Genomic DNA, 60,948 nt, shown 5'->3' with positions numbered 1-60,948 from the left:
CACAGTGACAAATTGGAAGTAACTTTGTACATCCTTCATCAGTGTTTATGAATACTTCTGAAATCACCATGGAAATGTTGTCTATTAAATATATATTTTGGTGGTGATGTGCTGTTATTTCCTACGACTGCAATATCAAAGGCCGATGGTCTTTTCTGTGTGTACTGTAATGAAACAGCAGGTCTCGAACCCTCGACCTTCTGGCCCGAAGACCAGCGCGCTATCTACTGTGCCCCCCAAAAACGGCAGAGTCGTTATCCGCGTTTATAAACCCAGGGTCGCTGATGGACAATATTGTCTCATACAATCAAATGCTTTTCAATTCCAGTTTCACTTCCCGCTGGAATGACATTCATGCAAAAAAAACGTTACAGCATATTATCCTGTTGAATGTCCATTTTATTTAAATTCAACGTGTGCGCTGAGATTAGGGATATGCTTTTATAGTAGCTAGAATGGTTCTGAAGTTCACACGTTACATTTGTTAAAAGATTTCCAGAAGCAAATAGAAAACCAGACAGGTTTCCAGGAGAGACCGCCAGAGTTCACTAAAGTGTCGCAAATGGGATTACCGTCAATTGACGAGCATCTCGTTTCTATGGGAACCTGCCTACCTTGTAGGGACGCGGTGTTTTTATTCTGTGTAAAAAAAAATCATGGCTAACAATCTGGTTATCAGAGCTTTGAAAGCTAACTCAAAGTCGTTCAATTTGAGCTCCAAGAAAATGACCGAGGTTCCCAAATCGGTTTCGAGATTAACAAATATTTTAACCCTTCATTTGAACAATAACTCTCTTACTTCTCTGCCTGTGGAACTGCAGACGTTACGAAACGTGAGTAACGCAGACCGGGACAGACGTCTATACAAACACCTTGTTAGCTATTAGTACAGTTATGTCTTAAGGTTATTTGACTTGCCTGCCAGCTATTTAACCAATGCATGTATCTTGCTTTTTGTTCTCTTTTCGCATACTGCAAAGTTGACAGAACTCAATTTGGGAAATAATTCTCTGGAGGAGATCCCAGGTGTTCTGAGGTACCTGAACACCTTGAAAAAACTTTATTTGTTTGGAAACCACATTACAAGATTGCCAGCTGAGGTGTTAGGTAAACTATGCTGCTGTCGATATGGATTGAGATGTAAATAGGTACCGTACAGAACCATGATAACCACTCATCGTCATCACACACACGCTCAGATTCATCACTATATATTTTATCTTGCAGAAGGACTTGATAACCTCACTCTCCTCAATCTGAACCACAATCACATCACAGTCCTTCCACCAGAGATTAAAAGGTACCATTTAGTTGACTAACAGCCTAATTGTGATTCATACAGTAAACCTGTATATGACAGAAGAATAGATAATGTAGGTTGTATTTATACAGGCAGCTCAATTAAAAATAAAACAAAGTCCCACGAACCTAATTGGTCTTTTGACCAATCACATCAGCTCTTTTTCAGAGTTGACCTGGCTACCCAGACTCCTTGCTCTGGCCAAACACTACGCTATGCCCACAGACCGTTAGTTGCTTCTCATCAATAAATCTGGATGCAAGCACATTCGGGCCATCTGATTGGTCCAGAAACCAATGGGTTGAACACGTGGGTAATGCAGCGGTTAGCAAATCCGTCATTGATACTCTGATTGGTTAGAGACGATCCAATCGCTGATGATTTTGTTTTGTACATGCTCCTCCTCACCACAAACGACATCATTGATGTTAGTCTCAGACTGTGAAGTATGTAGCGAACCACAGACAGGCTACTGCAGAGCTGATCTGATTGGTAAAAAAAAAAACAATTTAGTGAAATCTCGATGAACCCAGAACTAAAATCTCGAGTCATTTGGTCAGATGGTCAATATTGTTTACACTATTTGGTCTTTTGACCAATCACATCAGATATTTTCGAACCAGTGTAAAAACAAAATGTCAGAATTGGGCTGCATATCTAAACACATTGAGCATCTGACCAAATTACTGTTAGAATTGCGTCAATTTGAATCTGGTATCAGGATAAATATAACATTGAGTCACCGATTGTATACTATGTATTTTTTATTAGCTAAGCAATAAGTGGTAAATGCAACTTTCATATATACGGGCTATACTGTAATATACTGTAATACCACGCAGGGCAGAACAGAGAACTGACAAGATGTATGTAAACAGTATTCTTATACTGTGATAGACATTGTCCCAACCCTTCTTGTTGGCCTATCACAGTAGAGACTGAGCCGTGGTTTAGACTTGCTCAGCCTATTGCAGGCGCTCAGCGGGTCCCCGCCTCTTGGCGCTTCTGTTGATAGATGTTACTGTTGCTTGTGAAGAACATCCAGGCTCTCATGCTCCATACCGTTATCTCGCACCTGGCTCCTGTTATCTAACAAAAGACCGCTTGTTCTCGCAACACCCCGCTCTGAATGTGCCCCCCTCCCAACTCATGGAACAGTTCCCGTCTTCATGCTACTCTGTATTTAATAATAATAATAATAATAATATATGCCATTTAGCAGACGCTTTTATCCACAGTCATGTGTGCATACATTCTACGTATGGGTGGTCCCGGGAATCGAACCCACTACCCTGGCGTTACAAGCGCCATGCTCTACCAACTGAGCTACAGAAAGGCCCACGTCCCTGATACTTTTAACTATGTTTCAAGTCAGCTATGTTGCATAACACATACATACATCCACACAAGGCAACAGCAGATCATATTCAATCACATATATGGTAACAGGGCTATAGTGCGTTCTGGATGAACTGAGATTAGGCTAAATACAGAATTATCTCGTAACCACGTCTTCTTTTCTCAGTCTTTCTAACCTAGAAACCCTCAGTTTACTGGACAACCAGTTGGAGGAACTTCCTGTAGAAATAGGTTTTCTCAAGAAGATGGTTGAGATGAATTTAACCAACAACAAGCTGTCCAGACTGCCCAAACAGATATACAGTTTGTCACAACTGGCCAGATTATATCTGGCCAGAAACAACCTCACAGAACTGCCAGAGGTGGGTGTTGTTCAGGCTCTACTTAATGTTTCATCTTTCTTAGGTTTCATTCTTCATATTTGTTCCTGTGCCACTTTCACTGGCTTTGCTTCAAATGAGGTTACCGATCCTCCACTTTCTTAGGTTTCATTGTTAGTCAGTTTTGCTGAATGATATTGTTTCATGAACTGATGGTTTACTTGTCCTGAAAGCTGTCCTCTTTTCCTTCAGGGTGTTATTGGGCTGATGAAGCTCAGAGTGCTGGATGTGGCTGGAAACCGTTTATCCATGTTTCCTGTCGACGTATGTACCGTTTGTCTTCACCGCAATATTATTTACAACAACAACAAGATATGAAGAGGAGGGAGGACTGACGGTGTTGTCGTCTACAGTTGGTAGAGGAGGGAGGACTGACGGTGTTGTCGTTTCCAGTTGGTAGAGGAGGGAGGACTGACGGTGTTGTCGTCTACAGTTGGTAGAGGAGGGAGGACTGACGGTGTTGTCTTCTACAGTTGCTAGAGGAGGGAGGACTGACGGTGTTGTCGTTCCAGTTGGTAGAGGAGGGAGGACTGACGGTGTTGTCGTCTACAGTTGGTAGAGGAGGGAGGACTGACGGTGTTGTCGTCTACAGTTGGTGAGGAGGGAGGACTGACGGTGTTGTCGTCTACAGTTGGTAGAGGAGGGAGGACTGACGGTGTTGTCGTCTACAGTTGCTAGAGGAGGGAGGACTGACGGTGTTGTCGTCTACAGTTGGTAGAGGAGGGTAGGACTGACGGTGTTGTCTTCTACAGTTGGTAGAGGAGGGAGGACTGACGGTGTTGTCGTCTACAGTTGGTAGAGGAGGGAGGACTGACGGTGTTGTCTTCTACAGTTGGTAGAGGAGGGAGGACTGACGGTGTTGTCGTTTCCAGTTGGTAGAGGAGGGAGGACTGACGGTGTTGCCATCTACAGTTGGTAGAGGAGGGAGGACTGACGGTGTTGTCGTCTACAGTTGGTAGAGGAGGGAGGACTGACGGTGTTGTCGTCTACAGTTGGTAGAGGAGGGAGGACTGACGGTGTTGTCTTCTACAGTTGGTAGAGGAGGGAGGACTGACGGTGTTGTCGTCTACAGTTGGTAGAGGAGGGAGGACTGACGGTGTTGTCGTCTACAGTTGGTGAGGAGGGAGGACTGACGGTGTTGTCGTCTACAGTTGCTAGAGGAGGGAGGACTGACGGTGTTGTCGTTTCCAGTTGGTAGAGGAGGGAGGACTGACGGTGTTGTCGTCTACAGTTGGTAGAGGAGGGAGGACTGACGGTGTTGTCTTCTACAGTTGGTAGAGGAGGGAGGACTGACGGTGTTGTCGTCTACAGTTGGTAGAGGAGGGAGGACTGACGGTGTTGTCGTCTACAGTTGGTAGAGGAGGGAGGACTGATGGTGTTGTCTTCTACAGTTGGTAGAGGAGGGAGGACTGACGGTGTTGTTGTCTACAGTTGGTAGAGGAGGGAGGACTGACTGTGTTGTCTTCTACAGTTGGTAGAGGAGGGAGGACTGACGGTGTTTGCTTCTACAGTTGGTAGAGGAGGGAGGACTGACGGTGTTGTTGGTAGAGTTGGTAGAGGAGGGAGGACTGACGGTGTTGTCGTCTACAGTTGGTAGAGGAGAGAGGACTGACGGTGTTGTCTTCTACAGTTGGTAGAGGAGGGAGGACTGACGGTGTTGTCGTCTACAGTTGGTAGAGGAGGGAGGACTGACGGTGTTGTCTTCTACAGTTGGTAGAGGAGGGAGGACTGACGGTGTTGTCGTCTACAGTTGGTAGAGGAGGGAGGACTGACGGTGTTGTCGTCTACAGTTGGTAGAGGAGGGAGGACTGACGGTGTTGTCTTCTACAGTTGGTAGAGGAGGGAGGACTGACGGTGTTGTCGTCTACAGTTGGTAGAGGAGGGAGGACTGACGGTGTTGTCGTCTACAGTTGGTAGAGGAGGGAGGACTGACGGTGTTGTCTTCTACAGTTGGTAGAGGAGGGAGGACTGACGGTGTTGTCGTCTACAGTTGGTAGAGGAGGGAGGACTGACGGTGTTGTCTTCTACAGTTGGTAGAGGAGGGAGGACTGACGGTGTTGTCGTCTACAGTTGGTAGAGGAGGGAGGACTGACGGTGTTGTCTTCTACAGTTGGTAGAGGAGGGACTGACGGTGTTGTCTTCTACAGTTGGTAGAGGAGGGAGGACTGACGGTGTTGTCGTCTACAGTTGGTAGAGGAGGGAGGACTGACGGTGTTGTCGTCTACAGTTGGTAGAGGAGGGAGGACTGACGGTGTTGTCGTCTACAGTTGGTAGAGGAGGGAGGACTGACGGTGTTGTCGTCTACAGTTGGTAGAGGAGGGAGGACTGACGGTGTTGTCGTCTACAGTTGGTAGAGGAGGGAGGACTGACGGTGTTGTCGTCTACAGTTGGTAGAGGAGGGAGGACTGACGGTGTTGTCTTCTACAGTTGGTAGAGGAGGGAGGACTGACGGTGTTGTCGTCTACAGTTGGTAGAGGAGGGAGGACTGACGGTGTTGTCGTCTACAGTTGGTAGAGGAGGGAGGACTGACGGTGTTGTCGTCTACAGTTGGTAGAGGAGGGAGGACTGACGGTGTTGTCGTCTACAGTTGGTAGAGGAGGGAGGACTGACGGTGTTGTCGTCTACAGTTGGTAGAGGAGGGAGGACTGACGGTGTTGTCTTCTACAGTTGGTAGAGGAGGGAGGACTGACGGTGTTGTCGTCTACAGTTGGTAGAGGAGGGAGGACTGACGGTGTTGTCTTCTACAGTTGGTAGAGGAGGGAGGACTGACGGTGTTGTCGTCTACAGTTGGTAGAGGAGGGAGGACTGACGGTGTTGTCTTCTACAGTTGGTAGAGGAGGGAGGACTGACGGTGTTGTCTTCTACAGTTGGTAGAGGAGGGAGGACTGACGGTGTTGTCTTCTACAGTTGGTAGAGGAGGGAGGACTGACGGTGTTGTCGTCTACAGTTGGTAGAGGAGGGAGGACTGACGGTGTTGTCGTCTACAGTTGGTAGAGGAGGGAGGACTGACGGTGTTGTCGTCTACAGTTGGTGAGGAGGGAGGACTGACGGTGTTGTCGTCTACAGTTGCTAGAGGAGGGAGGACTGACGGTGTTGTCGTTTCCAGTTGGTAGAGGAGGGAGGACTGACGGTGTTGTCGTCTACAGTTGGTAGAGGAGGGAGGACTGACGGTGTTGTCGTCTACAGTTGGTAGAGGAGGGAGGACTGACGGTGTTGTCTTCTACAGTTGGTAGAGGAGGGAGGACTGACGGTGTTGTCGTCTACAGTTGCTAGAGGAGGGAGGACTGACGGTGTTGTCGTCTACAGTTGCTAGAGGAGGGAGGACTGACGGTGTTGTCGTCTACAGTTGCTAGAGGAGGGAGGACTGACGGTGTTGTCGTCTACAGTTGCTAGAGGAGGGAGGACTGACGGTGTTGTCGTCTACAGTTGGTAGAGGAGGGAGGACTGACGGTGTTGTCGTCCAGTTGGTAGAGGAGGGAGGACTGACCTACAGTTGGTAAGGAGGGAGGACTGACTGTTGTTGTCTACAGTTGGTAGAGGAGGGAGGACTGACGGTGTTGTTGTCTACAGTTGGTAGAGGAGGGAGGACTGACGGTGTTGTCGTTTCCAGTTGGTAGAGGAGGGAGGACTGACGGTGTTGTCGACTACAGTTGGTAGAGGAGGGAGGTCTGTCGGTGGTCGTACAGTTGGTAGAGGAGGGAGGACTGACGGTGTTGTCGTCACAGTTGGTAGAGGAGGGAGGACTGACAGTGTTGTTGTCTACAGTTGGTAGGGAGGGAGGACTGACTGTTGTTGTCTACAGTTGGTAGAGGAGGGAGGACTGACGGTGTTGTTGTCTGTTGGTAGAGGAGGGAGGACTGAGGTGTTGTCGCTTTCCAGTTGGTAGAGGAGGGAGGACTGACGGTGTTGTCGTCTACAGTTGCTAGAGGAGGGAGGACTGATGTTGTCTTCTACAGTTGGTAGAGGAGGGAGGACTGACGGTGTTGTCGTCTACAGTTGGTAGAGGAGAGAGGACTGACGGTGTTGTCTTCTCAGTTGGTAGAGGAGGGAGGACTGACGGTGTTGTCGTCTACAGTTGGTAGAGGAGGGAGGACTGACGGTGTTGTCTTCTACAGTTGGTAGAGGAGGGAGGACTGATCGGTGTTGTCTGTACAGTTGGTAGAGGAGGGAGGACTGACGGTGTTGTCGTCTACAGTTGGTAGAGGAGGGAGGACTGACGGTGTTGTCTTCTACAGTTGGTAGAGGAGGGAGGACTGACGGTGTTGTCTGTCAGTTGGTAGAGGGGGAGGACTGACGGTGTTGTCTACAGTTGGTAGAGGAGGGAGGACTGACGGTGTTGTCGTCTACAGTTGGTAGAGGAGGGAGGACTGATGTTGTCGTCTACAGTTGGTAGAGGAGGGAGGACTGACGGTGTTGTCGTCTACAGTTGGTAGAGGAGGGAGGACTGACGGTGTTGTCGTCTACAGTTGGTAGAGGAGGGAGACTGACATCGGTGTTGTCGTCTCAGTTGGTAGAGGAGGGAGGACTGACGGTGTTGTCGTCTACAGTTGGTAGAGGAGGGAGGACTGACGGTGTTGTCTGTACAGTTGGTAGAGGAGGGAGGACTGACGGTGTTGTCGTCTACAGTTGGTAGAGGAGGGAGGACTGACGGTGTTGTCGTCTACAGTTGGTAGAGGAGGGAGGACTGACGGTGTTGTCGTCTACAGTTGGTAGAGGAGGGGGACTGACGGTGTTGTCTCTACAGTTGGTAGAGGAGGGAGGACTGACGGTGTTGTCGTCTACAGTTGGTAGAGGAGGGAGGACTGACGGTGTTGTCTTCTACAGTTGGTAGAGGAGGGAGGACTGACGGTGTTGTCGTCACAGTTGGTAGAGGAGGGAGGACTGACGGTGTTGTCTTCTACAGTTGGTAGAGGAGGGAGGACTGACGGTGTTGTCGTCTACAGTTGGTAGAGGAGGGAGGACTGACGGTGTTGTCTTCTACAGTTGGTAGAGGAGGGAGGACTGACAGTGTTGTCTTCTACAGTTGGTAGAGGAGGGAGGACTGACGGTGTTGTCTTCTACAGTTGGTAGAGGAGGGAGGACTGACGGTGTTGTCGTCTACAGTTGGTAGAGGAGGGAGGACTGACGGTGTTGTCGTCTACAGTTGGTAGAGGAGGGAGGACTGACGGTGTTGTCTGTCACAGTTGGTGAGGAGGGAGGACTGACGGTGTTGTCGTCTACAGTTGCTAGAGGAGGGAGGACTGACGGTGTTGTCGTTTCCAGTTGGTAGAGGAGGGAGGACTGACGGTGTTGTCGTCTACAGTTGGTAGAGGAGGGAGGACTGACGGTGTTGTCAGTCTACAGTTGGTAGAGGAGGGAGGACTGACGGTGTTGTCTTCTACAGTTGGTAGAGGAGGGAGGACTGACGGTGTTGTCGTCTACAGTTGCTAGAGGAGGGAGGACTGACGGTGTTGTCGTCTACAGTTGCTAGAGGAGGGAGGACTGACGGTGTTGTCGCTACAGTTGCTAGAGGAGGGAGGGAGGACTGACAGTGTTGTGTTGGTAGAGGAGGGAGGACTGACGGTGTTGTCGTTTCCAGTTGGTAGAGGAGGGAGGACTGACGGTGTTGTCGTCTACAGTTGGTAGAGGAGGGAGGTCTGACGGTGTTGTCTGTCAGTTGGTAGAGGAGGGAGGACTGACGGTGTTGTCATCTACAGTTGGTAGAGGAGGGAGGACTGACGGTGTTGTCAGGGGTACAGTTGGTAGAGGAGGGAGGACTGACATCAGTTGTCGTCACAGTTGGTAGAGGAGGGAGGACTGACAGGGTCGTTCCAGTTGGTAGAGGAGGGAGGACTGACGGTGTTGTCTGTCTACAGTTGGTAGAGGAGGGAGGACTGACGGTGTTGTCGTCTACAGTTGCTAGAGGAGGGAGGACTGAGGTGTTGTCGTCTACAGTTGGTAGAGGAGGGAGGACTGACGGTGTTGTCGGCTACAGTTGGTAGAGGAGAGAGGACTGACGGTGTTGTCTTCTACAGTTGGTAGAGGAGGGAGGACTGACGGTGTTGTCGTCTACAGTTGGTAGAGGAGGGAGGACTGACGGTGTTGTCTTCTACAGTTGGTAGAGGAGGGAGGACTGAGGTGTTGTCGTCTACAGTTGGTAGAGGAGGGAGGACTGACGGTGTTGTCTGTACAGTTGGTAGAGGAGGGAGGACTGACGGTGTTGTCTTATAGTTGGTAGAGGAGGGAGGACTGACGGTGTTGTCGTCTACAGTTGGTAGAGGAGGGAGGACTGACGGTGTTGTCTGTACAGTTGGTAGAGGAGGGAGGACTGACGGTGTTGTCATCTACAGTTGGTAGAGGAGGGAGGACTGACGGTGTTGTCGCTACAGTTGGTAGAGGAGGGAGGACTGACGGTGTTGTCTGTACAGTTGGTAGAGGAGGGAGGACTGACGGTGTTGTCTCTACAGTTGGTAGAGGAGGGAGGACTGACGGTGTTGTCGTCTACAGTTGGTAGAGGAGGGAGGACTGACGGTGTTGTCTTCTACAGTTGGTAGAGGAGGGAGGACTGACGGTGTTGTCGTCTACAGTTGGTAGAGGAGGGAGGACTGACGGTGTTGTCGTCTACAGTTGGTAGAGGAGGGAGGACTGACGGTGTTGTTGTCTACAGTTGGTAGAGGAGGGAGGACTGACGGTGTTGTTGTCTACAGTTGGTAGAGGAGGGAGGACTGACGGTGTTGTTGTCTACAGTTGGTAGAGGAGGGAGGACTGACGGTGTTGTCGTTTCCAGTTGGTAGAGGAGGGAGGACTGACGGTGTTGTCGTCTACAGTTGGTAGAGGAGGGAGGTCTGACGGTGTTGTCGTCTACAGTTGGTAGAGGAGGGAGGACTGACGGTGTTGTCGTCTACAGTTGGTAGAGGAGGGAGGACTGACGGTGTTGTCGTCTACAGTTGGTAGAGGAGGGAGGACTGACGGTGTTGTCGTCTACAGTTGGTAGAGGAGGGAGGACTGATGTTGTCTTCTACAGTTGGTAGAGGAGGGAGGACTGACGGTGTTGTCGTCTACAGTTGGTAGAGGAGGGAGGACTGATGTTGTCTCTACAGTTGGTAGAGGAGGGAGGACTGACGGTGTTGTCGTCTACAGTTGCTAGAGGAGGGAGGACTGACGGTGTTGTCGTCTACAGTTGCTAGAGGAGGGAGGGAGGACTGACGGTGTTGCCGTCTACAGTTGGTAGAGGAGGGAGGACTGACGGTGTTGTCTTCTACAGTTGGTAGAGGAGGGAGGACTGACAGTGTTGCTTTCTACAGTTCCAGCTTCTGACCCTGAATGAGCTGCTCTGTGAAGGAAACACATTCGTGAAAAATAAGTTGATGGAATCTGTTCAAGCTGTGGAGGTGCTGTCATTGAAGGTACAATCTTTAAGCTCTCGTCACTATAGACTACACCAGGGGTCTGTCAGGGGTACAGGGTGGCATATAGACTACATCAGGGGTACAGGGTGGCATATAGACTACATCAGGGGTACAGGGTGGCATATAGACTACATCAGGGTTAGAAGGTGGCATATAGACTACATCAGGGGTTCAGGGTGGCATATAGACTACATCAGGGGTACAGGGTGGCATATAGACTACATCAGGGGTTCAGGGTGGTATATAGACTACATCAAGGGTCTGTCAGGGGTACAGGGTGGTATATAGACTACATCAGGGGTCTGTCAGGGGTACAGGGGTACAGGGTGGCATATAGACTACATCAGGGGTCTGTCAGGGGTACAGGGTGGTATATAGACTACATCAGGGGTCTGTCAGGGGTACAGGGGTACAGGGTGGCATATAGACTACATCAGGGGTCTGTCAGGGGTACAGGGTGGTATATAGACTACATCAGGGGTCTGTCAGGGGTACAGGGTGGCATATAGACTACATCAGGGGTCTGTCAGGGGTACAGGGTGGTATATAGACTACATCAGGGGTCTGTCAGGGGTACAGGGTGGCATATAGACTACATCAGGGGTCTGTCAGGGGTACAGGGTGGCATATAGACTACATCAGGGGTCTGTCAGGGGTACAGGGTGGTATATAGACTACATCAGGGGTCTGTCAGGGGTACAGGGTGGTATATAGACTACATCAGGGGTCTGTCAGCGGTACAGGGTGGTATATAGACTACATCAGGGGTCTGTCAGGGGTACAGGGTGGCATATAGACTACATCAGGGGTCTGTCAGGGGTACAGGGTGGTATATAGACTACATCAGGGGTCTGTCAGGGGTACAGGGTGGTATATAGACTACATCAGGGGTCTGTCAGGGGTACAGGGTGGTATATAGACTACATCAGGGGTCTGTCAGGGGTACAGGGTGGCATATAGACTACATCAGGGGTCTGTCAGGGGTACAGGGTGGCATATAGACTACATCAGGGGTCTGTCAGGGGTACAGGGTGACATATAGACTACATCAGGGGTCTGTCAGGGGTACAGGGTGGCATATAGACTACATCAGGGGTCTGTCAGGGGTACAGGGTGACATATAGACTACATCAGGGGTACAGGGTGGCATATAGACTACATCAGGGGTCTGTCAGGGGTACAGGGTGGCATATAGACTACATCAGGGGTCTGTCAGGGGTACAGGGTGGTATATAGACTACATCAGGGGTCTGTCAGGGGTACAGGGGTACAGGGTGGCATATAGACTACATCAGGGGTCTGTCAGGGGTACAGGGTGACATATAGACTACATCAGGGGTACAGGGTGACATATAGACTACATCAGGGGTCTGTCAGGGGTACAGGGTGGCATATAGACTACATCAGGGGTCTGTCAGGGGTACAGGGTGGCATATAGACTACATCAGGGGTCTGTCAGGGGTACAGGGTGGCATATAGACTACATCAGGGGTCTGTCAGGGGTACAGGGTGACATATAGACTACATCAGGGGTCTGTCAGGGGTATAGGGTGGTATATAGACTACATCAGGGGTCTGTCAGGGGTACAGGGTGGTATATAGACTACATCAGGGGTCTGTCAGGGGTACAGGGTGGCATATAGACTACATCAGGGGTCTGTCAGGGGTACAGGGTGGTATATAGACTACATCAGGGGTCTGTCAGGGGTACAGGGTGGCATATAGACTACATCAGGGGTCTGTCAGGGGTACAGGGTGGTATATAGACTACATCAGGGGTTCAGGGTGGCATATAGACTACATCAGGGGTACAGGGTGGCATATAGACTACATCAGGGGTTCAGGGTGGCATATAGACTACATCAGGGTTCTGTCAGGGGTACAGGGTGGTATATAGACTACATCAGGGGTCTGTCAGGGGTACAGGGTGGTATATAGACTACATCAGGGGTCTGTCAGGGGTACAGGGTGGTATATAGACTACATCAGGGGTCTGTCAGCGGTACAGGGTGGTATATAGACTACATCAGCGGTCTGTCAGGGGTACAGGGTGGCATATAGACTACATCAGGGGTCTGTCAGGGGTACAGGGTGGTATATAGACTACATCAGGGGTCTGTCAGGGGTACAGGGTGGTATATAGACTACATCAGGGGTCTGTCAGGGGTACAGGGTGGTATATAGACTACATCAGGGGTCTGTCAGGGGTACAGGGTGGCATATAGACTACATCAGGGGTCTGTCAGGGGTACAGGGTGGCATATAGACTACATCAGGGGTCTGTCAGGGGTACAGGGTGACATATAGACTACATCAGGGGTCTGTCAGGGGTACAGGGTGGCATATAGACTACATCAGGGGTCTGTCAGGGGTACAGGGTGACATATAGACTACATCAGGGGTACAGGGTGGCATATAGACTACATCAGGGGTCTGTCAGGGGTACAGGGTGGCATATAGACTACATCAGGGGTCTGTCAGGGGTACAGGGTGGTATATAGACTACATCAGGGGTCTGTCAGGGGTACAGGGTGGCATATAGACTACATCAGGGGTCTGTCAGGGGTACAGGGTGACATATAGACTACATCAGGGGTACAGGGTGACATATAGACTACATCAGGGGTCTGTCAGGGGTACAGGGTGGCATATAGACTACATCAGGGGTCTGTCAGGGGTACAGGGTGGCATATAGACTACATCAGGGGTCTGTCAGGGGTACAGGGTGGCATATAGACTACATCAGGGGTCTGTCAGGGGTACAGGGTGACATATAGACTACATCAGGGGTCTGTCAGGGGTATAGGGTGGTATATAGACTACATCAGGGTCTGTCAGGGGTACAGGGTGGTATATAGACTACATCAGGGGTCTGTCAGGGGTACAGGGTGGCATATAGACTACATCAGGGGTCTGTCAGGGGTACAGGGTGGTATATAGACTACATCAGGGGTCTGTCAGGGGTACAGGGTGGCATATAGACTACATCAGGGGTCTGTCAGGGGTACAGGGTGGTATATAGACTAAATCAGGGGTTCAGGGTGGCATATAGACTACATCAGGGGTACAGGGTGGCATATAGACTACATCAGGGGTTCAGGGTGGCATATAGACTACATCAGGGTCTGTCAGGGGTACAGGGTGGTATATAGACTACATCAGGGGTCTGTCAGGGGTACAGGGTGGTATATAGACTACATCAGGGGTCTGTCAGCGGTACAGGGTGGTATATAGACTACATCAGCGGTCTGTCAGGGGTACAGGGTGGCATATAGACTACATCAGGGTTCTGTCAGGGGTACAGGGTGGCATATAGACTACATCAGGGGTCTGTCAGGGGTACAGGGGTACAGGGTGGCATATAGACTACATCAGGGGTCTGTCAGGGGTACAGGGTGGCATATAGACTACATCAGGGGTCTGTCAGGGGTACAGGGTGGTATATAGACTACATCAGGGGTCTGTCAGGGGTACAGGGTGGCATATAGACTACATCAGGAGTCTGTCAGGGGTACAGGGTGGCATATAGACTACATCAGGGGTCTGTCAGGGGTACAGGGTGACATATAGACTACATCAGGGGTCTGTCAGGGGTACAGGGGGGCATGTAGACTACATCAGGGGTCTGTCAGGGGTACAGGGTGGCATATAGACTACATCAGGGGTCTGTCAGAGGTACAGGGTGGCATATAGACTACATCAGGGGTCTGTCAGGGGTACATGGTGGCATATAGACTACATCAGGGGTCTGTCAGGGGTACAGGGTGGCATATAGACTACATCAGGGGTCTGTCAGGGGTACAGGGTGGCATATAGACTACATCAGGGGTCTGTCAGGGGAACAGGGGTTCAGGGTGGTATATAGACTACATCAGGGGTACAGGGTGGTATATAGACTACATCAGGGGTACAGGGTGACATATAGACTACATCAGGGGTACAGGGAGACATATAGACTACATCAGGGGTACAGGGTGGTATATAGACTACATCAGGGGTCTGTCAGGGGTACAGGGTGACATATAGACTACATCAGGGGTCTGTCAGGGGAACAGGGGTACAGGGTGGTATATAGACTACATCAGGGGTACAGGGTGACATATAGACTACATCAGGGGTCAGGGAGACATATAGAGTACATCAGGGTACAGGGTGGTATATAGACTACATCAGGGGTACAGGGTGGTATATAGACTACATCAGGGGTCTGTCAGGGGTACAGGGTGACATATAGACTACATCAGGGGTACAGGGAGACTATAGACTCATCAGGGGTACAGGGTGGTATATAGACTACATCAGGGTCTGTCAGGGGTACAGGGTGACAAATAGACTACATCAGGGGTCTGTCAGGGGTACAGGGTGGTATATAGACTACATCAGGGGTCTGTCAGGGGTACAGGGTGGCATATAGACTACATCAGGGGTCTGTCAGGGGTACAGGGTGACATATAGACTACATCAGGGGTCTGTCAGGGGTACAGGGTGACATATAGACTACATCAGGGGTCTGTCAGGGGTACAGGGTGGTATGTAGACTACATCAGGGGTCTGTCAGGGGTACAGGGTGGCATATAGACTACATCAGGGGTCTGTCAGGGGTACAGGGTGACATATAGACTACATCAGGGGTCTGTCAGGGGTACAGGGTGGCATATAGACTACATCAGGGGTCTGTCAGGGGTACAGGGTGGTATATAGACTACATCAGGGGTACAGGGTGGCATATAGACTACATCAGGGGTACAGGGTGGTACAGGGGTACAGGGTGGTATATAGACTACATCAGGGGTACAGGGTGGTATATAGACTACATCAGGGGTACAGGGTGGTATATAGACTACATCAGGGGTACAGGGTGGTATATAGACTACATCAGGGGTCTGTCAGGGGTATAGGGTGGTATATAGACTACATCAGGGGTCTGTCAGGGGTACAGGGTGGTATATAGACGACATCAGGGGTCTGTCAGGGGTACAGGGTGGCATATAGACTACATCAGGGGTCTGTCAGGGGTACAGGGTGGCATATAGACTACATCAGGGGTCAGGGGTACAGGGTGACATATAGACTACATCAGGGGTCTGTCAGGGGTACAGGGTGGCATATAGACTACATCAGGGGTCTGTCAAGGGTACAGGGTGACATATAGACTATATCAGGGGTCAGGGGTACAGGGTGGTATATAGACTACATCAGGGGTACAGGGTGGCATATAGACTATATCAGGGGTCTGTCAGGGGTACAGGGTGGTATATTGACTACATCAGGGGACTAGGGGTACAGGGTGGTATATAGACTACATCAGGGGTCTGTCAGGGTACAGGGTGGCATATAGACTACATCAGGGTCTGTAGGGGTACAGGGTGGTTTATAGACTACATCAGGGGTCTGTCAGGGGTACATTAGGGTGACATATAGACTACATCAGGGGTCTGTCAGGGGTACAGGGTGGCATATAGACTACATCAGGGGTCTGTCAGGGGTACAGGGTGACATATAGACTACATCAGGGGTACAGGGTGGCATATAGACTACATCAGGGGTCTGTCAGGGGTACAGGGTGGCATATAGACTACATCAGGGGTCTGTCAGGGGTACAGGGTGGTATATAGACTACATCAGGGGTCTGTCAGGGGTACAGGGGTACAGGGTGGCATATAGACTACATCAGGGGTCTGTCAGGGGTACAGGGTGACATATAGACTACATCAGGGGTACAGGGTGACATATAGACTACATCAGGGGTCTGTCAGGGGTACAGGGTGGCATATAGACTACATCAGGGGTCTGTCAGGGGTACAGGGTGGCATATAGACTACATCAGGGGTCTGTCAGGGGTATAGGGTGGCATATAGACTACATCAGGGTCTGTCAGGGGTACAGGGTGACATATAGACGACATCAGGGGTCTGTCAGGGGTACAGGGTGGCATATAGACTACATCAGGGGTCTGTCAGGGGTACAGGGTGGTATATAGACTACATCAGGGGTCTGTCAGGGGTACAGGGTGGCATATAGACTACATCAGGGGTCTGTCAGGGGTACAGGGTGGTATATAGACTACATCAGGGGTTCAGGGTGGCATATAGACTACATCAGGGGTACAGGGTGGCATATAGACTACATCAGGGGTTCAGGGTGGCATATAGACTACATCAGGGGTCTGTCAGGGGTACAGGGTGGTATATAGACTACATCAGGGGTCTGTCAGGGGTACAGGGTGGTATATAGACTACATCAGGGGTCTGTCAGCGGTACAGGGTGGTATATAGACTACATCAGCGGTCTGTCAGGGGTACAGGGTGGCATATAGACTACATCAGGGTTCTGTCAGGGGTACAGGGTGGCATATAGACTACATCAGGGGTCTGTCAGGGGTACAGGGGTACAGGGTGGCATATAGACTACATCAGGGTTCTGTCAGGGTACAGGGTGGCATATAGACTACATCAGGGGTCTGTCTGTACAGGGGTACAGGGTGGCATATAGACTACATCAGGGGTCTGTCAGGGGTACAGGGTGGTAGGGTGGCATAGACTACATCAGGGGTCTGTCAGGGGTACAGGGTGGCATATAGACTACATCAGGGTCTGTCAGGGGTACAGGGTGGCATATAGACTACATCAGGGTCTGTCAGGGGTACAGGGTGGCATATAGACTACATCAGGGGTCTGTCAGGGGTACAGGGTGACATATAGTCTACATCAGGGGTCTGTCAGGGGTACAGGGGGGCATGTAGACTACATCAGGGGTCTGTCAGGGGTACAGGGTGGCATATAGACTACATCAGGGGTCTGTCAGGGGTACAGGGTGGCATATAGACTACATCAGGGGTCTGTCAGGGGTACAGGGTGGTATATAGACTACATCAGGGGTCTGTCAGGGGTACAGGGTGGCATATAGACTACATCAGGGGTCTGTCAGGGGAACAGGGGTACAGGGTGGCATATAGACTACATCAGGGGTCTGTCAGGGGAACAGGGGTACAGGGTGGTATATAGACTACATCAGGGGTACAGGGTGGTATATAGACTACATCAGGGGTACAGGGTGACATATAGACTACATCAGGGGTACAGGGAGACATATAGAGTACATCAGGGGTACAGGGTGGTATATAGACTACATCAGGGGTACAGGGTGGTATATAGACTACATCAGGGGTCTGTCAGGGGTACAGGGTGACATATAGACTATATCAGGGGTACAGGGAGACATATAGACTACATCAGGGGTACAGGGTGGTATATAGACTACATCAAGGGTCTGTCAGGGGTACAGGGTGACAAATAGACTACATCAGGGGTCTGTCAGGGGTACAGGGTGGTATATAGACTACATCAGGGGTCTGTCAGGGGTACAGGGTGGCATATAGACTACATCAGGGGTCTGTCAGGGGTACAGGGTGACATATAGACTACATCAGGGGTCTGTCAGGGGTACAGGGTGACATATAGACTACATCAGGGGTCTGTCAGGGGTACAGGGTGGTATGTAGACTACATCAGGGGTCTGTCAGGGGTACAGGGTGGCATATAGAATACATCAGGGGTCTGTCAGGGGTACAGGGTGACATATAGACTACATCAGGGGTCTGTCAGGGGTACAGGGTGACAAATAGACTACATCAGGGGTCTGTCAGGGGTACAGGGTGGTATATAGACTACATCAGGGGTCTGTCAGGGGTACAGGGTGGCATATAGACTACATCAGGGGTCTGTCAGGGGTACAGGGGTACAGGGTGGTATATAGACTACATCAGGGGTACAGGGAGACATATAGACTACATCAGGGGTACAGGGTGGTATATAGACTACATCAGGGGTACAGGGGTACAGGGGTACAGGGTGGTATATAGACTACATCAGGGGTACAGGGTGGTATATAGACTACATCAGGGGTACAGGGTGGTATATAGACTACATCAGGGGTACAGGGTGGTATATAGACTACATCAGGGGTACAGGGTGACATATAGACTACATCAGGGGTACAGGGAGACATATAGACTACATCAGGGGTACAGGGTGGTATATAGACTACATCAGGGGTACAGGGGTACAGGGGTACAGGGTGGTATATAGACTACATCAGGGGTACAGGGTGGTATATAGACTACATCAGGGGTACAGGGTGGTATATAGACTACATCAGGGGTACAGGGTGGTATATAGACTACATCAGGGGTACAGGGTGGTATATAGACTACATCAGGGGTACAGGGTGACATATAGACTACATCAGGGGTACAGGGAGACATATAGAGTACATCAGGGGTACAGGGTGGTATATAGACTACATCAGGGGTACAGGGTGGTATATAGACTATAGGGGTACAGGGTGGTATATAGACTATAGGGGTACAGGGTGTGCAGGCTTTCGTTCCAGCCCTTCAGTGTGTTATATTCGATTCAGTTGGTTTTATTTGTACTTCCTATTTCTTATTACTATGGCATTATGGAGAGGGAACCTGCATCAGGGGTCTGTCAGGGGTACAGGGGTACAGGGGTACAGGGTGGCATATAGACTACATCAGGGGTACAGGGTGGCATATAGACTACATCAGGGGTACAGGGTGACATATAGACTACATCAGGGGTCTGTCAGGGGTACAGGGTGGTATATAGACTACATCAGGGGTACAGGGTGGTATATAGACTACATCAGGGGTCTGTCAGGGGTACAGGGTGGCATATAGACTACATCAGGGGTCTGTGAGGGGTACAGGGTGGCATATAGACTACATCAGGGTCTGTCAGGGGTACAGGGTGGTATATAGACTACATCAGGGGTACAGGGTGGTATATAGACTACATCAGGGTCTGTCAGGGGTACAGGGTGGCATATAGACTACATCAGGGGTCTGTGAGGGGTACAGGGTGGCATATAGCCTACATCAGGGGTCTGTCAGGGGTACAGGGTGGTATATAGACTACATCAGGGGCCTGTCAGGGGTACAGGGTGGTATATAGACTACATCAGGGGCCTGTCAGGGGTACAGGGTGGCATATAGACTACATCAGGGGTCTGTCAGGGGTACAGGGGTACAGGGTGGTATATAGACTACATCAGGGGTCTGTCAGGGGTACAGGGGTACAGGGTGGTATATAGACTACATCAGGGGTACAGGGTGGTATATAGACTACATCAGGGGTACAGGGTGACATATAGACTACATCAGGGTTACAGGGTGGTATATAGACTACATCAGGGGTACAGGGTGACATATAGACTACATCAGGGGTACAGGGTGGCATATAGACTACATCAGGGGTACAGGGTGACATATAGACTACATCAGGGGTCTTTCAGGGGTACAGGGTGGCATATAGACTACATCAGGGGTACAGGGTGGTATATAGACTACATCAGGGGTCTGTCAGGGTACAGGGTGGCAGACTACATCAGGGGTCTGTCAGGGGTACAGGGTGGCATATAGACTACATCAGGGGTACAGGGTGGTATATCGACTACATCAGGGGTACAGGGTGGTATATCGACTACATCAGGGGTACAGGGTGGTATATAGACTATAGGGGTACAGGGTGGTATATAGACTACATCAGGGGTACAGGGTGGTATATAGACTACATCAGGGGTACAGGGTGGTATATAGACTACATCAGGGGTACAGGGGTACAGGGTGGTATATAGACTACATCAGGGGTACAGGGTGGTATATAGACTACCTCAGGGGTACAGGGTGGCATATAGACTATAGGGGTACAGGGTGGTATATAGACTACATCAGGGGTACAGGGGTACAGGGTGGTATATAGACTACATCAGGGGTACAGGGTTGTATATAGACTACATCAGGGGTACAGGGGTACAGGGTGGTATATAGACTACATCAGGGGTACAGGGTGGTATATAGACTACATCAGGGGTACAGGGTGACATATAGACTACATCAGGGGTACAGGGTGGTATATAGACTACATCAGGGGTACAGGGTGACATATAGACTACATCAGGGGTCTGTCAGGGGTACAGGGTGACAAATAGACTACATCAGGGGTCTGTCAGGGGTACAGGGTGGTATATAGACTACATCAGGGGTCTGTCAGGGGTACAGGGTGGCATATAGACTACATCAGGGGTCTGTCAGGGGTACAGGGGTACAGGGTGGTATATAGACTACATCAGGGGTACAGGGAGACATATAGACTACATCAGGGGTACAGGGTGGTATATAGACTACATCAGGGGTACAGGGGTACAGGGTGGTATATAGACTACATCAGGGGTACAGGGTGGTATATAGACTACATCAGGGGTACAGGGTGGTATATAGACTACATCAGGGGTACAGGGTGGTATATAGACTACATCAGGGGTACAGGGTGACATATAGACTACATCAGGGGTACAGGGAGACATATAGACTACATCAGGGGTACAGGGTGGTATATAGACTACATCAGGGGTACAGGGGTACAGGGTGGTATATAGACTACATCAGGGGTACAGGGTGGTATATAGACTACATCAGGGGTACAGGGTGGTATATAGACTACATCAGGGGTACAGGGTGGTATATAGACTATAGGGGTACAGGGTGGTATATAGACTATAGGGGTACAGGGTGGTATATAGACTATAGGGGTACAGGGTGTGCAGGCTTTCGTTCCAGCCCTTCAGTGTGTTATATTCGATTCAGTTGGTTTTATTTGTACTTCCTATTTCTTATTACTATGGCATTATGGAGAGGGAACCTGCATCAGGGGTCTGTCAGGGGTACAGGGTGGTATATAGACTACATCAGGGGTCTGTCAGGGGTACAGGGGTACAGGGTGGCATATAGACTACATCAGGGGTACAGGGTGACATATAGACTACATCAGGGGTCTGTCAGGGGTACAGGGTGGTATATAGACTACATCAGGGGTACAGGGTGGTATATAGACTACATCAGGGGTCTGTCAGGGGTACAGGGTGGCATATAGACTACATCAGGGGTCTGTGAGGGGTACAGGGTGGCATATAGACTACATCAGGGGTCTGTCAGGGGTACAGGGTGGTATATAGACTACATCAGGGGTACAGGGTGGTATATAGACTACATCAGGGGTCTGTCAGGGGTACAGGGTGGCATATAGACTACATCAGGGGTCTGTGAGGGGTACAGGGTGGCATATAGCCTACATCAGGGGTCTGTCAGGGGTACAGGGTGGTATATAGACTACATCAGGGGCCTGTCAGGGGTACAGGGTGGTATATAGACTACATCAGGGGCCTGTCAGGGGTACAGGGTGGCATATAGACTACATCAGGGGTCTGTCAGGGGTACAGGGGTACAGGGTGGTATATAGACTACATCAGGGGTCTGTCAGGGGTACAGGGGTACAGGGTGGTATATAGACTACATCAGGGGTACAGGGTTGTATATAGACTACATCAGGGGTACAGGGTGACATATAGACTACATCAGGGTTACAGGGTGGTATATAGACCACATCAGGGGTACAGGGTGACATATAGACTACATCAGGGGTACAGGGTGGCATATAGACTACATCAGGGGTACAGGGTGACATATAGACTACATCAGGGGTCTTTCAGGGGTACAGGGTGGCATATAGACTACATCAGGGGTACAGGGTGGCATATAGACTACATCAGGGGTACAGGGTGGCATATAGACTACATCAGGGGTCTGTCAGGGGTACAGGGTGGCATATAGACTACATCAGGGGTACACGGTGGTATATCGACTACATCAGGGGTACAGGGTGGTATATAGACTATAGGGGTACAGGGTGGTATATAGACTACATCAGGGGTACAGGGGTACAGGGCGGTATATAGACTACATCAGGGGTACAGGGTGGTATATAGACTACATCAGGGGTACAGGGGTACAGGGGTACAGGGTGGTATATAGACTACATCAGGGGTACAGGGTGGTATATAGACTACCTCAGGGGTACAGGGTGGCATATAGACTATAGGGGTACAGGGTGGTATATAGACTACATCAGGGGTACAGGGGTACAGGGTGGTATATAGACTACATCAGGGGTACAGGGTTGTATATAGACTACATCAGGGGTACAGGGGTACAGGGTGGTATATAGACTACATCAGGGGTACAGGGTGGTATATAGACTACATCAGGGGTACAGGGTGACATATAGACTACATCAGGGGTACAGGGTGACATATAGACTACATCAGGGGTACAGGGTGGTATATAGACTACATCAGGGGTACAGGGTGGTATATAGACTACATCAGGAGTACAGGGTGGTATATAGACTATAGGGGTACAGGGTGGTATATAGACTATAGGGGTACAGGGTGGTATATAGACTATAGGGGTACAGGGTGTGCAGGCTTTCGTTCCAGCCCTTCAGTGTGTTATATTCGATTCAGTTGGTTTTATTTGTACTTCCTATTTCTTATTACTATGGCATTATGGAGAGGGAACCTGCATCAGCATGTCATTGGACTGGGTACACCTGGGTATCCTGTTCATATAAACTGGAACAACACAACACCACAACACCACAACACACCACAACACCACAACACCACAACACCACAACACACCACAACACACCACAACACCACAACACCACAACACCACAACACCAAAACACAACACCCCAACACACCACAACACACCACAACACCCCAAAACACCCCAACACACCACAACACAACAACACAACACACCACATCACCATGTCACACCACAACACCACAACACAACACCACAACACACCACAACACCAAACACCAAACACCACAACACCACAACACACCACAACACCACAACACCACAACACACCACAACACCACAACACACCACAACACCACAACACACACAACACCACAACACACCACAACACCCCAAAACCACAACACCCCAACACACCACAACACCACAACACACCACAACACCCCAACAACACAACACCACAACACACCAAACACCCCAACACACCACAACACCACAACACAACACACCACAACACCACCCCAACACACCACAACACCACAACACACACCACAACACACACAACACACAACACCACAACACCCCAACACACCACAACAACACACCACAACACCACAACACCACAACACACCACAACACCACAACACCACAACACACCACAACACCACAACACACCACAACACCACAACACACCACAACACCACAACACACCACAACACCCCAACACACACAACACCCCAACACACACAACACCCCAACACACCACAACACCACAACACACCACAACACCCCAACACACAAACACCACAACACACCACAACACCACCACACACAACACACCAAACACAACACACCACAACACCCCAACACACACACCACAACACCAAACACACAACACAACACCCCAACACACCACAACACCCCAACACACCACAACACACCACAACACCACAACACAAAACACAACACCCCAACACACCACAACACCAAAACACACCACCAGAACATACCACACCACACACCGCAACACACACCACATCACACACCACCAGAACACACCAGAACACACACCATCAGTAGTACTGACCCGTTGCATCCCTGTATCTCTTGTCTCCAGGAGCTGTCTGCTCGTCAGATCCTGGTGGAGGACAAGAGGAGGTTGGGTGTGGTCCACAGGGCTCTGTCGTACCACCCTGGTCTGAGCCTGCTGCTGGCTGACTGGGGCAGGTGTTCCCTCTGCCTCCAACCCTTCCTCACCACCTGGCTGGAGTGTGTACGCTTCATCAACCTCAGGAAGGTACAGAGAGGATACAGCCCTAATGGCACCCTATACCCTACATAGTGCACTACTTTGACCAGGCACCCTATACCCTACATAGTGCACTACCTTGACCAGGCACCCTATACCCTACATAGTGCACTACCTTGACCAGGCACCCTATACCCTACATAGTGCACTACCTTGACCAGGCACCCTGTTCTCTACATAGTGCACTACCTTGACCAGGCACCCTATACCCTACATAGTGCACTACCTTGACCAGGCACCCTGTTCCCTACATAGTGCACTACCTTGACCAGGCACCCTATACCCTACATAGTGCACTACCTTGACCAGGCACCCTGTTCTCTACATAGTGCACTACCTTGACCAGGCACCCTATTCCCTACATAGTGCACTACCTTGACCAGGCACCCTATTCCCTACATAGTGCACTACCTTGACCAGGCACCCTATTCCCTACATAGTGCACTACCTTGACCAGGCACCCTATTCCCTACATAGTGCACTACCTTGACCAGGCACCCTATTCCCTACATAGTGCACTACCTTGACCAGGCACCCTATTCCCTACATAGTGCACTACCTTGACCAGGCACCCTATACCCTACATAGTGCACTACCTTGACCAGGCACCCTATTCCCTACATAGTGCACTACCTTGACCAGGCACCCTATTCCCTACATAGTGCACTACCTTGACCAGGCACCCTATTCCCTACATAGTGCACTACCTTGACCAGGCACCCTATTCCCTACATAGTGCACTACCTTGACCAGGCACCCTGTTCCCTACATAGTGCACTACCTTGACCAGGCACCCTATTCCCTACATAGTGCACTACCTTGACCAGGCACCCTGTTCCCTACATAGTGCACTACCTTGACCAGGCACCCTGTTCCCTACATAGTGCACTACATTGACCAGGCACCCTGTTCCCTACATAGTGCACTACCTTGACCAGGCACCCTATTCCCTACATAGTACACTACCTTGACCAGGCACCCTATTCCCTACATAGTGCACTACCTTGACCAGGCACCCTGTTCCCTACATAGTGCACTACCTTGACCAGGCACCCTATTCCCTACATAGTGCACTACCTTGACCAGGCACCCTGTTCCCTACATAGTGCACTACCTTGACCAGGCACCCTATACCCTACATAGTGCACTACCTTGATCAGGCACCCTGTTCCACATAGCACACCTGACCAGGCACCCTGTTCCCTCATAGTGCACTACCTTGACCAGGCACCCTGTTCCCTACATAGTGCACTACCTGACCAGGCACCCTATTCCCTACATAGTGCACTACCTTGACCAGGCACCCTGTTCCCTACATAGTGCACTACAAATCAAATCAACGCTGTTTTTGGTCGCGTTTTCAGATGTTATCGTAGGTGAAGCGAAATGCTTGTGTTTCCAGCTTCAACAGTGCAGTTAAACCTAGCAATTAAATCAACAAAACACTATCCACACATAATCCCCCCCAAAAAATAGACATTACCTTCGCTTCCCTGGGTACAGGACCAATGGTAGACATCAATTAAGCGGGGACAGACTGGGAGAGATTGAATATGTCTGTAAACATTCCAGCCAGCTGGTCTGCTCTTGCTCTGAGGCCGCGGCTTGGGATACCGTCTGGGCCCGTGTTTAACACGTTTAAATGACTTAGACACGTCGGCCACGGAGAAAGAGGACACACAGTCCTTGTGAACGTCGGGGGCCCTGTCGACGGCTCAATATTGTTTTCCTCTATGCGAGAGTGTTTAGTTCGTCCGGGAGTGAGGTGTCGGTGTCCGCAACATGGTTGACCTTCCCTTTATAACCTGTGATTATCTGGAGTCCCTGCCACATATGTCTCGTATCTGAGTCGTTAAATTGCCTCTTTTGATTGCCTTTTACAGATGTCTTACTGGTCTGTTTGTACACATCCATGTTCCCAGTCACCTTGCCATGGTTAAATGCGGTGGTTCGCGCTTTCATTTTTGCGTGAATGCTGTCGTTTATCCACATTTTGTTGTTTGGATAAGTTCAAATCGACACAGTGGGAACAACATCCTCTATATATGCCATTTAGCAGACGCTTTTATCCAAAGCGACTTACAGTCATGTGTGCATACATTCTACGTATGGGTGGTCCCGGGAATCGAACCCACTACCCTGGCGTTACAAGCGCCATGCTCTACCAACTGAGCTACAGAAGGACCACACTCTATGCAATTAGTCACAGAGTCAGTGTATACGTCGATACTATTTTCTCAAAAGTGACCCAGAACATTTTCTACTCCGTGTGATCTAAACCATGTTGAAGGATAGATTCCGATTGGTCAGACCAACATTGAACAGTCCTTACCACGGGTACTTCCTGTTTAAGTGTCTGCCTATAGGTGGGGTGGAGCACAATGGAGGCGTGATCTGATTTACCGGAGGGAGGGGGAGGGCCTTGTAGCCGTCCCGGGAAGAGAGTAGCAATGATCCAGGGTCCATGTTAAGCGTGTAGCACAGGAGATGTGTTGGTAGAATTCCTGTAGTGTTTTCCTCAGATTTCCTTTATTAAAGACCCCAGCTGCAATAAACGTGACCTCAGGATATAGAGTTTCCAGTTTGCACATAGTCCAGTGTCGTTTTTTGAGAGCTGTCGTGGTGTTGACTAGGGGGTAATATACACGGTAGCGACAATGACTGAAAAAAAAAATATCTCGGGAGGTAACTCGGTCTGCATTTGATTATAGAATACTCACATCGGTAGAACAAAATGACTTTGAGTTCCTGTCCGTTAACACAATCACATCATGAGCTGTTCATCATGAAACTCCGCCTTTCTTTTTCCCGGAGAGTTCTTTCTTCCTGTCTGCACGATGGACAGAACCCCGAAGGCTGAATGGACAGGGACAATATATCAAGGCAACCGTGTCTGATGTCCAAAAAATATATATATATATCTCTTAGGATGGCACGGTAACTGAGATTACCTGCGTCCCTTTCCTTGTACACTACTTTGAAAGTATACAGAACATTGTACAAGACAAAGGGTCTAAGTTCATAGAGGATACCAGTAGCCAGCTGCCCCAAACATCTACAGACACTATGTAGCCTACACTACAGCTCATTTACACATCAAATCATTTATACTTCATTCTGATACATATACGGACTCAAAACATTATATTTCAAGTCATCTACAAATGAACTTACTTTGTGCCTATGGTTCCAATCGTTGGTGTGGTGAAAGGTAAACACCTCTTCCTAATACATCACTGGTTTCAATGGTATACAATCTGTAGACACATAGCAGCACGTATAAAGCCAAGCAACTGTCTCACTGATCTCTCCTTCAGGACATGAAGATGAGCCGTCCTCAGACCGTCCCTGTACGTGTTCTCCTCTGTTCTTACAAGTGCTTCAATAAGAGCGGACATTCATACTATGGTGTCGCGTCTGTATGAAGAGGTACTTCTATTAAAACATGTGTTTGATGTAATTATAAGGAAGTGGACCCTGTTCTTTCAATCCAATATGCATTGTCTGCTTGTCCACCAGGTGGCAGCAGAGGACCATAGTAAGAGACCAGACTCCTGACACAATATCATAAGGCCAAAACAATGAACTAGGTTGGACAGAGAGCGAGGTTGGACAGAGAGCTTGGTTGGACAGAGATCTAGGTTGGACAGAGAGCTAGGTTGGACAGAGAGCTAGGTTGGACAGAGAGCTAGGTTGGACAGAGAGCTAGGTTGGACAGAGAGCTAGGTTGGACAGAGAGCTAGGTTGGACAGAGAGCTAGGTTGGACAGAGAGCTAGGTTGGACAGAGAGCTAGGTTGGACAGAGAGCTAGGTTGGCCAGAGAGCTAGGTTGGACAGAGAGCTAGGTTGGACAGAGAGCTAGGTTGGACAGAGAGCTAGGTTGGACAGAGAGCTAGGTTGGACAGAGAGCTAGGTTGGACAGAGAGCTAGGTTGGACAGAGAGCTAGGTTGGACAGAGAGCTAGGTTGGCCAGAGAGCTAGGTTGGACAGAGAGCTAAAGAGTAGGTTGGACAGAGAGCTAGGTTGGACAACATTGTTCACTATAGTATTGGACAGAGAGCTAGGTTGGACAGAGAGCTAACACTTTGGACAGAGAGCTAGATTGGCCAGACAGCTAGGTTGGCCAGAGAGCTATGTTGGACAGTGAGCTAGGTTGGACAGACAGCTAGGTTGGCCAGAGAGCTAGGTTGGACAGAGAGCTAGGTTGGCCAGAGAGCTAGGTTGGACAGAGAGCTAGGTTGGCCAGAGAGCTAGGTTGGACAGAGAGCTAGGTTGGACAGTTATAGACATGTTATTACCAGGATGGTCCATTGATCTGTTCAGTTATAGACATGTTATTACCAGGATGGTCCATTGATCTGTTCAGTTATAGACATGTTATTACCAGGATGGTCCATTGATCTGTTCAGTTATAGACATGTTATTACCAGGATGGTCCATTGATCTGTTGTTCAGTTATAGACATGTTATTACCAGGATGGTCCATTGATCTGTTCAGTTATAGACATGTTATTACCAGGATGGTCCATTGATCTGTTCAGTTATAGACATGTTATTACCAGGATGGTCCATTGATCTGTGTGTTCAGTTATAGACATGTTATTACCAGGATGGTCCATTGATCTGTTCAGTTATAGACATGTTATTACCAGGATGGTCCATTGATCTGTTCAGTTATAGACATGTTATTACCAGGATGGTCCATTGATCTGTTCAGTTATAGACATGTTATTACCAGGATGGTCCATTGATCTGTTCAGTTATAGACATGTTATTACCAGGATGGTCCATTGATCTGTTCAGTTATAGACATGTTATTACCAGGATGGTCCATTGATCTGTTCAGTTATAGACATGTTATTACTGTCCATTGTCTGTTCAGTTATAGACATGTTATTACCAGGATGGTCCATTGATCTGTGTGTTCAGTTATGGACATGTTATTACCAGGATGGTCCATTGATCTGTTCAGTTATAGTTCAGTGGTATTGATCTGTTCATTATAGACATTATTACCAGGATGGTCCATTGATCTGTTCAGTTATAGACATGTTATTACCAGGATGGTCCATTGATCTGTTCAGTTATAGACATGTTATTACCAGGATGGTCCATTGATCTGTGTGTTCAGTTATAGACATGTTATTACCAGGATGGTCCATTGATCTGTGTGTTCAGTTATAGACATGTTATTACCATATTATAATTACAGACTTGAGAAATGTACTTCGAGGCTATTGCATTAATATTTTTGTTAAAATATGTTCCACAATTAAATATCTAAATATATTTTAATACTTTATACATGTTTACTAGATTTGTACACTTCCATCTGTTCACTGAGTCCTATTGTGTTATTCTCAGCGTACGGTGATCTTTCCATCTCCATTCTCCCTCTCAGGCCGATGGCATCTGTTCATTCCAATCAGAGAGAGAGAAGTGAATTCCTCCTCGTTCCCTCCAGAGTACAGAGAGAGAGAAGTGAATTCCTCCTCGTTCCCTCCAGAGTACAGAGAGAGAGAAGTGAATTCCTCCTCGTTCCCTCCAGAGTACAGAGAGAGAGAAGTGAATTCCTCCTCATTCCCTCCAGAGTACAGAGAGAGAGAAGTGAATTCCTCCTCATTCCCTCCAGAGTACAGAGAGAGAAGTGAATTCCTCTGGGTTAATTCCTCCTCATTCCCTCCAGAGTACAGAGAGAGAGAAGTGAATTCCTCTGGGTTAATTCCTCCTCGTTCCCTCCAGAGTACAGAGAGAGAGAAGTGAATTCCTCTGGGTTAATTCCTCCTCATTCCCTCCAGAGTACAGAGACCTCAGCTTGTTGTAGTGTCTACAGACAGACAGAGTTGGGTCTGGCTCATTAATTATGCATAAGGTTTAATTGCAAACCCATAAATGAATGACTTTGGACTGATTTAGAGCAGGGGAACCATACATCTCTGCAAAAATAAATAAATAAAGACAACTAATTGATGAATAATTAAGGCCGTGCGCGGAAGGACGGCTCGTAGCTCAGAGCTACAGGGCATATTTGTGACATTTCGTTTCAATCAATTCCAAAGCACTAGTCGGGTTGGGAGGGAAAGTGCACTTAGAAGAGAGACAGCCTTGACAGAGTAACAGAGAGGATGTCCTGAGAGAGTAACAGAGAGGATGTCCTGAGAGACAGCCTTGACAGAGGATCAGAGAGGATGTCCTGAGAGAGGAACAGAGAGGATGTCCTGAGAGAGGAACAGAGAGGATGTCCTGAGAGAGTAACAGAGAGGATGTCCTGAGAGACAGCCTTGACAGAGGATCAGAGAGACGGCCTTGACAGAGGAACAGAGAGGATGTCCCGAGAGAGACAGCCTTGACAGAGGAACAGAGAGGATGTCCTTGACAGAGGAACAGAGAGGATGTCCTGAGAGACGGTCTTGACAGAGGAACAGAGAGGATGTCCCGAGAGAGACAGCCTTGACAGAGGAACAGAGAGGATGTCCTTGACAGAGGAATAGAGAGGATGTCCTGAGAGAGACAGCCTTGACAGAGGAACAGAGAGGATGTCCTGAGAGAGACAGCCTTGACAGAGGAACAGAGAGGATGTCCTTGACAGAGGAACGGAGAGGATGTCCTGAGAGAGACAGCCTTGACAGAGGGACAGAGAGGATGTCCTGAGAGATGACCTTGACAGAGGAACAGAGAGGATGTCCTGAGAGAGACAGCCTTGACAGAGGAACAGAGAGGATGTCCTGAGAGATGACCTTGACAGAGGAATAGAGAGGATGTCCTGAGAGAGACAGCCTTGACAGAGGAACAGAGAGGATGTCCTGAGAGAGACAGCCTTTACAGAGGGACAGAGAGGATGTCCTGAGAGAGACAGCCTTGACAGAGGGACAGAGAGGATGTCCTGAGAGAGACAGCCTTGACAGAGGGACAGAGAGGATGTCCTGAGAGAGACAGCCTTGACAGAGGAACAGAGAGGATGTCCTGAGAGAGACAGCCTTGACAGAGGGACAGAGAGGATGTCCTGAGAGAGACAGCCTTGACAGAGGGACAGAGAGGATGTCCTGAGAGATGACCTTGACAGAGGAATAGAGAGGATGTCCTGAGAGAGACAGCCTTGACAGAGGAACAGAGAGGATGTCCTGAGAGAGACAGCCTTTACAGAGGGACAGAGAGGATGTCCTGAGAGAGACAGCCTTGACAGAGGGACAGAGAGGATGTCCCGAGAGAGACAGTCTTGACAGAGGGACAGAGAGGATGACCCTGAGAGATTACCTTGACAGAGGGACAGAGAGGATGTCCTGAGAGAGACAGCCTTGACAGAGGAACAGAGAGGATGTCCTGAGAGAGACAGCCTTGACAGAGGGACAGAGAGGATGTCCTGAGAGAGACAGCCTTGACAGAGGGACAGAGAGGATGTCCTGAGAGAGACGACCTTGACAGAGGAACTAGGGTTGTTCTCATACAGGGTCGCAGTCATATTTAATGGCTTTTACTCAGGCCCCGAACGGACAGGCAGACATTACATTACATTACATTACATTACATTACGAGACCCTGCACTCGCTGTCCTATATGTACCAAATGTAATTCACAGTGTGTCCATAATGTACCATTAACCCTGGTAATGTGGAGACCACACCTGTTTTAATGTGTGTTTATTTTCTCTTTCTACCCCCAAGTCACAACCAAACCAGGGCACGCTGGAGTGTGAGTGTGTGTGTGCATGCGTGCGTGTGTGTGTGTGTGTGCATGTGCGAGTGCGTGTGTTTGTTGTGCACACGCGTGTGCGTGTACCATCTGATGTCTTCCTGGGAGAGTTAGAGGCAGGTCACTGCATGGCCCTGTCCTCAGGAGAAAGGACATGAGAGATTATTGTGTGTGTGTGTGTGTGTGTGTGTGTGTGTGTGTGTGTGTGTGTGTGTGTGTGTGTGTGTGTGTGTGTGTGTGTGTGTGTGTGTGTGTGTGTGTGTGTGTGTGTGTGTGTGTGTGTGTGTGTGTGTGTGTGTGTGTGTGTGTGTGTGTGTGTGTGTAGAAAGGGCATGAGAGATTATTGTGTGTGTGAGCGTGTGTGTTTGTGTAGAAAGGGCATGAGAGATTATTGTGTGTGTGAGCGTGTGTGTGTGTGTGTTTGTGTAGAAAGGGCATGAGAGATGAACATTTTGCATTATCCCAGACCAGGCAGCAGATGTTGGGTCCTGCAGCAGCACAGAGAGGCCTGGGGCTGTGTCTGGTGTCAGACCACTGTTTGTCTGCCTCTGTCATGGCACCCTATGCCCTATATAGTACACTCCTTTTGACCGGGGCCCATAAGGCTCTATAGGGACTCAGTCTTCCTCCACTTCTTCACAATAGGATCACTTTGTTCAGATAGATACACAGCCCTGCTAGTGTGTTTGTGAGAGAGAGAGGGAGACAGGCACACTGTTCATATGTTTATCAGACAGTCTGATCTATTCTACCGGGAGGGAATATAGTGAGAATATTTGTTGTTTTGTTAGGCTGCCTCGTGTTGTCGGGCTGCCTCGTGTTGTCGGGCAGCCTCGTGGTGTTGGGACGCCTCGTGGTGTTGGGACGCCTCGTGGTGTTGGGACGCCTCGTGGTGTTGGGACGCCTCGTGGTGTTGGGCCGCCTCGTGGTGTTGGGCCGCCTCGTGGTGTTGGGACGCCTCGTGGTGTTGGGACGCCTCGTGGTGTTGGGACGCCTCGTGGTGTTGGGCTGCCTCGTGGTGTTGGGCTGCCTCGTGGTGTTTGGACGCCTCGTGTTGTTAGGCTGCCTCGTGGTGTTAGGCTGCCTCGTGGTGTTAGGCTGCCTCATGGTGTTTGGACGCCTCGTGTTGTTAGGCTGCCTCGTGGTGTTAGGCTGCCTCGTGGTGTTAGGCTGCCTCATGGTGTTGGGACGCCTCGTGGTGTTGGGCTGCCTCGTGGTGTTGGGCTGCCTCGTGGTGTTGGGCTGCCTCGTGGTGTTAGGCTGCCTCGTGGTGTTGGGCCGCCTCGTGTTGTTAGGCTGCCTCATGGTGTTTGGACGCCTCGTGTTGTTAGGCTGCCTCGTGTTGTTAGGCTGCCTCATGGTGTTTGGACGCCTCGTGTTGTTAGGCTGCCTCGTGTTGTTAGGCTGCCTCATGGTGTTTGGACGCCTCGTGTTGTTAGGCTGCCTCGTGGTGTTAGGCTGCCTCGTGGTGTTAGGCTGCCTCGTGGTGTTAGGCTGCCTCATGGTGTTAGGCTGCCTCGTGGTGTTAGGCTGCCTCGTGCTGTTCTTACATTATAATGTATTGGTGCTGTGATCGAATACACATCGGCTACGGAGAGCTTAATCACACAGTCGTCCCGGAACAGCTGGTGCTCTCATGCATGCTTCAGTTTTGCTTGCCTCGAAGCGAACATAAAAGCCATTTCGCCCGTCTGGTAGGCTCGCGTCACTGGGCAGCTCACGGCTGGGTTTCCCTTTGTAGTCCGTTGTAGTTTTTCAAGTCCTGCCACATCCCACGAGTGTCAGAGCCGATGTAGCAGGATTCAATATTAATCCTGTATTGGCGCTTTGCCTGTTTGATGGTTCGTCTGAGGGCGTAGCGTGATTTCATATAAATTCATATAATTATATAATTTCATATAATCCACCTGATTCGTGTCCCGAAACCGGCAGCTCTAGCCTAGCTAGAGTAAGAGTCTTGGTGGTTCCAAACATATTCCTTTTAAGAATGATGGAGGCCACTGTGTTCTTGGGGACCTTCAATGCTGTAGAATGATGGAGGCCACTGTGTTCTTGGGGACCTTCAATGCTGTAGAATGATGGAGGCCACTGTGTTCTTGGGGACCTTCAATGCTGTAGAATGATGGAGGCCACTGTGTTCTTGGGGACCTTCAATGCTGCAGAATGATGGAGGCCACTGTGTTCTTGGGGACCTTCAATGCTGTAGAATGATGGAGGCCACTGTGTTCTTGGGGACCTTCAATGCTGCAGAAATGTTTTGGTACACTTTCCCAGATCTGTGCCTCGAAACAACCCTGTCTCGGGAGCTCTACGGACAATTCCTTCAACCTCATGTCTTGGTTTTTGCTCTGTCAACGGTTTAGGTGCTGGGTTTAGGGGCTGGGTTTAGGTACTGGGTTTAGGGGCTGGGTTTAGGTACTGGGTTTAGGGGCTGGGTTTAGGCTGGGTTTAGGGGCTGGGTTTAGGGGCTGGGTTTAGGGGCTTGGTTTTGGCTGGGTTTAGGGGCTGGGTTTAGGGGCTTGGTTTTGGCTGGGTTTAGGGGCTGGGTTTAGGGGCTTGGTTTAGGCTGGGTTTAGGGGCTGGGTTTAGGAGCTTGGTTTAGGCTGGGTTTAGGGGCTGTGTTTAGGCGCTGGGTTTAGGCTGGGTTTAGGGGCTTGGTTTAGGCTGGGTTTAGGTGCTGGGTTTAGGAGCTTGGTTTCGGCTGGGTTTAGGGGCTGGGTTTCGGCTGATGTTTTAGATACAGGCTGGTCTGTATGTCTTGCTGTTCAGCCCATCATTTAAAATAATATGTTTTTATTGTTTCTTTTTTATAGCAAACAGCAAGAACACAATTCACATGTTTCTATTAAATAACATTATTTATGAGTATATTTCACAGAAATTAGTCACTGAAAGTTTTCCCAGTTTAATGTCCCGTGGAAAATCACCTCTGAACACGACTCGAGTTGACTCGAGTTCACCAAGTCACTTGAAATGTTCAGTTCTCTACTACTCTCTCTGAGAGTTATTAAAATGAGTGTCATTGATTGGGGCTCCTCTCTGTATTAGAGTCTTGTGCCCTGAGCAAAGGGAGAACAACAGCCAGTCAATACCATCTGCTGAGTTACTGACCGACTGTCTCTCTGTCTGCCAGACTTCCAAGCACAATGCACACACACATACACACCCCAATCACTGGAATCTTTTCACGTGTCCCAAATGGCACCCTAATTCCTATGTAGTGCACTTGTCTTTGGTCAAAAGTAGTGCACTATATAGGGAACAGGTAACCATTTGGAACACACGTGGAATCTATTGTATGACAGATTCCGTATCCAGCTGTTGGCAAAGTATCAGGGCATTGTCTGTCAGTGTGACAGCTGTGCTATCAATCCTGTTTATCTTTTAATACATCGCTTTACCTGCTGGTGGACAGTAGGGGGCAGTATATTTCTCTGTGGAAGAAGCTCGCTACTCGACTCGCTTCCTTCCACAGCACAGGAATTCAGATGTTTGGAGATATAGGGATTTTAAATACGCAAAGTGAGAATGCTAGTAGGCTACACGAGGCGAAACTAGACATCGTCATTCCTGAAATCTAAATAGCAGATCAGGCTCAACAGATGACTATTCTAATTAATAAGTGTGACCGATATGAGAAAGATTAAAGATTGATGCCTATCAGAGAATACATACAATAGAGACATCTGGGCGATCAGTCACTCCATCTATCAGACATCTGGACGATCAGTCACTCCATCTATCAGACATCTGGACGATCAGTCACTCCATCTATCAGACATCTGGACGATCAGTCACTCCATCTAAATAAAAGAGCCCAGAAATGTCCCATTTGCACTAAAAGCTTATTTCTCTCCAATGTTGTGCACAAATTAGTTTACATCACTGTTAGTGAGCATTGCTCATTTGCTCACCCCTGGTCATCTCTACTGCCTCTGATCTGGAGGACTCACTAAACAGAGAACATCCCTGGTCATCTCTACTGCCTCTGATCTGGAGGACTCACTAAACAGAGAACATCCCTGGTCATCCCTACTGTCTCTGATCTGGTGGACTCACTAAACAGAGAACATCCCTGGTCATCACTACTGCCTCTGATCTGGTGGACTCACTAAACAGAGAACATCCCTGGTCATCACTACTGCCTCTGATCTGGAGGACTCACTAAACAGAGAACATCCCTGGTCATCCCTACGGCCTCTGATCTGAATGACTCACTAAACAGAGAACATCCCTGGTCATCCCTACTCTGATCTGGAGGACTCACTAAACAGAGAACATCCCTGGTCATCCCTACTGCCTCTGATCTGGAGGACTCACTAAACACAGAACATCCCTGGTCATCCCTACTGCCTCTGATCTGGAGGACTCACTAAACACAGAACATCCCTGGTCATCCCTACTGCCTCTGATCTGGAGGACTCACTAAACAGAGAACATCCCTGGTCATCCCTACTGTCTCTGATCTGGAGGACTCACTAAACAGAGAACATCATCCCTACGTCATCTGAATGACTCACTAAACACTGAACATCCCTGGTCATCCCTACTGCCTCTGACTCACCCTGGTCATCCCTACGGCCTCTGAACAGAGAACATCCCTGGTCATCCCTACGGCCTCTGATCTGAATGACTCACTAAACAGAGAACATCCCTGGTCATCCCTACTGCCTCTGATCTGGAGGACTCACTAAACAGAGAACATCCCTGGTCATCCCTACGGCCTCTGATCTGAATGACTCACTAAACAGAGAACATCCCTGGTCATCCCTACGGCCTCTGATCTGAATGACTCACTAAACAGAGAACATCCCTGGTCATCCCTACGGCCTCTGATCTGAATGACTCACTAAACAGAGAACATCCCTGGTCATCCCTACTGCCTCTGATCTGGAGGACTCACTAAACAGAGGACATCCCTGGTCATCCCTACTGCCTCTGATCTGAATGACTCACTAAACAGAGAACATCCCTGGTCATCCCTATGGCCTCTGATCTGAATGACTCACTAAACACACATGATTAGTTTGTAAAGTGTTGAAGTGCCCCTGGCTAAAAACAATAAGAAAATGGTGCAGTCTGGTTTGCTTAATATAAGGAATTTGAAAACAATTCTACATTAACTTTGTGTTTTACTGGGTGACTTTCACTTTTGTAATTTTCTGTGAAGGTATCTTTACTTTTACTCAAGTATGAAAATTGGGTACTTTTTCCACCACTGGGTATAATCAGGTATAAGCTGCCAACAACGAACACAATTGCATTTTATCGATGGCAATTTGAATGTACAAAGACACCGTGATGAGATCCTGAGGCCCATTGTGGTGCCATTCATTCGCCGCCATCACCTCATGTTGCAGCATGATAATGTCGCAAGGATCTGTACAGAATTCCTGGAAGCTGAAAATGTCCCAGATCTTCCACGGCCTGCATACTCACCAGACATGTCACCCATTGAGCATGTTTGGGATGCTCTGGAGTGACGTGTATGACAGTGTGTCCCAGTTCCCTCCAACATACAGCTACTTCACACAGCCGTTGAGGAGGAGAGGAACAACATTCCACAGGCCACAATCAACAGCCTGATCAACTCTATACGAAGGCGATGTGTCTCGCTGCCTGAGGCAAATGGTGGACACACAATCAACAGCCTGATCAACTCTATGAGAAGGAGACGTGTCGAGCTGCGTGAGGCAAATGGTGGACACACCAGATACTGACTGGTTTTCTGATCAACACCAGATACTGACTGGTTTTCTGATCCACACCAGATACTGACTGGTTTTCTGATCAACACCAGATACTGACTGGTTTTCTGATCAACACCAGATACTGACTGGTTTTCTGATCCACACCAGATACTGACTGGTTTTCTGATCAACACCAGATACTGACTGGTTTTCTGATCACACCAGATACTGACTGGTTTTCTGATCACACCAGATACTGACTGGTTTTCTGATCAACACCAGATACTGACTGGGTTTCTGATCACACCAGATACTGACTGGTTTTCTGATCAACACCAGATACTGACTGGGTTTCTGATCCACACCAGATACTGACTGGTTTTATGATCAACACCAGATACTGACTGGTTTTCTGACAACCAGATACTGACTGGTTTATGATCAACACCAGATGCTGACTGGTTTTCTGATCAACACCAGATACTGACTGGTTTTCTGATCAACACCAGATACTGACTGGTTTTCTGATCACACCAGATACTGACTGGTTTTCTGATCAACACCAGATACTGACTGGTTTTCTGATCCACACCAGATACTGACTGGTTTTCTGATCAACACCAGATACTGACTGGTTTTCTGATCCACACCAGATACTGACTGGTTTTCTGATCCACACCAGATACTGACTGGTTTTCTGATCCACACCAGATACTGACTGGTTTTCTGATCCACACCAGATACTGACTGGTTTTCTGATCACACCAGATACTGACTGGTTTTCTGATCACACCAGATACTGACTGGTTTTCTGATCACACCAGATACTGACTGGTTTCTGATCAACACCAGATACTGACTGGTTTTCTGATCACACCAGATACTGACTGGTTTTCTGATCCACACCAGATACTGACTGGTTTTCTGATCAACACCAGATACTGACTGGTTTTCTGATCCACACCAGATACTGACTGGTTTTCTGATCAACACCAGATACTGACTGGTTTTCTGATCCACACCAGATACTGACTGGTTTTCTGATCCACACCAGATTTGACTGGTTTCTGTGATCAATAGATGTATACTGGTATTCTGATCATGTGACATCCAGATTAGGGACTACTGGTTTTCTGATGGCACAGATACTGACTGGTTTTCTGATCCAGACCAGATACTGACCCTGGTTCGAATCCAAATAAGACTTGCCTAGATAAATTAAGACTGGTCTTTTCAATTTAAAAAAAAATATGACTGGATTTAAAATGATTGCATGTTGCATACAGACTGGTTTTCTGATATTACACCAATACGAGACTGGTTTTCTGAAACACAGAGGCATACTGATGTTTTTGGGAAAGCCAGATACAGACCTATGTTTTCTGATCCCAACCCCATCACAGACCTATGGGGTTCTGATCAACCCCATCACAGACCTGACTGGTTTTCTGTTCCTAACCCCATACAGACCTATGGTTTTGATCCAACCCTAACCCCATCACAGACCTGACTGGTTTTCTGATCCCACCCCATCACAGACCTATGGGGTCTAACACACCCCATCACAGACTGGTTTTCTGGGATCCATCACAGCCCTATACCCTGGTTTCTCACAGACCTATGGGGTTTCTGATCAACCCTAACCCCATCACAGACCTATGTGGTCTAACCCTAACCCCATCACAGACCTATGGGGTCTAACCCTAACCCCATCACAGACCTATGGGGTCTAACCCTAACCCCATCACAGACCTATGGGGTCTAACCCTAACCCCATCACAGACCTATGGGGTCTAACCCTAACCCCATCACAGACCTATGGGGTCTAACCCTAACCCCATCACAGACCTATGGGGTCTAACCCTAACCCCATCACAGACCTATGGGGTCTAACCCTAACCCCATCACAGACCTATGGGGTCTAACCCTAACCCCATCACAGACCTATGGGTCTAACCCTAACCCCATCACAGACCTATGGGGTCTAACCCTAACCCCATCACAGACCTATGGGGTCTAACCCTAACCCCATCACAGACCTATGGGGTCTAACCCTAACCCCATCACAGACCTATGGGGTCTAACCCTAACCCCATCACAGACCTATGTGGTCTAACCCTAACCCCATCACAGACCTAACCCTAACCCCATCACAGACCTATGGGGTCTAACCCTAACCCCATCACAGACCTATGGGGTCTAACCCTAACCCCATCACAGACCTATGTGGTCTAACCCTAACCCCATCACAGACCTATGGGGTCTAACCCTAACCCCATCACAGACCTATGTGGTCTAACCCTAACCCCATCACAGACCTATGGGGTCTAACCCTAACCCCATCACAGACCTATGGGGTCTAACCCAAACCCCATCACAGACCTATGGGGTCTAACCCTAACCCCATCACAGACCTATGGGGTCTAACCCTAACCCCATCACAGACCTATGGGGTCTAACCCTAACCCCATCACAGACCTATGGGGTCTAACCCTAACCCCATCACAGACCTAAACCCTAACCCCATCACAGACCTATGGGGTCTAACCCTAACCCCATCACAGACCTATGGGGTCTAACCCTAACCCCATCACAGACCTATGGGGTCTAACCCTAACCCCATCACAGACCTATGGGGTCTAACCCTAACCCCATCACAGACCTATGGGGTCTAACCCTAACCCCATCACAGACCTATGGGGTCTAACCCTAACCCCATCACAGACCTATGGGGTCTAACCCTAACCCCATCACAGACCTATGGGGTCTAACCCTAACCCCATCACAGACCTATGGGGTCTAACCCTAACCCCATCACAGACCTATGGGGTCTAACCCTAACCCCATCACAGACCTATGGGGTCTAACCCTAACCCCATCACAGACCTATGGGGTCTAACCCTAACCCCATCACAGACCTATGGGGTCTAACCCTAACCCCATCACAGACCTATGGGGTCTAACCCTAACCCCATCACAGACCTATGGGGTCTAACCCTAACCCCATCACAGACCTATGGGGTCTAACCAGACCTAACCCCATCACAGACCTATGGGGTCTAACCCTAACCCCATCACAGACCTATGGGGTCTAACCCTAACCCCATCACAGACCTATGGGGTCTAACCCCTAACCCCATCACAGACCTATGGGGTCTAACCCTAACCCCATCACAGACCTATGGGGTCTAACCCTAACCCCATCACAGACCTATGGGGTCTAACCCTAACCCCATCACAGACCTATGGGGTCTAACCCTAACCCCATCACAGACCTATGGGGTCTAACCCTAACCCCATCACAGACCTATGGGGTCTAACCCTAACCCCATCACAGACCTATGGGGTCCCCATCACAGACCTATGGGTCTAACCCTAACCCCATCACAGACCTATGGGGTCTAACCCCCCCATCACAGACCTATGGGGTCTAACCCTAACCCCATCACAGACCTATGGGGTCTAACCCTAACCCCATCACAGACCTATGGGGTCTAACCCTAACCCCATCACAGACCTATGGGGTCTAACCCTAACCCCATCACACACCTATGGGTCTAACCCTAACCCCATCACAGACCTATGGGGTCTAACCCTAACCCCATCACAGACCTATGGGGTCTAACCCTAACCCCATCACAGACCTATGGGGTCTAACCCTAACCCCATCACAGACCTATGGGGTCTAACCCTAACCCCATCACAGACCTATGGGGTCTAACCCTAACCCCATCACAGACCTATGGGGTCTAACCCTAACCCCATCACAGACCTATGGGGTCTAACCCTAACCCCATCACAGACCTATGTGGTCTAACCCTAACCCCATCACAGACCTATGGGGTCTAACCCTAACCCCATCACAGACCTATGGGGGTCTAACCCTAACCCCATCACAGACCTATGGGGTCTAACCCTAACCCCATCACAGACCTATGGGGTCTAACCCTAACCCCATCACAGACCTATGGGGTCTAACCCTAACCCCATCACAGACCTATGGGGTCTAACCCTAACCCCATCACAGACCTATGGGGTCTAACCCTAACCCCATCACAGACCTATGTGGTCTAACCCTAACCCCATCACAGACCTATGTGGTCTAACCCTAACCCCATCACAGACCTATGGGGTCTAACCCTAACCCCATCACAGACCTATGGGGTCTAACCCTAACCCCATCACAGACCTATGGGGTCTAACCCTAACCCCATCACAGACCTATGGGGTCTAACCCTAACCCCATCACAGACCTATGGGGTCTAACCCTAACCCCATCACAGACCTATGGGGTCTAACCCTAACCCCATCACAGACCTATGGGGTCTAACCCTAACCCCATCACAGACCTATGGGGTCTAACCCTAACCCCATCACAGACCTATGGGGTCTAACCCCCCATCAACCCCATCACAGACCTATGGGGTCTAACCCTAACCCCATCACAGACCTATGAACCCTAACCCCATCACAGACCTATGGGGTCTAACCCTAACCCCATCACAGACCTATGGGGTCTAACCCTAACCCCATCACAGACCTATGGGGTCTAACCCCCTAACCCCATCACAGACCTATGGGGTCTAACCCCTAACCCCATCACAGACCTATGGGGTCTAACCCTAACCCCATCACAGACCTATGGGGTCTAACCCTAACCCCATCACAGACCTATGGGGTCTAACCCTAACCCCATCACAGACCTATGGGGTCTAACCCTAACCCCATCACAGACCTATGGGGTCTAACCCTAACCCCATCACAGACCTATGGGGTCTAACCCTAACCCCATCACAGACCTATGGGGTCTAACCCTAACCCCATCACAGACCTATGGGGTCTAACCCTAACCCCATCACAGACCTATGGGGTCTAACCCTAACCCCATCACAGACCTATGGGGTCTAACCCTAACCCCATCACAGACCTATGGGGTCTAAACCCCATCAACCCCATCACAGACCTATGGGGTCTAACCCTAACCCCATCACAGACCTATGACCCCTAACCCCATCACAGACCTATGGGGTCTAACCCTAACCCCATCACAGACCTATGGGGTCTAACCCTAACCCCATCACAGACCTATGGGGTCTAACCCTAACCCCATCACAGACCTATGGGGTCTAACCCTAACCCCATCACAGACCTATGGGGTCTAACCCTAACCCCATCACAGACCGGTCTAACCCTAACCCCATCACAGACCTATGTGGTCTAACCCTAACCCCATCACAGACCTATGGGGTCTAACCCTAACCCCATCACAGACCTATGGGGTCTAACCCTAACCCCATCACAGACCTATGGGGTCTAACCCTAACCCCATCACAGACCTATGGGGTCTAACCCTAACCCCATCACAGACCTATGGGGTCTAACCCCATCACACCCCATCATCACAGACCTATGGGGTCTAACCCTAACCCCATCACAGACCTATGGGGTCTAACCCTAACCCCATCACAGACCTATGGGGTCTAACCCTAACCCCATCACAGACCTATGGGGTCTAACCCTAACCCCATCACAGACCTATGGGGTCTAACCCTAACCCCATCACAGACCTATGGGGTCTAACCCTAACCCCATCACAGACCTATGTGGTCTAACCCTAACCCCATTACAGACCTATGGGGTCTAACCCTAACCCCATCACAGACCTATGGGGGTCTAACCCTAACCCCATCACAGACCTATGGGGTCTAACCCTAACCCCATCACAGACCTATGGGGTCTAACCCTAACCCCATCACAGACCTATGGGGTCTAACCCTAACCCCATCACAGACCTATGGGGTCTAACCCTAACCCCATCACAGACCTATGGGGTCTAACCCTAACCCCATCACAGACCTATGGGGTCTAACCCTAACCCCATCACAGACCTATGGGGCTCCAACCCTAACCCCATCAACCCCATCACAGACCTATGTGGTCTAACCCTAACCCCATCACAGACCTATGTGGTCTAACCCTAACCCCATCACAGACCTATGTGGTCTAACCCTAACCCCATCACAGACCTATGTGGTCTAACCCTAACCCCATCACAGACCTATGGGGTCTAACCCTAACCCCATCACAGACCTATGGGGTCTAACCCTAACCCCATCACAGACCTATGGGGTCTAACCCTAACCCCATCACAGACCTATGGGGTCTAACCCTAACCCCATCACAGACCTATGACCTATCACAGACCTATGGGGTCTAACCCTAACCCCATCACAGACCTATGGGGTCTAACCCTAACCCCATCACAGACCTATGGGGTCTAACCCTAACCCCATCACAGACCTATGGGGTCTAACCCTAACCCCTAACCCCATCACAGACCTATGGGGTCTAACCCTAACCCCATCACAGACCTATGGGCTCCAACCCTAACCCCATCACAGACCTATGGGGTCTAACCCTAACCCCATCACAGACCTATGGGGTCTAACCCTAACCCCATCACAGACCTATGGGGTCTAACCCTAACCCCATCACAGACCTATGGGGTCTAACCCTAACCCCATCACAGACCTATGGGGTCTAACCCTAACCCCATCACAGACCTATGGGGTCTAACCCCCATAACCCCATCACAGACCTATGGGGGGTCTAACCCTAACCCCATCACAGACCTATGGGGTCTAACCCTAACCCCATCACAGACCTATGGGGTCTAACCCTAACCCCATCACAGACCTAACCCCATCACAGACCTATGGGTCTAACCCTAACCCCATCACAGACCTATGGGGTCTAACCCTAACCCCATCACAGACCTATGGGGTCTAACCCCCCATCACAGACCTATGGGGTCTAACCCCATCACAGACCTATGGGGTCTAACCCTAACCCCATCACAGACCTATGGGGTCTAACCCTAACCCCATCACAGACCTATGGGGTCTAACCCTAACCCCATCACAGACCTATGGGGTCTAACCCTAACCCCATCACAGACCTATGGGGTCTAACCCTAACCCCATCACAGACCTATGGGGTCTAACCCTAACCCCATCACAGACCTATGGGGTCTAACCCTAACCCCATCACAGACCTATGGGGTCTAACCCTAACCCCATCACAGACCTATGGGGTCTAACCCTAACCCCATCACAGACCTATGGGGTCTAACCCTAACCCCATCACAGACCTATGGGGTCTAACCCTAACCCCATCACAGACCTATGGGGTCTAACCCTAACCCCATCACAGACCTATGGGGTCTAACCCTAACCCCATCACAGACCTATGGGGTCTAACCCTAACCCCATCACAGACCTATGGGGTCTAACCCTAACCCCATCACAGACCTATGGGGGCTAACCCTAACCCCATCACAGACCTATGGGGTCTAACCCCATAACCCCATCACAGACCTATGGGGTCTAACCCTAACCCCATCACAGACCTATGGGGCTCCCCTACCCCATCAACCCCATCACAGACCTATGGGGGTCTAACCCTAACCCCATCACAGACCTATGGGGTCTAACCCTAACCCCATCACAGACCTATGGGGTCTAACCCTAACCCCATCACAGACCTATGGGGTCTAACCCTAACCCCATCACAGACCTATGGGGGTCTAACCCTAACCCCATCACAGACCTATGGGGTCTAACCCTAACCCCATCACAGACCTATGGGGTCTAACCCTAACCCCATCACAGACCTATGGGGTCTAACCCTAACCCCATCACAGACCTATGGGGGCCTAACCCTAACCCCATCACAGACCTATGGGGTCTAACCCTAACCCCATCACAGACCCCTAACCCCATCACAGACCTATGGGTCTAACCCTAACCCCATCACAGACCTATGGGGTCTAACCCCCCAACCCCCCATCACAGACCTATGGGGTCTAACCCTAACCCCATCACAGACCTATGGGGTCTAACCCTAACCCCATCACAGACCTATGTGGTCTAACCCTAACCCCATCACAGACCTATGGGGTCTAACCCTAACCCCATCACAGACCTATGGGGTCTAACCCTAACCCCATCACAGACCTATGGGGTCTAACCCTAACCCCATCACAGACCTATGGGGTCTAACCCTAACCCCATCACAGACCTATGGGGTCTAACCCCATAACCCCATCACAGACCTATGGGGTCTAACCCCCCATAACCCCATCACAGACCTATGGGGTCTAACCCTAACCCCATCACAGACCTATGGGGTCTAACCCTAACCCCATCACAGACCTATGGGGTCTAACCCTAACCCCATCACAGACCTATGGGGTCTAACCCTAACCCCATCACAGACCTATGGGGTCTAACCCTAACCCCATCACAGACCTATGGGGTCTAACCCTAACCCCATCACAGACCTATGGGGTCTAACCCTAACCCCATCACAGACCTATGGGGTCTAACCCTAACCCCATCACAGACCTATGGGGTCTAACCCTAACCCCATCACAGACCTATGGGGTCTAACCCTAACCCCATCACAGACCTATGGGGTCTAACCCTAACCCCATCACAGACCTATGGGGTCTAACCCTAACCCCATCACAGACCTATGGGGTCTAACCCTAACCCCATCACAGACCTATGGGGTCTAACCCTAACCCCATCACAGACCTATGGGGTCTAACCCTAACCCCATCACAGACCTATGGGGTCTAACCCTAACCCCATCACAGACCTATGGGGTCTAACCCTAACCCCATCACAGACCTATGGGGTCTAACCCTAACCCCATCACAGACCTATGGGGTCTAACCCTAACCCCATCACAGACCTATGGGGTAACCCCATCAACCCTAACCCCATCACAGACCTATGGGGTCTAACCCTAACCCCATCACAGACCTATGGGGTCTAACCCTAACCCCATCACAGACCTATGGGGTCTAACCCCATCAACCCCAACCCCAACATCACAGACCTATGACCTATGGGTCTAACCCTAACCCCATCACAGACCTATGGGGTCTAACCCTAACCCCATCACAGACCTATGGGGTCTAACCCTAACCCCATCACAGACCTATGGGGTCTAACCCTAACCCCATCACAGACCTATGGGGTCTAACCCTAACCCCATCACAGACCTATGGGGTCTAACCCTAACCCCATCACAGACCTATGGGGTCTAACCCTAACCCCATCACAGACCTATGGGGTCTAACCCTCAACCCCAACCCCATCACAGACCTATGGGGTCTAACCCTAACCCCATCACAGACCTATGGGGACCTCTCTAACCCTAACCCCATCACAGACCTATGGGGTCTAACCCTAACCCCATCACAGACCTATGGGGTCTAACCCTAACCCCATCACAGACCTATGGGGGCCTAACCCTAACCCCATCACAGACCTATGGGGTCTAACCCTAACCCCATCACAGACCTATGGGGTCTAACCCTAACCCCATCACAGACCTATGGGGTCTAACCCTAACCCCATCACAGACCTATGGGTCTAACCCTAACCCCATCACAGACCTATGGGGTCTAACCCTAACCCCATCACAGACCTATGGGGTCTAACCCTAACCCCATCACAGACCTATGGGGTCTAACCCTAACCCCATCACAGACCTATGGGGTCTAACCCTAACCCCATCACAGACCTATGGGGTCTAACCCTAACCCCATCACAGACCTATGGGGTCTAACCCTAACCCCATCACAGACCTATGGGGTCTAACCCTAACCCCATCACAGACCTATGGGGTCTAACCCTAACCCCATCACAGACCTATGGGGTCTAACCCTAACCCCATCACAGACCTATGGGGTCTAACCCTAACCCCATCACAGACCTATGGGGTCTAACCCTAACCCCATCACAGACCTATGGGGTCTAACCCTAACCCCATCACAGACCTATGGGGTCTAACCCTAACCCCATCACAGACCTATGGGGTCTAACCCTAACCCCATCACAGACCTATGGGGTCCATCAACCCTAACCCCATCACAGACCTATGGGGTCTAACCCTAACCCCATCACAGACCTATGGGGTCTAACCCTAACCCCATCACAGACCTATGGGGTCTAACCCTAACCCCATCACAGACCTATCACAGACCTATGGGGTCCAACCCTAACCCCATCACAGACCTATGGGGTCTAACCCTAACCCCATCACAGACCTATGGGGTCTAACCCTAACCCCATCACAGACCTATGGGGTCTAACCCTAACCCCATCACAGACCTATGGGGTCTAACCCTAACCCCATCACAGACCTATGGGGTCTAACCCTAACCCCATCACAGACCTATGGGGTCTAACCCTAACCCCATCACAGACCCTAACCCCATCACAGACCTATGGGGTCTAACCCTAACCCCATCACAGACCTATGGGGTCTAACCCTAACCCCATCACAGACCTATGGGTCTAACCCCTAACCCCCCTATCACAGACCTATGGGGCCTAACCCTAACCCCATCACAGACCTATGGGGTCTAACCCTAACCCCATCACAGACCTATGGGGTCTAACCCTAACCCCATCACAGACCTATGGGGTCCAACCCTAACCCCATCACAGACCTATGGGGTCTAACCCTAACCCCATCACAGACCTATGGGGTCTAACCCTAACCCCATCACAGACCTATGGGGTCTAACCCTAACCCCATCACAGACCTATGGGGTCCCTAACCCTAACCCCCCCAATCACAGACCTATGGGGTCTAACCCCCATAACCCCATCACAGACCTATGGGGTCTAACCCTAACCCCATCACAGACCTATGGGGTCTAACCCTAACCCCATCACAGACCTATGGGGTCTAACCCTAACCCCATCACAGACCTATGGGGTCTAACCCTAACCCCATCACAGACCTATGGGGTCTAACCCTAACCCCATCACAGACCTATGGGGTCTAACCCTAACCCCATCACAGACCTATGTGGTCTAACCCTAACCCCATCACAGACCTATGGGGTCTAACCCTAACCCCATCACAGACCTAGACCTCACAGACCTATGGGGTCTAACCCTAACCCCATCACAGACCTATGGGGTCTAACCCTAACCCCATCACAGACCTATGGGGTCTAACCCTAACCCCATCACAGACCTATGGGGTCTAACCCTAACCCCATCACAGACCTATGGGGTCTAACCCTAACCCCATCACAGACCTATGGGGTCTAACCCTAACCCCATCACAGACCTATGGGGTAACCCCAACAGACCTAACCCCCATCACAGACCTATGGGGTCTAACCCTAACCCCATCACAGACCTATGGGGTCTAACCCTAACCCCATCACAGACCTATGGGGTCTAACCCTAACCCCATCACAGACCTATGGGGTCTAACCCTAACCCCATCACAGACCTATGGGGTCTAACCCTAACCCCATCACAGACCTATGGGGTCTAACCCTAACCCCATCACAGACCTATGGGGCTCTAACCCTAACCCCATCACAGACCTATGGGTCTAACCCTAACCCCATCACAGACCTATGGGGTCTAACCCTAACCCCATCACAGACCTATGGGGTCTAACCCTAACCCCATCACAGACCTATGGGGTCTAACCCTAACCCCATCACAGACCTATGGGGTCTAACCCTAACCCCATCACAGACCTATGGGGTCTAACCCTAACCCCATCACAGACCTATGGGGTCTAACCCTAACCCCATCACAGACCTATGGGGTCTAACCCTAACCCCATCACAGACCTATGGGGTCTAACCCTAACCCCATCACAGACCTATGGGGTCTAACCCTAACCCCATCACAGACCTATGGGGTCTAACCCTAACCCCATCACAGACCTATGGGGTCTAACCCTAACCCCATCACAGACCTATGGGGTCTAACCCTAACCCCATCACAGACCTATGGGGTCTAACCCTAACCCCATCACAGACCTATGGGGTCTAACCCTAACCCCATCACAGACCTATGGGGTCTAACCCTAACCCCATCAACCCCCTATCACAGACCTATGGGGTCCCCATCAACCCTAACCCCCCCATCACAGACCTATGGGGTCTAACCCTAACCCCATCACAGACCTATGGGGTCTAACCCTAACCCCATCACAGACCTATGGGGTCTAACCCTAACCCCATCCATCACAGACCTATGGGGTCTAACCCTAACCCCATCACAGACCTATGGGGTCTAACCCTAACCCCATCACAGACCTATGGGGTCTAACCCTAACCCCATCACAGACCTATGGGGTCTAACCCTAACCCCATCACAGACCTATGGGGTCTAACCCTAACCCCATCACAGACCTATGGGGTCTAACCCTAACCCCATCACAGACCTATGGGGTCTAACCCTAACCCCATCACAGACCTATGGGGTCTAACCCTAACCCCATCACAGACCTATGGGGTCTAACCCTAACCCCATCACAGACCTATGGGGTCTAACCCTAACCCCATCACAGACCTATGGGGTCTAACCCTAACCCCATCACAGACCTATGGGGTCTAACCCTAACCCCATCACAGACCTATGTGGTCTAACCCTAACCCCATCACAGACCTATGGGGTCTAACCCTAACCCCATAACCCCATCACAGACCTATGGGGTCTAACCCTAACCCCATCACAGACCTATGGGGTCTAACCCTAACCCCATCACAGACCTATGGGGTCTAACCCTAACCCCATTACAGACCTATGGGGTCTAACCCTAACCCCATCACAGACCTATGGGGGTCTAACCCTAACCCCATCACAGACCTATGGGGTCTAACCCTAACCCCATCACAGACCTATGGGGTCTAACCCTAACCCCATCACAGACCTATGGGGTCTAACCCTAACCCCATCACAGACCTATGGGGTCTAACCCTAACCCCATCACAGACCTATGGGGTCTAACCCCCCATCACACCCCCCTATCACAGACCTATGGGGTCTAACCCTAACCCCATCACAGACCTATGGGGTCTAACCCTAACCCCATCACAGACCTATGGGGTCTAACCCTAACCCCATCACAGACCTATGGGGTCTAACCCTAACCCCATCACAGACCTATGGGGTCTAACCCTAACCCCATCACAGACCTATGGGGTCTAACCCCCCAACCCCATCACAGACCCATCACAGACCTATGGGTCTAACCCTAACCCCATCACAGACCTATGGGGTCTAACCCTAACCCCATCACAGACCTATGGGGTCTAACCCTAACCCCATCACAGACCTATGGGGTCTAACCCTAACCCCATCACAGACCTATGGGGTCTAACCCTAACCCCATCACAGACCTATGGGGTCTAACCCTAACCCCATCACAGACCTATGGGGTCTAACCCTAACCCCATGGGGTCTAACCCTAACCCCATCACAGACCTATGGGGTCTAACCCTAACCCCATCACAGACCTATGGGGTCTAACCCTAACCCCATCACAGACCTATGGGGTCTAACCCTAACCCCATCACAGACCTATGGGGTCTAACCCTAACCCCATCACAGACCTATGGGGTCTAACCCTAACCCCATCACAGACCTATGGGGTCTAACCCTAACCCCATCACAGACCTATGGGGGTCTAACCCTAACCCCATCACAGACCTATGGGGTCTAACCCTAACCCCATCACAGACCTATGGGGTCTAACCCTAACCCCATCACAGACCTATGGGGTCTAACCCTACCCCCATCACAGACCTATGGGGTCTAACCCTAACCCCATCACAGACCTATGGGGTCTAACCCTAACCCCATCACAGACCTATGGGGTCTAACCCTAACCCCATCACAGACCTATGGGGTCTAACCCTAACCCCATCACAGACCTATGGGGTCTAACCCCCTAACCCCATCACAGACCTATGGGGTCTAACCCTAACCCCATCACAGACCTATGGGGTCTAACCCTAACCCCATCACAGACCTATGGGGTCTAACCCTAACCCCATCACAGACCTAACCCCATCACAGACCTCACAGGGGTCTAACCCTAACCCCATCACAGACCTATGGGGTCTAACCCTAACCCCATCACAGACCTATGGGGTCTAACCCTAACCCCATCACAGACCTATGGGGTCTAACCCCCTAACCCCATCACAGACCTATGGGGTCTAACCCTAACCCCATCACAGACCTATGGGGTCTAACCCTAACCCCATCACAGACCTATGGGGTCTAACCCTAACCCCATCACAGACCTATGGGGTCTAACCCTAACCCCATCACAGACCTATGGGGTCTAACCCTAACCCCATCACAGACCTATGGGGTCTAACCCTAACCCCATCACAGACCTATGGGGTCTAACCCTAACCCCATCACAGACCTATGGGGTCTAACCCTAACCCCATCACAGACCTATGGGGTCTAACCCTAACCCCATCACAGACCTATGGGGTCTAACCCTAACCCCATCACACACAGGTCTAACCCTAACCCCATCACAGACCTATGTGGTCTAACCCTAACCCCATCACAGACCTATGGGGTCTAACCCTAACCCCATCACAGACCTATGGGGTCTAACCCTAACCCCATCACAGACCTATGGGGTCTAACCCTAACCCCATCACAGACCTATGGGGTCTAACCCTAACCCCATCACAGACCTATGGGGTCTAACCCTAACCCCATCACAGACCTATGTGGTCTAACCCTAACCCCATCACAGACCTATGGGGTCTAACCCTAACCCCATCACAGACCTATGGGGTCTAACCCTAACCCCATCACAGACCTAGGGGTCTAACCCCATCACAACCCCATCACAGACCTATGGGGTCTAACCCTAACCCCATCACAGACCTATGGGGTCTAACCCTAACCCCATCACAGACCTATGGGGTCTAACCCTAACCCCATCACAGACCTATGGGGTCTAACCCTAACCCCATCACAGACCTATGGGGTCTAACCCCATCAACCCCATCACAGACCTATGGGGTCTAACCCTAACCCCATCACAGACCTATGGGGTCTAACCCTAACCCCATCACAGACCTATGGGGTCTAACCCTAACCCCATCACAGACCTATGGGGTCTAACCCTAACCCCATCACAGACCTATGGGGTCTAACCCTAACCCCATCACAGACCTATGGGGTCTAACCCTAACCCCATCACAGACCTATGGGGTCTAACCCTAACCCCATCACAGACCTATGGGGTCTAACCCTAACCCCATCACAGACCTATGGGGTCTAACCCTAACCCCATCACAGACCTATGGGGTCTAACCCTAACCCCATCACAGACCTATGGGGTCTAACCCCATAACCCCATCACAGACCTATGGGGTCTAACCCTAACCCCATCACAGACCTATGGGGTCTAACCCTAACCCCATCACAGACCTATGGGGTCTAACCCTAACCCCATCACAGACCTATGGGGTCTAACCCTAACCCCATCACAGACCTATGGGGTCTAACCCTAACCCCATCACAGACCTATGGGGTCTAACCCTAACCCCATCACAGACCTATGGGGTCTAACCCTAACCCCATCACAGACCTATGGGGTCTAACCCTAACCCCATCACAGACCTATGGGGTCTAACCCTAACCCCATCACAGACCTATGGGGTCTAACCCTAACCCCATCACAGACCTATGGGGTCTAACCCTAACCCCATCACAGACCTATGGGGTCTAACCCTAACCCCATCACAGACCTATGGGGTCTAACCCTAACCCCATCACAGACCTATGGGGTCTAACCCTAACCCCATCACAGACCTATGGGGTCTACCTAACCCCATCACAGACCTATGGGGTCTAACCCTAACCCCATCACAGACCTATGGGGTCTAACCCTAACCCCATCACAGACCTATGGGGTCTAACCCCCATCACAACCCCATCACAGACCTATGGGGTCTAACCCTAACCCCATCACAGACCTATGGGGTCTAACCCTAACCCCATCACAGACCTATGGGGTCTAACCCTAACCCCATCACAGACCTATGTGGTCTAACCCTAACCCCATCACAGACCTATGGGGTCTAACCCTAACCCCATCACAGACCTATGTGGTCTAACCCTAACCCCATCACAGACCTATGGGGTCTAACCCTAACCCCATCACAGACCTATGGGGTCTAACCCTAACCCCATCACAGACCTATGGGGTCTAACCCTAACCCCATCACAGACCTATGGGGTCCCTAACCCCATCAACCCCCTAACCCCATCACAGACCTATGGGGTCTAACCCTAACCCCATCACAGACCTATGGGGTCTAACCCTAACCCCATCACAGACCTATCACAGACCTATGGGGTCTAACCCTAACCCCATCACAGACCTATGGGGTCTAACCCTAACCCCATCACAGACCTATGGGGTCTAACCCTAACCCCATCACAGACCTATGGGGTCTAACCCTAACCCCATCACAGACCTATGGGGTCTAACCCTAACCCCATCACAGACCTATGGGGTCTAACCCTAACCCCATCACAGACCTATGGGGTCTAACCCTAACCCCATCACAGACCTATGGGGTCTAACCCCTAACCCCATCACAGACCTATGGGGTCTAACCCTAACCCCATCACAGACCTATGGGGTCTAACCCCTAACCCCATCACAGACCTATCACAGACCCTGGGGTCTAACCCTAACCCCATCACAGACCTATGGGGTCTAACCCTAACCCCATCACAGACCTATGGGGTCTAACCCTAACCCCATCACAGACCTATGGGGTCTAACCCCTAACCCCATCACAGACCATCACAGACCCCATCACAGACCTATGGGGTCTAACCCTAACCCCATCACAGACCTATGGGGTCTAACCCTAACCCCATCACAGACCTATGGGGTCTAACCCTAACCCCATCACAGACCTATGGGGTCTAACCCTAACCCCATCACAGACCTATGGGGTCTAACCCTAACCCCATCACAGACCTATGGGGTCTAACCCTAACCCCATCACAGACCTATGGGGTCTCACAACCCTAACCCCATCACAGACCTATGGGGTCTAACCCTAACCCCATCACAGACCTATGGGGTCTAACCCTAACCCCATCACAGACCTATGGGGTCTAACCCTAACCCCATCACAGACCTATGGGGTCTAACCCTAACCCCATCACAGACCTATGGGGTCTAACCCTAACCCCATCACAGACCTATGGGGTCTAACCCTAACCCCATCACAGACCTATGGGGTCTAACCCTAACCCCATCACAGACCTATGGGGTCCCCATCACAGACCTAACCCCCCCATCACAGACCTATGGGGTCTAACCCTAACCCCATCACAGACCTATGGGGTCTAACCCCATAACCCCATCACAGACCTATGGGGTCTAACCCTAACCCCATCACAGACCTATGGGGTCTAACCCTAACCCCATCACAGACCTATGGGGTCTAACCCCCCATCACAACCCCATCACAGACCTATGGGGTCTAACCCTAACCCCATCACAGACCTATGGGGTCTAACCCTAACCCCATCACAGACCTATGGGGTCTAACCCTAACCCCATCACAGACCTATGGGGTCTAACCCTAACCCCATCACAGACCTATGGGGTCTAACCCTAACCCCATCACAGACCTATGGGGTCTAACCCTAACCCCATCACAGACCTATGGGGTCTAACCCTAACCCCATCACAGACCTATGGGGTCTAACCCTAACCCCATCACAGACCTATGGGGTCTAACCCTAACCCCATCACAGACCTATGGGGTCTAACCCTAACCCCATCACAGACCTATGGGGTCTAACCCTAACCCCATCACAGACCTATGTGGTCTAACCCCATAACCCCATCACAGACCTATGGGGTCTAACCCTAACCCCATCACAGACCTATGGGGTCTAACCCTAACCCCATCACAGACCTATGGGGTCTAACCCTAACCCCATCACAGACCTATGGGGTCTAACCCTAACCCCATCACAGACCTATGGGGTCTAACCCTAACCCCATCACAGACCTATGGGGTCTAACCCTAACCCCATCACAGACCTATGGGGTCTAACCCTAACCCCATCACAGACCTATGGGGTCTAACCCTAACCCCATCACAGACCTATGGGGTCTAACCCTAACCCCATCACAGACCTATGGGGTCTAACCCCACCCTAACCCCATCATCACAGACCTATGGGGTCTAACCCTAACCCCATCACAGACCTATGGGGTCTAACCCTAACCCCATCACAGACCTATGGGGTCTAACCCTAACCCCATCACAGACCTATGGGGTCTAACCCTAACCCCATCACAGACCTATGGGGTCTAACCCTAACCCCATCACAGACCTATGGGGTCTAACCCTAACCCCATCACAGACCTATGGGGTCTAACCCTAACCCCATCACAGACCTATGGGGTCTAACCCTAACCCCATCACAGACCTATGGGGTCTAACCCTAACCCCATCACAGACCTATGGGGTCTAACCCTAACCCCATCACAGACCTATGGGGTCTAACCCCATAACCCCATCACAGACCTACCTGGGGTCTAACCCTAACCCCATCACAGACCTATGGGGTCTAACCCTAACCCCATCACAGACCTATGGGGTCTAACCCTAACCCCATCACAGACCTATCACAGACCTATGGGTCTAACCCTAACCCCATCACAGACCTATGGGGTCTAACCCTAACCCCATCACAGACCTATGGGGTCTAACCCTAACCCCATCACAGACCTATGGGGTCTAACCCTAACCCCATCACAGACCTATGGGGTCTAACCCTAACCCCATCACAGACCTATGGGGTCTAACCCTAACCCCATCACAGACCTATGGGGGTCTAACCCTAACCCCATCACAGACCTATGTGGTCTAACCCTAACCCCATCACAGACCTATGGGGTCTAACCCTTACCCCATCACAGACCTATGGGGTCTAACCCTAACCCCATCACAGACCTATGGGGTCTAACCCTAACCCCATCACAGACCTATGTGGTCTAACCCTAACCCCATCACAGACCTATGGGGTCTAACCCTAACCCCATCACAGACCTATGGGGTCTAACCCTAACCCCATCACAGACCTATGGGGTCTAACCCTAACCCCATCACAGACCTATGGGGTCTAACCCTAACCCCATCACAGACCTATGGGGTCTAACCCTAACCCCATCACAGACCTATGGGGTCTAACCCTAACCCCATCACAGACCTATGGGGTCTAACCCTAACCCCATCACAGACCTATGGGGTCTAACCCTAACCCCATCACAGACCTATGGGGTCTAACCCTAACCCCATCACAGACCTATGGGGTCTAACCCCCCAACCCCATCACAGACCTATGGGGTCTAACCCTAACCCCATCACAGACCTATGGGGTCTAACCCTAACCCCATCACAGACCTATGGGGTCTAACCCTAACCCCATCACAGACCTATGGGGTCTAACCCTAACCCCATCACAGACCTATGGGGTCTAACCCTAACCCCATCACAGACCTATGGGGTCTAACCCTAACCCCATCACAGACCTATGGGGTCTAACCCTAACCCCATCACAGACCTATGGGGTCTAACCCTAACCCCATCACAGACCTATGGGGTCTAACCCTAACCCCATCACAGACCTATGGGGTCTAACCCTAACCCCATCACAGACCTATGGGGTCTAACCCTAACCCCATCACAGACCTATGGGGTCTAACCCTAACCCCATCACAGACCTATGGGGTCTAACCCTAACCCCATCACAGACCTATGGGGTCTAACCCTAACCCCATCACAGACCTATGGGGTCTAACCCTAACCCCATCACAGACCTATGGGGTCTAACCCTAACCCCATCACAGACCTATGGGGTCTAACCCAGACCTATGGGGTAACCCCATCACAGACCTATGGGGTCTAACCCTAACCCCATCACTGACCTATGGGGGGTCTAACCCTAACCCCATCACAGACCTATGGGGGGTCTAACCCTAACCCCATCACAGACCTATGTGGTCTAACCCTAACCCCATCACAGACCTATGGGGTCTAACCCTAACCCCATCACAGACCTATGGGGTCTAACCCTAACCCCATCACAGACCTATGGGGTCTAACCCTAACCCCATCACAGACCTATGGGGTCTAACCCTAACCCCATCACAGACCTATGGGGTCTAACCCTAACCCCATCACAGACCTATGGGGTCTAACCCTAACCCCATCACAGACCTATGGGGTCTAACCCTAACCCCATCACAGACCTATGGGGTCACAACCCCTAACCCCATCACAGACCTATGGGGTCTAACCCTAACCCCATCACAGACCTATGGGGTCTAACCCTAACCCCATCACAGACCTATGGGGTCTAACCCTAACCCCATCACAGACCTATGGGGTCTAACCCTAACCCCATCACAGACCTATGGGGTCTCCTAACCCCATCACAGACCTATGGGGTCTAACCTAACCCCATCACAGACCTATGGGGTCCCCATCACCCTAACCCCCCCATCACAGACCTATGGGGTCTAACCCTAACCCCATCACAGACCTATGGGGTCTAACCCTAACCCCATCACAGACCTATGGGGTCTAACCCTAACCCCATCACAGACCTATGGGGTCTAACCCTAACCCCATCACAGACCTATGGGGTCTAACCCTAACCCCATCACAGACCTATGGGGTCTAACCCTAACCCCATCACAGACCTATGGGGTCTAACCCTAACCCCATCACAGACCTATGGGGTCTAACCCTAACCCCATCACAGACCTATGGGGTCTAACCCTAACCCCATCACAGACCTATGGGGTCTAACCCTAACCCCATCACAGACCTATGGGGTCTAACCCCCATAACCCCATCACAGACCTATGGGGTCTAACCCTAACCCCATCACAGACCTATGGGGTCTAACCCTAACCCCATCACAGACCTATGGGGTCTAACCCTAACCCCATCACAGACCTATGGGGTCTAACCCTAACCCCATCACAGACCTATGGGGTCTAACCCTAACCCCATCACAGACCTATGGGGTCTAACCCCATAACCCCATCACAGACCTATGGGGTCTAACCCTAACCCCATCACAGACCTATGGGGTCTAACCCTAACCCCATCACAGACCTATGGGGTCTAACCCTAACCCCATCACAGACCTATGGGGTCTAACCCTAACCCCATCACAGACCTATGGGGTCTAACCCTAACCCCATCACAGACCTATGGGGTCTAACCCTAACCCCATCACAGACCTATGGGGTCTAACCCCCTAACCCCATCACAGACCTATGGGGTCTAACCCTAACCCCATCACAGACCTATGGGGTCTAACCCTAACCCCATCACAGACCTATGGGGTCTAACCCTAACCCCATCACAGACCTATGGGGTCTAACCCTAACCCCATCACAGACCTATGGGGTCTAACCCTAACCCCATCACAGACCTATGGGGTCTAACCCTAACCCCATCACAGACCTATGGGGTCTAACCCTAACCCCATCACAGACCTATGGGGTCTAACCCTAACCCCATCACAGACCTATGGGGTCTAACCCTAACCCCATCACAGACCTATGGGGTCTAACCCTAACCCCATCACAGACCTATGGGGTCTAACCCTAACCCCATCACAGACCTATGGGGTCTAACCCCCACCCCATCACAGACCTATGGGGTCTAACCCTAACCCCATCACACACAGGTCTAACCCTAACCCCATCACAGACCTATGTGGTCTAACCCTAACCCCATCACAGACCTATGGGGTCTAACCCTAACCCCATCACAGACCTATGGGGGTCTAACCCTAACCCCATCACAGACCTATGGGGTCTAACCCTAACCCCATCACAGACCTATGGGGTCTAACCCTAACCCCATCACACACAGGTCTAACCCTAACCCCATCACAGACCTATGTGGTCTAACCCTAACCCCATCACAGACCTATGGGGTCTAACCCTAACCCCATCACAGACCTATGTGGTCTAACCCTAACCCCATCACAGACCTATGGGGTCTAACCCTAACCCCATCACAGACCTATGGGGTCTAACCCTAACCCCATCACAGACCTATGGGGTCTAACCCTAACCCCATCACAGACCTATGGGGTCTAACCCTAACCCCATCACAGACCTATGGGGTCTAACCCTAACCCCATCACAGACCCCATCAGGGTCTAACCCTAACCCCATCACAGACCTATGTGGTCTAACCCTAACCCCATCACAGACCTATGGGGTCTAACCCTAACCCCATCACAGACCTATGGGGTCTAACCCTAACCCCATCACAGACCTATGGGGTCTAACCCTAACCCCATCACAGACCTATGGGGTCTAACCCTAACCCCATCACAGACCTATGGGGTCTAACCCTAACCCCATCACAACCCCCCCATCACAGACCTATGGGGTCTAACCCTAACCCCATCACAGACCTATGGGGTCTAACCCTAACCCCATCACAGACCTATGGGGTCTAACCCTAACCCCATCACAGACCTATGGGGTCTAACCCTAACCCCCTATCACAGACCTCATGGGTCTAACCCTAACCCCATCACAGACCTATGGGGTCTAACCCTAACCCCATCACAGACCTATGGGGTCTAACCCTAACCCCATCACAGACCTATGGGGTCTAACCCTAACCCCATCACAGACCTATGGGGTCTAACCCTAACCCCATCACAGACCTATGGGGTCCCCAACCCTAACCCCATCACAGACCTATGGGGTCTAACCCTAACCCCATCACAGACCTATGGGGTCTAACCCTAACCCCATCACAGACCTATGGGGTCTAACCCTAACCCCATCACAGACCTATGGGGTCTAACCCTAACCCCATCACAGACCTATGGGGTCTAACCCTAACCCCATCACAGACCTATGGGGTCTAACCCTAACCCCATCACAGACCTATGGGGTCTAACCCTAACCCCATCACAGACCTATGGGGTCTAACCCTAACCCCATCACAGACCTATGGGGTCTAACCCTAACCCCATCACAGACCTATGGGGTCTAACCCTAACCCCATCACAGACCTATGGGGTCTAACCCTAACCCCATCACAGACCTATGGGGTCTAACCCTAACCCCATCACAGACCTATGGGGTCTAACCCTAACCCCATCACAGACCTATGGGGTCTAACCCTAACCCCATCACAGACCTATGGGGTCTAACCCTAACCCCATCACAGACCTATGGGGTCTAACCCTAACCCCATCACAGACCTATGGGGTCCACAACCCCTAACCCCATCACAGACCTATGGGGTCTAACCCTAACCCCATCACAGACCTATGGGGTCTAACCCTAACCCCATCACAGACCTATGGGGTCTAACCCTAACCCCATCACAGACCTATGTGGTCTAACCCTAACCCCATCACAGACCTATGGGGTCTAACCCTAACCCCATCACAGACCTATCAC

The 60,948-nt window shown here is 50.5% G+C and overlaps 1 protein-coding gene across 48 annotated transcripts; it reads left to right on the top strand.

Annotated features, from left to right (window-relative positions):
* Positions 1–617: 617 nt before the first annotated feature.
* On the top strand, positions 618–29,063 carry lrrc69 (leucine rich repeat containing 69). 48 transcript variants are annotated; one of them, XM_052472981.1, is made up of 12 exons: positions 618–833; positions 981–1,107; positions 1,228–1,300; positions 2,826–3,021; positions 3,232–3,303; positions 10,323–10,424; positions 24,014–24,193; positions 27,523–27,812; positions 27,847–28,016; positions 28,085–28,101; positions 28,375–28,408; positions 28,460–29,063. In XM_052472981.1, exons 1-8 carry the CDS (start codon positions 657–659, stop codon positions 27,628–27,630), a joined length of 1,035 nt encoding a protein of 344 aa, XP_052328941.1. In that variant the 5' UTR covers positions 618–656; the 3' UTR covers positions 27,631–27,812; positions 27,847–28,016; positions 28,085–28,101; positions 28,375–28,408; positions 28,460–29,063. The 48 variants fall into 48 exon arrangements, with proteins under 48 accessions (XP_052328941.1, XP_052328940.1, XP_052328938.1 ...); XM_052472980.1 differs by lacking the exon at positions 28,085–28,101 and adding an exon at positions 28,068–28,084; XM_052472978.1 differs by having other exon boundaries at positions 28,068–28,101.
* The last annotated feature ends 31,885 nt before the right edge of the window (positions 29,064–60,948 follow it).

This window comes from Oncorhynchus keta, chromosome 20, assembly GCF_023373465.1.
Source record: "Oncorhynchus keta strain PuntledgeMale-10-30-2019 chromosome 20, Oket_V2, whole genome shotgun sequence".
NCBI lineage: Eukaryota > Metazoa > Chordata > Actinopteri > Salmoniformes > Salmonidae > Oncorhynchus > Oncorhynchus keta.
Note: the sequence above shows the minus strand (reverse complement) of the source record. Positions and strands in the feature narration are given on the sequence as shown.

Coding starts and splice junctions, on each gene's coding strand:
- lrrc69 (XM_052472955.1), top strand. CDS start 657: ATGGCTAACAATCTGGTTATCAGAGCTTTGAAAGCTAACTCAAAGTCG. Junction 1,301..2,825: donor CTTCCACCAGAGATTAAAAG/GTACCATTTAGT, acceptor TTCTTTTCTCAG/TCTTTCTAACCTAGAAACCC. Junction 3,304..10,322: donor TATCCATGTTTCCTGTCGAC/GTATGTACCGTT, acceptor TGCTTTCTACAG/TTCCAGCTTCTGACCCTGAA.